Raw genomic sequence first — 72,089 nt, forward strand, 5'->3', positions numbered from 1 at the left:
AAATGATGCACTTAAGCTTCACAAACTCTTAAGTTTAAAGATCAAGGACACCTCCATCATCAAAAGTCCTACCTAAGAATATCTCTTGATCGAGTCACTAGCCAGTCGGGTGCTTGCCTTTGACGTTGTAGCTTTTTTTGGTTGGTGTTGTTCTTCCCTCAGTTTAGATGTAGAAGAGGGTTTCGTTAAGCATTTGATACCGATATATGTCATTCTTATTGATATATGTGTTACATATCAATATCTCCTTCTCAGCTACTCATCCGTGCATGCCAAAGACCAATATCAGTATATCCCTCTCATACCAATATATATGCTTCTTACCGGTATATATGTTACATACCGGCACCTCTTTTCTAGTTCTTTTGTCATATGCGCTTGTTGTAAAGAATAAGTGAGATAGAAAAATTAACAACATGCGGTAGGATAATGAACACCACATAGTAGGGTAACAAATAAGTCATTCAAACATTAAACCAATATTAGGAAAGCAGTCAATGTTGTAAAAAATAAGTGAGGTAGAGAAATTGACAATTGTCATAGAATAATTAACCACATACACTAAGGCAACGAACAAGTCATTCAAACATAAAATCCTACTAGTGTGAGCATGTTCTATTGGTAAGTTTTACTTGGAATTCTTTTCATCAACATCGTAACAAATAAGTACGATAAAAAAATTAATAACTGTCGTAAGTTAACCACACACACTAAAGTGACGAACAAGTCATTCAAATATGAAGTTCTATCGGTATGTTTTATTTAGAATTCTTTCAAACACATACCGGTATATCAAAGATATAATGATATGATCATGTTTTATCGGTATGTTTTATTTAGAATTCTTTCAAACACATATCAATATATCAAAGATATAACGATATGATCATGTTTTACCGGTATGTTTTACTTAGAATTCTTTCAATCAATGCTGCAACAAACAAGTGCATTAAGGAAATTAACAATTATCATAAGGTAATTAATAACATGCACTAAGGGGATGAATAAATCATTTAAATATAAAATCATACCATTATGAGCATATTTTATTGGCATGTTATATTTGGAATTATTTCAAATACATACTGGTATATTACAGACATATCGATATAATTATGTTTTACTTATATGTTTTACTTGGAATTCTTTCAAACATATACTGGTATGTCAAAGACATAATGATATAACATGTATGTTTTATTTGTCCAGTTTTTTGCACGTTATTCATAGTTCTTCTTCCATCAAATGATTCTTGTGTAGGAACTCTGATGATGGTAGTGTCGTTGATCTTCAGATGGCTTAGTTCAAGTCTTAGAGAGATTTGAATCTTTATTTATATTTTTTGTATTTTAAGATTTGTAATTATGATGAATAATCCTCACTTAAAATTAATTATATATAAGAGTTGATCATTTAATTCAAGTCTTGAAAATTGATGGAGGTCTCACTGATCTTTAGATACCATAATTCAACTTAGGAGAGATTCATCTTTAATGATGGAGATTCGTCTGTTTTCTTGATCCATGTCCATCTTTTTCTTTTAATGAGAGGTAATATTATCATTTGATTGTGAAATTTAATTTCAAATTAGTGCCCCTACCTTATAGTAATATATCAATATTTTTAGAGTCTTTTTTTTTTATTATGTTTGGTGAGGGGTCTTTTGTGAAATTTTCCTTAAAGAATTTAATGTGAAAGGACTAAATTGCCCCTCACCTTTAATGGTTAATTGAGGACGCCATAGTCCATCTATATTTGGACGGAAAAAAATTTGCGGCCAATCTTTCCATGATAAAGTGTAATGAAATCTATGGAAAATCAACCAAATATGTCTCGAATATCTTTTCATTTCTTTTTCACCCCACCCAAACTAACCTAAATGTATGCGTAAATTGATGTTTTCATTATATATAATAAGCTCAAAATAATAGCAAATTTCCAATGGTAATTCAGGTGGGCCAATACTATTTGAATTGGATTTATTTGAACTGATTTAAAAATACCCAAACACACACACACACACACACACATACATATAAAAGCTAACATAACCAGGCTTGAGCTTTAGCATCTTAAGCTTTTAAATTGGTCTAAATATTCAAATTGTTAAATATTTCTTTTATTGTTATGAGACAATTTCAATTTTTATCTTAAAAAAATATTAATTTTTTCAATCAACATAACAAAATGACATGCTTTTTTCTATTCTTATTAAAGTGAGATCAAATATGGAAAGAGTAAAAACAAAAGCATGTGAATTAACCTCTTATATTTATTTCTCTTTAATTTTTTCAAAAATATTCAAAACATATGAAATGAATGCTAAGCAAAAAAAAAATGAAATGAATGCTAATTTTATTTTATTAATAATAAAAAAGAATATGAATATATAAATTAAGTCTATTTGAGTTCAAATTTGGCTCGAATTTCTTTAATTTAATTGATCAGTTTGAATAAGTTTGAAGTAACAAAAAAAAAATCGTCTGAACTTTTAAGTTTATTCTTAAAATTTTTTAAGCTTACTTAGGTTAGTTTATCAGGCTTGGCCCCTTAGTGTGCACTTAATATTGCAATGGCCATTCCTCTCCCCTTATCCTAGGGACTAATGAGCAATACAAAGTTTCAATATGATGACCAAATTGAAAATAGTGTACGGTATAGGGATTTATCGAAATTTTTCTTAAATTATTTAATTTAGTGCAAGTTGAAGAGCTTATCCACAATTGAAAGATAAGATCATGACAAGGTGGTGACGTGTCTGTCGGTCTGTTCTTGTTTTCTTTTGTTTTGTTTTGTTTTTTTTTACAACGAGCTCATGTATTTAAATTAAATTAATTCTTAAAGAAACATTTTTTAATAATATATATTTTTATTGAGAATTTAATTACTATTATATATTTAAATTTAAACTTGAAACTTCTTATTAAACTGAATCAACCTTTTTAAGGAGAATGATAGTTAATTCCAAAAGAGGAAATTAATAATACTTAGATCCCCCATACTTTTTTTATTAAATCAGTTATAAATATTGATTTAAATAATTAAAAATTTAAAAATTTCAATTATAAATATGATATTGAAATTATGAAAATAACAATTAATTTATAATTCAAATTTTTATTTATAAATATTTAAATTAATATTTATAATTTATTTCATAAAATTTTTTTATTAAAAATTTAGCTATCATTAATCCATCCTTTTAAGATTTTGTTGTCGTTCTTCCACCATCCTATCCATTGATCAAAGTGTTCTAATAGTCAGCCTATTCTTTTTCAAGTGGGCACTTCATTGTTTTCTTGAATCCTTCATACACGTCATAAAGTAGGCCAAGGTAATTAATTAAGCGACTTTATCAATATTCTTCCAATTGTTTTCTAAATACCATGGCCTTAACCTTATTCCTGGTTTTACAAAATCATATATCTCTCTTTTTTTGCCAACACAACACATATATACCCCCAACCAGTGATTAGTTACAATAAATCAATATTTGTGTGTAATGTAATAAAATCAATATTTTAGGAAATTAAAAAAATAATATTCAATAAAATTGAAAAAATAATAAATCCTAAATTCTCTAAAAATATTCATTTACCCTCTAATCACAAATATTACCCAATTATTCAAAATTATATCAAATCAAGTGCTAATAAGTCAAGAAAAGTGAGGTAAAAATATGTAAAATATGTTAATTATCATAATAAAACAATTTAGAACTATATACATCTATTGCTATTCTCAAACTGCATGTAATTTCCCGTTAAAAAAATTGACCTTGTATGTTATGGAGTATTATATTACAAGGGTTAACTGTGGCTGGTTTATATAATAGTAGGTGGGTTTTGTAAGGCACTCACGATTTTATAGAAGTGTAATTAATTATGACATAATATTTTTGGCCACAAGTTTTGAAAAACCATGGTTAAATTAATAATTTTGTGATTTTCAATTTTTTCATTGCCAACAACAGTCACATAACTCGCAAGTTATTGAATAATATGTAAATACTTTTATAAACATTTTTTAAATCTGGAGACATGTTTTGGTTTTAATAAGACTAGCAACCTACCTCAACAATTTTTTTTTTCAACAAACAAATTTATAGTAGAGCTGTAACTAAATTATTTCTTTAAACCACAAGTATTTTTTTTTTTAAATCGTGGTTAAGTTCTTCTATAGTTAACCACAGTTTTCACATAACATGGGCAAAATTTAAAAATTAGCCCCAACTTTAAGAAAATCACAGCTTAACCACGGTTTTTTTTAGTGAATAATGCGGTTTAGAATTGAAAATGAACAATGTTAATTTATAAGAAATTAATGATAAGTGTTTTTATATAAAGTTTCAAATTATAATTTTTATATGGTTTTAATTTTTAATTTTAAAATTTAGAAATGTTTAGTGAAAATGTCTCTTAACATAAACTTGTGCGAACAACTTCCATATGGTTAATTAATTCTCACAAACAAAACATTTCTACATTAATTGGCTGTATATCTCTTAAACTTCAAATTTTTGTTCAAGTAATAACTCTTACTCTATTTTGTCCCAAAAAAAAAAACTTACTCTATTAAACTTTGAGTTATGTATAAATAATCTCTTCAAACATTAGTTTGTTATGGTGAGAAATTAAATGTACGTGAGTGATCTATACAAATTTAATAATTTAGGAGGTCTTCTGATGGAATTTTAAAAGTTAAAAGAGATTTCCATCACATAAACTAAAATATAAAGGATTATATATAATCCAAGCCTAACTAAAAAGCAGAGTATATTTAACAAAATGACCTATTTTCATCTCTTTTAACTTTCTAATTGATAGAATAAAGGGAGAATCATATTTAATGACCATTCAAGTAAATTATTCACACACAAAGATTAACAATAAGTCTCATTAAAAAAAAAACAAATCACATTTCCATTTTAAACAATAATATATTTTGTATTGGTCATTGTTTATGAATAATTTTCTTCAATGATCCTTCAATATGATTTTTCCTAAATTAGAAGAGAGGTTATGTATCATGTATCAAATTTATACATGTTCAATGCCTTTATAAGACATTTTAAGATACCGATTAACATGTATGGTAGATTAAAGCAAAAATAAAATAAAGCCAGTGCTTTTTGGTAAAAAAAATTACCAAACAAAATATAATAAAAAATCTAATCTTTATATAATGAAAAAAATCTCATCAAACGGACTTGATAAATGGCTTTTGGACTCCGTGTTGATCCATATCAATAGGCAAGATGAGCCCAATTCTAATCATTTTTCGGCCTCAGGGTTAGTTTAGTTTAGTCTTTTATTTTTTTTTTTATTGGCAAGCATCGAAATGTTTGCCCATGTAATGCGCACTCGGACCGGAAATGTGGGTATCACTAGGATATTTTAATGTGACTTGAATTAGAGCTAATAATTTGATCGATTCAGGCTCAATTTAAGTGAGGATTATTTAAATCAGGCTTTTGAACTTTTGACCTTATTCGAACCAACTTAAATATTTAAATTATTAAATATTTTTATCTTTTCATAACATTTTTTCTCATATACTGTGTCATATTAAAATAACTAAACATATAATTTTTTTTATTTTCTGACTATTTTTAAAAATTAAAAAATGTAAAATATTTTTAACTAAATTTTACTCCTAATAAAATAGTTCATTATTTTTAAACTAATATTATATTTTTATATTTATTCTTATTTAATAATATATTTCACTTTAAAACAAATATAAAATAATTTATTTATTATGAGCATTTTTGAAAAAATACATTAATTACACCTTAAAACACTAAATATGCTCTATATTTTTTATCCAATTTCTCAAAAAATGTGTTATATTTTACTCACTCTGTTAAAGAATGTAAGATATTTTTAATATTTTAACATGTAATTATTACTTTTTTTTAAAAGTGCCCCTATTTAATCATTTTATATTTATTTGAGTGAAATACTCTATTATATAGATGTAGATATAAAAAGATAGTAGTAGTTTGAAGAAAAGTAACTATTTTATTAGGGGTGAGATTATTTGGTTAAAAATTCTTACATTTTTTAATGGAAGGATCAAGTATTGATTTTACACCATTAATTGATCTTTTATGCAAATACTATTTCCTATATGTGCAACTCTGTTCTCTCATTCATTTCCCTTCACATGTTTATTCTTAAATATAACTCCGCTGATGCTAGTTAATGAAGAACTAATACAAAATCTTATTAAATATTTTAAAATATAAATTATAATCAACTTCATCATTTAATAAGATAAAGGGAGAATTACATTGAAATTCTACACAAAAAAATTAATTATTGTAAGGTTCATTAATAATTGAATTAAACTGCATTGATAGTATAATTAATTATTAATGAATCTTACAATAATTAATTTTTTTTATAAGTTATGGCTGTAATTCTCCCTAAGATAAAACCTGCTTCTATTTTGCTATTGTTCGCGTGCCCTTTGTACTGGGGGAACCATAGCCCTATACAGTCTGTCTCAGCTTGTGCTTGCCTATGGTTATTATAAATACATCTAATTAATTAGCGTTTAGGGACATAGGCTTTATCTTTAATGAATCAATGATTAATGGAGCAACATGTGCCTTTGGTCATGTGCTTAAACAAGTTGCTTCTACATACCACTCACTCACAACTGACATATACATAATCCCTTAATAATTAATATATAGAAAAACGAGATTCATATTTCTCATTTTAGTACTAATAAGTAAAGAGATGAAGCATAGTAATCAATACTAGTCACATGCTAATCACTCAATCACACCCCTTTCTTGTTTTATGTACTCATAATTTATTACTCCCTCCATCCTTATATATAAAAAATTTTTAGAGTATTTTTTTATCCTAAATATAAAAGGTTGTTAATATACTTTTTAATGAATGGATTATTATATCTTTATTAAATTGAAAAAAAAAGATAAGTACTCTCATTATTTTATTTTGAAAAAAGAGATTCATTTTTTATTTATAATAAGTATGAGCAAAATTGAAATGCTGCTGTATTTTTAATTAGATAACTAACTTTTATTGGTTTGTGTGATTCAATTAAAAACATCTTATATATAGAGACGGAGGGAGTAGGCCTTCTTTTTAATTTGCTGCTTTTTTGAGTTCATCAATCAACCTTTTTAGTAGATCAAACTCTACAAATTATCTGCAAATTTACCTAAAAAATTAGTTTGTTATTATACATTTTAATTTTAAGAGTAAAAGAGTAATATACTCTCTAAACTATAAGCCGAGCTGTAGTAGAGATCTTAAACTCGTATATTGTACATTGTTTCTTCAATTTTTGAATTCATAGCAACCTCTCCCTTGACGTTAAGTTGAGGATAATGCCATTACTTTATGGTGGCAAGACCCACTGGTTTGAACATGTGGTACTCATTTTTACTTGACATGTGGTCAATCCAATGAGCCAAGCCGTCATAAAGTAACAAACATTATCATCTACTTAACATTAGAGGAAGGTTGTTATGAATTTAAAAGTTGAGGAAAGGAATTACATAATAAATAAGTTTAAGGTTTTTGATACTGCTTGTCAACTCAACTTATAGTTTAGAAAGTATATTACTCTTTTACCCTAATTTTAAATATCACTTTCTAATATCTTTCCACTCTTTTTATATGATTATTTGACTAGACGAAATTTGAACATTATCAGGTTCCCAAATACATTTTCTATATTTAAATAGATTCAAACTTAAATTCTCATGCTTGCACCGCCATAGTTCTATACGACCAAGCTTCTGTTGCGATATATATTTGTGGTGCAGAGAAGCTAACCTTTTTTAATTTACATTTAACATCTGCATGCAAATGGGGATATCTTATAAAGAGATTCTTAATTAGCTGTCTTTGTAATCTTTGTCTGATTTTCTCCATCATTGGACTTCAACCACCTCTATCATCACCTACCAAGCCCTCCTTGAGGCAAAAGCTTATTCAACAATAATACATATACAGTGATTATATATATATATATATATATATAAAAGTAATGATAATATATATATAAGTAATGTTTCAAACTTCAAACCACATTCACTTCATCTGGTCATCCATGATTTGATGAAATAATAATGACTGAAACAGATTACCAGGAATTTAGACATCTTTTTGCCATAATTTTTTATTTTTCAAATAAAAAAACGGGTCATATATGGTATGGTACTTTTTTGTGTTCCTTTCCCCCACAATTAAGCAAAGTGTTCTGAAATAGAATAAATTAGCCAAAATGCATGTAAATGATTGAGCGTATTATAGTATTAAAGTTAGTAGTGAAAGCTTGTGATGATTTTCATAGAGTTTGAGAAATTAGTCGTATTATTATTTTCTTATGAATGGTATGGATTCAAATTTCAAGCCATATTCACTTCATCTTGTCATCCTTAATTTGATGAAATAATGGCGGAAACAAACTACCAGGAATTTAGACATCTTTTGCCATAATTATTTGTTAAGATCAAAGGAAGTATATATGCATGGGTCATAGGGAATATTCTGTGTGTTCTTTTCCCCCAAGATTAAGCCAAGTGTGCTAAAAAACAAAATAAATGAGTTATAATGCACTTTAGTTATTCAGAGCAAAACACTCGTATTATTGAAATGAAATGAATGTTTTTATGATATTAGAATGATTTCATAATTAGAATGTCCAAAGCCAAATTGATTCAGTAATAACTCAATAGCCATCAAGATATATATATATATATATATATTACAACATTATGAAATCATATGCTTTATGTTTAATTACTTTAATTATATATTAACTTATTTAATAATTCAATTAATTTATTTTAATAATTTAATTTTATAAATATTACTATGATTATTTTATACCTTATGAAAATTAATTGTGCTATAAACTAGACTTCATAATGTTCCTAATAATTTCATAATATTATCACACTCTTCCCAAAATCAATTGCATAGTGTACACTCTATGATTTCTTTCCAAATCAATCATAATTTAAATTAAAGCCACGCATATGTGCCACCTAATGTTATCCCTAAAGAGAACTCAAAATCATGATTAGTTGAGTTAAACACAATCATATTTCCCAATTAACTATCACATAATGTCTCCCATCCGGCCACCAAGCAAGCTTTTATCAACACTTAAAGAAATGCTATGAACAACTAAACATAATGATTCACTATTGTGACCCACTTGTGATCGGATACAGATCATCATGCATAAGTTAAACGCAAAGCTTCCTCTTAATCTTGTTGATTCTTTTCCCTCACAATAATGAAACCCTCGAGACAGCAACGAGTCTGCAAGGCCTTGTGTTGCAGCTGTAATTGCAGACTCAGTGTTTCTTCTTCCTCAGAAGAATTAGCAGAAAGCAGTTCATCAGCTGATAGGTTTCCCTCTGTTTCAAGCCTAGCTCATGCCATGGTGCAAGAGAGGCTTGATCAAATGATCAGAGATCAGAGAGAGAAGCATGTCATGGTTGAGAGATCAACGAGGCTTCATCAACATCATCATCATCATACTTCCCACATCCACTCAAATCCACTCACACTTGAACATTCTAACAATCATCATCAATATCAGTATCAGCGGCAGCAGAAGACAAGAGAAGAAGAAGGAACCAAGTTCGTGGTGATGGTGGCGATGGAGAAGAGTTCTTATGATCCGAGGGAGGATTTTAGAGAGTCGATGGTGGAGATGATAACGGCGAATCGACTTCAGGACGCAAAAGAGCTGAGAAGTCTGTTAAATTATTATGTTTCAATGAACTCACAAGAGTACCACAGTCTTATACTTGAGGTCTTTCATGAGGTCTGTACTAATCTGTTCTTTATCATGTAGATGCCAATATTGGTCACAAGCTAAGTTACATTTTCAATGAATCTCATATTTTAATTAACATGTTTGATCCTTTATATATAAATATAGTGGACTAAATTTCGATTGACTATATTAAGATAAACATGTTTGGATAAGTACATAATTTAGTTAACATAAGAATATTTTGGACGTGGCACAATTGATATTAATATAAAATATAAAATATGAAATGTAAGTTGCATCAATTATAAGTAATGAATAATGTAACTGTGTCAGACTCTTGACTATTTCTCCCCTAATTTTTCTACACATATATATTTAATTCCACTCCAAGTAATTTTTTATTTCTTCAATTCTTTTACACATGATCTCAGCAATATTTTAATATTGGAAAAGTAAATATATTTTGTTAAAAAAAATTATCCCACGCTTAGCATGGGCAAAAAATCTAGTTATTGCTTTTATAAGATAAATTAAACTAAATATAAATTTGTTCACACCATCATTATTTTTTTTTGGAATGATCTTGAAATTACACTCTATTATATTGATAATGATTCTTTCAAAACTTTAATCTCACATAATTAATTAATTGATCAATAGAGAAAACCAATTTAAATAGCTAAGAAATGATATAGCATTTTTTGAATTTTGAATTCTTAATTAGTATCTGCAGAAGTAGGGGAATTCAAAATGTGAAACATTTAATTTTGATTTCACTAGACTTATTACAAAATTTATTACATCATGAATTAAACAACAACCCCTGAGAATGAACAGCTATAGATATATAAATCTGCAGCTGAAATGGAGCTATTAATGTCTAGAGTGAGACCAAATAATTACAACAAATAATAATTGATGGTCAAATATATAATCATCTTCACTTGTTCATTCCGGTTGCATCCTTCACTGCATCAGCAGCTCCTTGTGCCTTAGCCTTCATCTGCTGGCCAGCCTACAGCATCAATACAAAAAAAAAAAATTACTTTTAACTATACATATTCTTCTAGATATTGTCCACATGGAGTCTGATAAATTAGTAGTTTTTGTTGTTCATGACTTGTGAATAGTATGACTTGATATAATTTAATTATATGTTGATAATATTGATTTTTCATTTTTTTGCCGTTTCCAAGAATATATAAATCTAGCTTATCAACATGATTCATCACTTATAAAAAGCAAGAATCAATAACCATTGCAAGTCCCAACCTTATCCATGTTCTTGAAAAAATAAAGAAAGAAAGAAAGAAGAAGAATAATTGATTGCTTGATGAGAATGCTTCTATATTTCTAGCTTCTTGCAAATGTGGCATTTTTATCAACAAACAGAAGTCCATAGAAACTAATAAAGATATTCAATACAAATTTCGACGTCAGAGAAAATTTGAAGAAGACATTTGAAACAAGGAAAACATAAAATGAAAGAGAAGAAAAGTTAAGTTCTAAAATAATATAAACGTTTTTATTGATTTTGATTTTTTTAAAAAAATATTTCTCAGTTGTCTTCTTCAATAGTCTCCTCATTCTAAATATATCAAGTATTTAAGTGTAATGTTAATGATATAATCATGTAATTCACACAAGCTCGAACCCTAATATATGTATATATAGAGGGGCGGACGTTAAATATGGGTACCCCTCTCCCCCAATTTTTTTTTTTTTTCAAGTTATAACAAAGGTATATGTTTTGAGTCATAGCACTTCACTGTTGATGCCAAAAGAAAAAACAAAATTTTCATTACTACTTGATCCGAATTGGTGAAGTTCCACCAATAAAAGGTAAATGTTCTCTCACTTCTATCTATATATATATATATATCCAAATCCTAATTAACCAAAAATGAAATTCATTTTTTCATTACTCCTTCTAAATCACTATATAAATTATTATTAATTAATTTACATTTTTAAAAAAGTTAATTAAAATCTTTTTTTAAAAAAATCTTCATATATTTATAATCATACCCTTTTGGGAATAAATATAATGTTTGACTTATTCAAGACACCATTGATAATTGCTTGAGTGGAATATAATAAAGTAAAAGTATAATTATATATATATATATATAGCGCACATTCAATGCTTTATATTTAATATCAAATAAGGATTTTAAAAAGGGAGAACTGTAGTGAAGACTCAAAGGGAAAAAAGCAATGAGAGCTTTGAACAACTGAAGGTTCAATCTATATACAACTAAGGTTAATCGATTGACTTTTACATAGATAAATTTTAAATTGTTTAAAGTCCTCGTTGCCATTCTCCCTTTTATAAGAATCATATGTTACGATTGGGAGAAAGTAAAGTAAATGAGAGAAAGGCATTAAGTTTTGAAGCGTCAATGCAGAGACATGTGTATAAGAGGATTGGGGAGCAATTCATCGATTCTCTTTTACCTCTCATTCATAGTAAGATTTAGCAGGTGGTGGAACTTATATTCTACTGTACCTTAATCCTAAGATAATGAAAAGGAAAGCAAAGAACAAGAAAGGGGATTATATATATATATAGGATGATGAATTAATGTAGAACCTCTTGCATGGATTCTTTGGCAGATTGAGCAGCATCGCTAGCCTTGTCCATCATGCCGCCAGCCTTCTCCTGCAATATTTCAATTCAACGTGAGAGAGATATGTGTGTGTGTGTGTATTTATATATATATATAGAGAGAGAGAGAGAGAACGGAAAATAGAGAGACCTGAGCTTGGCCCTTGGCTTGTCCAGCATTATAGCTCATGCTGTTCTTGGAGTCCATTTTCTTCTTCTCGAAGCTGTAATATAATTAATACTGAATAATTATAAGTAGATTGTGTTGCAGATTAGCTTCCCATCGCACTCATATATATATATGGAGACTGTGGTTCTTGAGAGCGTTGGATAGAGCAACACGTACGTACGTATATTTCTCTGATCAGTTTCTGGTAATTTGGATTGGAACAATTCAATTCACCTGACTCTCTTTTTCATGGTTTCCGGCATTGTTATTCTAAGAATAAGGCTTTTCGTTCTTTCTTGACCACAAAATGTGTGGGGCAGATTAATTAACTAATATTGCCATGTTAGATTTAAATTCTCTGAAGTTGAGATTTATAAATTTCCATAAAGTTTTCCTTAAGAAAATATTTTATATTTTATAAAAAATAATAAAATAATAAAAAATATTAAAACAAGAAATCTTTGCAAAAATTTATAGATCTCAACTTCAGAAGATTTAAATTCGTACAAATTCTTTTTAAATAGGAAGAATTGTGAATAAGAACCAAATGAGTAAAACATTTAGGAGGAGGGACCAAGTCTTGAAAATTCTTGAAGATGCATTGCGGATATATAATCAATAAGAATTATCAATAACGCGAATTCTTGAAATTTTTTTGAAACTCACATGTAAATTTGCAATCTTCAATGATTTTCAAAACTTGGCCATTTCCCTCAAACATTTCAATTATTTGGTCCTTATACACAATTTTCCCATTTCAATATTGATGATGATTGAGTTTCATTACCATCCATGATAAGCTTTAGGCTGTTACTTTAAGATAAAATCCATGCTGCATATGACTGGTTTTAATTTTTTTTAACGAACTTTTATTATAAAAAAAACTATAAATTTTGTTTCTGATGATAAAAACAAGTTGATGAAAATTTCATCAAATTTTCAATACTAATATAAATTGTTTGATAAAAATTACTATTATTAGCATAGCATAACATCTAACAATAAAAGCAGTCAATCATCATTATTAGCATCATCCTTGGTAGAGATAACCATGATTTTATCAAACTCAAAATCTTTAGTCTTCAGCCTAACCTTAATTTCTTATGTTCGTCCACACACACACACACACACACACACACTTAATTAATATGCCTTCATGGTTCATGTTTAAGTGTAATTTAAATGGTAAGATTCTAGTATCTCGTCACTGTTGGTATACACAAGCCTTCGTCTGTTACTTTTTGCTCAAGTAATAGAATAGAAAATTTTGGAAGAAAAAAATAAATACAAATTTAAAATATAATGAAAATATGTTTCAAATTTGTATTTGACATAGGGAGACTTGCAAATATGTAACTGCTCTGCAATTGCCCAAAAGTTGCTTAGTTATGTGGCTATCATAATATTAAGGGAGAATGACAAAGAAATTTTAAAAACATCAATTAATTTAAGTTTTAAATGTTAATTTTTAAAAATTTATAATTCAATTTCTCAATTTTACAACTGTATTATGATAAATTTACAATTTATTTTTTAAAATTTTAATATGATTAAAGAATAAATAAAGTTATTTCTCCTATTAAAATTTAAAATTTAAATTATAAATTCATTACAACAGAATTATAAAATTAAAAAATTAAATTGTAAATTTTTGAAATTTCATACATAAAACCACCTCCCTATCATTCTTCCTAATATTAAATTACCCAGTGTGATCCTTAATATAGTCAATTCAACTTAATGAAATAATAAAACTTTTGTCGTCGTCATCCTCCTTTAATACTGTTTTTTTCAAAAAAAGACAAGAAAAAGTGGAATAGAGACAGAAGAATACACACACACACGATTTAATTATCCTTTTGATTTGATGCAGTTTTTTCCCTCTATGTAGGAGTACGTAAATCAAACAAGGATGCTGTGAGGAGCGTTGAGTAGACTATCACTATAAGATTGTAACAAAGTTCTGTAACAATTTCATGCTTGAACCACTGGAAAAAGAGAACAGAGACTCGTATCAGCTTTAAATAAAAAAAAAAAAAAGGAACAAATTCTGTAACATCAAAGCTTCGTGACTTCGATGCCTCATTATCCAAGTCACTAACTACACATATTGCATAGTACACAACATGGGGCCCAATGGCAAACAGATATACAACACCAAAAAAACCTCCACCGCGCAGAATGCTTTGTAACTAACAACAGCAGGTTGAATTGAATACCAGTCCATCTCCGCTTTGTACTACTACAATTTCTCTCCATGCTTGAAAGTCTCTACTTTTCATCACTCCATCAGTTTTCGACAAGTTGTTGAGATTCTCGAGATTGAACAAACTTTCCATGCTGCTTCTCATACTGTTGTCTCAGTTCCTCTAAACGCTTGGATACCTGGAAAGTATAACAAAATCAAGCATGATTTACTACTAGATTGTTTGTGGATGTAAAGTTTGGGGTTATGGATCATGTCGCACACTTTCTAATCACTCTGTGCCCAGAATGAAGTGGGTAGCTACTTCAGAGTGGAAGAAACCAGGTAAAAAAAAAGTAATAAATCGTGCTTAACGAGCACATGGAGCTCTCTCAGTTGAGTACCAAAACAAAGAATGCAACAAAAGCCATTGAAATGCTCTATTCATGCACTTTATTTTCTAAACGCTAAAGTCAATGGAATGACAATTTCTGGAGCTTAGAACAAGGTGAACATCATTGTTTGATCCATCAAATCCATCCATCTTCAAGTAAACAGTAACAGCGGGTTACATACAAAAGTAACTTTCACAAATAAAAACCATGTGGAAGTTCAGAAGTACTATAATTAATCATGCAAGGTACATTGTGTTGAAGGCCCAGAAAGGGGAAAAACCGAAAAAGATAAATTCTGGATGTCAAAAATGAGGCATAAAAGATAAACCAGAAAAACGAGGAGAACCTTGAAGGAATAGGCCAATGGTAATAATATGTCAGGATCCATTGCATCCTCAGGGAAGTTACGCAAGGCATGTATCAGTCTCTCGAAAGGCAATTTTACCTGGCAAATGAACCAAAGTATTAGCAGAAAAAAATGCTGACTGTATTTTGCGAGCAAACAGGAGTTCACAAGGTCATATGATACTCACCAAGTCGTCATGGCAATATTTTAGCAGGGCCAAGCCAACTTTAAAAACAATTATAACACCCTGAAAGACAAAAATGTCGTCATCATTATCATCATCCTCGTCATCATTTTAATGTTTGTGTGTGTATGTATAATAATTATAACAAACCAATGGTTCTATTGAGAGTAATCACTGCAAACCTCGTTCAAAAAGACATCCCAGATTCGGAGAGCCAAATGGAATGGAAAGGAGTACGAGAAAACAGTTATGAACCACTGGCTAGCATACATGCTAGGATTTATCATTTCGTTGACAAAATGTTCCCCTAACTTTGGCAGGTGCTCCCTCACCAAGTGTTCAAACTGAAAGAAATATTGTTGCACTAAAGGCAATCCTGTCTATATTGAAAGGAAAATAACCATATCAAAAGAAAGTTCATCCCATTGAATGATTGAAGAGAACATTTCAATAAAAAACTGTATGCAATACATGTAATAATTCTCTAAAGTAGCATTTGGATTGGTGGATTTGAATTTTAGATTTAAAACCCCACATTTAAAATCCATATATTTAAAATCCATTGTCTGGGTAGTATAGAAAAAATTCAACTTCAAAGGTATAATGAAAAAGGATATGTGAAATGAAAACGAGGAGCATAAAAGGGTTAGAGTGGCTAGCATTTCAAATAATTAGGATATAGAATAGATTTAAAATTACTGAAGAATTATAATAAAATATGATTTGGAACAAATCCAAATCCATAAATTTTTATGGATCCAAATGGTGGATTCACCCAAATCCAAATCCCCTACATCCAAACACAACATTATAGAATACCCATACCAGAAAAAAGGAGAGGCCCAATCAATATCAGGAAGATAGTTAGATAAAAGCAAATAAATACAAGTTCTGACAACTAGGCGTCGTTAAGTAGTAGACTAGTCATATATTATACCACATCAAAGTTGAATGAATCAACAGAAAACTTCAAATGAAAATCATTCTAATCTTAACAAATATACCTTTTCTGCTTTCCAGCAGAGACAGACCTCAAAAATATGTTCAACGTAAATAAAGACTGATGCTATAAGCTCTTTTGGGTAAAATGTAAGTGTAACTCTACTTTCTAATTATATATTTTCTTCTTCTGTATCACCTTTGGTCAGCTAAAACCACTTATTATATTTAAAGGAAAAACACAATCATCGATCCTTATAATTTCATCGGATTTTACTTTTAGTCCCTGTAGTTTTTTCAGTGTTTTTAAGTAACATTGAAAAACTAAAACTATAGTGACCTTAAAAACAAATGTTACTCAATCTTTTGAAACTATAAGGACTGAAAACATTAAAAAACAACTAAGGGATTAAAAACAAAACCTGATAAAACTATAAGAACGATGATTGTGTTTTTTCTATATTTAATATAACAATTTGATTAAACTTTCTAATTCTCATAAATTTTGAATTAAGACTTCAAGTATGTGGCATATTCCCTCTGGTCCTATTTATAGGGTAGAGAGAGAATTTTTTTTTTTGTTCTATTTAAAAGTCACCTCATCAAATTGTTATCACAAATTTCTTCATTCGCACTCCATTAAATGTTGGAGAAAAAAAAAATATTGTTAAAGTGTGTATGTTTAATAAGGATAAAATTGAGAAATTATTAAATTTATAGACATAATCAATGAGTTTTAAGGTTTTCATTAGTTCCGATGAAATATGTTAGAAGTGACTTATAAATAGGATTAGGGAATAAAAATATAAGACTAAGGAGCGAACAAAAGCTTCAATAGAAAATCTTAAGTATTCTATGCGTTGATAATCTACATTGAAAAAGATAAGACAAGGAATAAACTACGGGAGAAAGGAATTGAATAGGAAGTAAACACACACATGAAACAAGAGGGGGGGGGGGAGACTGTGGTCAACAAGGAAGTAGAGTGTGATGAACTATGCATTTTATTTTGGAATAACAACTTAACAAGGCAATTCTGCACAAAGACAAACAAAATAAATTCACATTATTAGTAATTGGTGCATATAAGTTCATACAACAACATAGTTACCAGATACAAGCCCTCCATTGGGGCATGAACAGCTCCTTTTAGCAATGCCACCAATAACCAAAACGCATCCTCCTCACTCATATATAAAAGCAACAGACCAGCTAGGAACCCCATTCCCTGAAATTTTTAAGAGGACAATCATATATATATGATTGTGCTATGAGCCAAAAAGAAAGTGATGAGATTACGAACCAAACCTGAACATATCCAACATCTCTGTCAAAGACTGAATAAGCCTTCAGAACATTGTAGAGCGATCGCTGCCCAGGTCCATGCCTTTGTTGGAAGAACACATGTGATGGGAAGGTACGAGAAATATCTCTAATGATATCTAGCTCAGAGGCTGATGTTTCATATATCACTAATTGCTGCAAAAGACATAATATCTAGTAAATGCAAACTCAAGTGTGCGCACAATTGTAGAAAAGGATATTTGCTTTGCTTACAATGATAAAAAAATCATTAACCAAAAACACTTGCAGAACTAAATAGTCATTTACACAATCAACGATAAATAAGAATGCAAATTTTAAAAAATCCCTGAATACTTTTATATAGGCCAATAAAAAAATCGATTTTATTTCTTATAATTGGCAAGAAACTGCACAAGCCCATTCTTAATTTATAAGCATCCAGAGAAAGGTCTAAAATTTTTATTTGTAATGTTAATTTCAAGATAGCATAAAAATGGGAATAAATAAGACTTATAGGTCGCACTGCTGCAGGCTCAGAAATTTCAAAACAGTGACCAGATGCTAGCTCAGGCGGTAAGGGTAGGTAGGGTATGGGTAGAGGTCAAGACTCAAGAGTTCAAACCCTCCTCATTTATATCAAAAAAAGAAGGCAACACATCCTCAGTTTATGTAAATTTGAAATAAACTTGGACAAGACAACTCCATGGCAAGCACTGACTACAGCAATATAGAATAAGATGGATGAGATCGTCCTAATAAAGAAAAAAGAATTACCTCATAAACTCCAGGATTCATCAGTAATAGGTCCCTACTTCCAGATATCAACTGCCAAACAAGGCCCCTTAAACAATCAGGAATTCCTTTCCTTATACGCCTTTTGACAACATGAGGTTTTTTTCTAACATAATGCTTCCAGTCACTCCCACCGACCCCAATCATCTTTCTCCATTTTCTTACCCTTCTTTCTTCCCTAATTCTGATGAGCGATAGATTATAGTAAAAGTAAAGGACAATGTCAATTCTTTGATAGTTTGACTTTTATTCCTGAAAATGGAAAAAGCTTATAGGAAAAATACCTCTCGTACTCATTTGCTGATCTATTCTTGACTAAACCATCAGAAGAGGCATTAGCATCCTGTTTTACAAACCCAAATCTGTCCACTGCTCTCGGTGAAGGAACTGGACCTGGTTCGTGATCATCTAATCTTTTCTTTTCCATTTAAAAACCAGAAACCAGCTCTTGGAAATCACGATACAAATGACATAACATGTTTGTTTGATGATATGGTGAGGAAAACCTGACAAGCAAGACAAAAAAAAAAAAGGATTTCATTTAGAGTCATAATTTTACAATGAAGAGACAAAACAAGAAATTTGCAAATAAAACTCAGTGTTTGCTTAAATGCATTCATGATGATTCAGTAACAACCTTTGAGCAGATATTGAATATGTGATGAGGCAATGTTGTTTCTGCAGAGAGAAAAGCATACGCAATGAGAAGACTAGTTAATTATATTTTAATTATCAGAGCCAAGCAACTAATAGCAACTTTCCTCAGTCAACCAACAATGCAAGCATGCCAGTGCTGTTAAAAATAATGATAACTAGAGGGGTCTCAGGCATTTGCAGGGAACCCAAGAAGAGCCCACTGTTAAACAATACAGTTCCTCATACCCTTTATATTTTCTTTTTGATGATGATGATGATAATTGTTGTAAGTTGTGCTCCCTCCCTTCAAAATTATAATAAGGCATTTTTTAATTAACTTCCACCCCAAAGAAAACAATTAATATCATTAAAAATTACTTATTCTTTCAATGTCTACCCTTATTTAATAGGGTAACTTAATCACAAATAAATATAAAAATATCATAAATTTCAAATATTCATAAAGGGCATTTATGAAAAAACCTCATTAATTACTCTTAAAAAACACCAAAATGATTCATATTTTTAAACCTAGCATCTCTCAAAAAATGCCTTATAATTTTGATTGAAGGGAATAGTAAACAAGGCTTAGAATAGGTTTATCCGCTCCAAGCATATGCCAACAAGGACTTCACAAACAACTCTTTTATTAGAGACAGCGGCAGAAGTATGTTCCAAGAAATGAAAGCGATAAAAAGAGACAAGAACAGCACTTAGAGACTGAGTTTATGTAATTTAAAAGATAATGCACATACTTTGTAAATTAAAACGCAATATTTCAGCTCTGTAACTCTGTTTGTTAGCAATTAACCCAGCGAAAACCAAGACAAAATTCCATCTCTTAAATTTAAGCTGAATTAGAAATGACTCATTAACTAACTAAAGTAATTAAAGATAAATGCATCTATAGAATCTGAGTGAACATATCAATAAGCAAGTGAATATAAACTGAAGACAAAAAGCGCACCAGCCTTGCAAGAAATAGATCAGACAATTGGTCTTCATTTAGCAGTTTTTTTATAGATAGACATTATGCAGACTTATTGTGCGAGTGATGATAATTCATAAGGCTAAATTTTATTGTATTGCAAAATAACTGACAAAAGAAAGTGAGGCAAGATAGGCACCACTTACTTCTTAATGATCCAATATTTATTTTGGCAATCAATATATGGTAAGAATAACTTCAAATGGAATTGGGGTTCTTTGATGTCATAGGAAAAAAATCCACAAAATATAACTTTCATACCAGTTGACTTTGTGGATGGACAAACTAAAGAATAGGGAAAAACTATAATCCAACCAAAGCTGTACATTTTCTTCATTTTATTATACTTTGAAAAGATAGACTAACTACCAGATAAACTCCTAAAGATAAAGATTAGGTAACATAGAAATCTAAAGATAGATAACCATCTCATTCTCAAATAAAACTAAAAATAACTAGGGCTATTAAGAGATGCTTTCTCAAAACTCCTTTTACAATGTAGCACATGCTACAATAATTAATATTTCTTTCAACATAATGCATCTAAATTTTCCCATATGAAAAAAGGATGAGGAGGCAGAGGGAGGGGGAGAGATAGCCAGAAGTGAAATGGATTTGCAAAATTGATGAGGAATATACATGTAATAACTGTGTCTATTTCGCCCATCATTGAGACCTAGATCAAGCAAGGGTATGGCTCAACACAATTTATCAACACCAAAGGGCAAAGATCAATCTATCCAAGTAACAGAAAAATAAAATTGCCTTCTTAGCATAAATGAACTGAAATAAGAACCCAAAAGGCATCTCCAATTGGATTAGATTACTTGCCAAAATTTTAAAAGAAGTGAATAAAAAAGACAAGAAAGAATACCAACGAAACAAACTAATTAAGAGGAAACAAGTAATGCCAAAGTCAAAAATATGTGCTGGCTATTTCATTTGTATCCGCTTGTAGCTTGAAATTTTTCTTTACTTGGAAAAACCTTTTTGCCCTGCATCAACCCATAAAGCTGGTAATATACCCATAGGCTGACCTATACTATACTCAGAGGGGGCATCTGCCCCCACTGAAATCCTTGAAGTATGCATAGTTGATATAATATCCAACTAATGTTTGTTCCAGATACTTTGACTCAACTCAAGCCAAGTCATTTAGAAGATCATAAATCACAAATACCTTGAGAATTTTCCAAAATTGATGATAATATAAAAAGATTAATAAACAGAATGCCAATAGCCCAATACACAACAAATCCAACAATGCAAAACAACACAGTCCAAATCATACTAGTCATTAGTAATCAAAATGAAAAGGGAAGAAGTATAATATTAATATCCAACTACACACCATTCAAGCAAAAATTAGTACCAAAAAAAAAATCTCAATATGTAAATATTCCCAGATTCAAAAGCGTCAATATTCAACGACTATCCGACCAGATTCAAAGCCAAATTAAAATGACAGATGTATAACAAAGCGAGAACAGCCACGCGTGGAGCAAATTCAGTTCAAATACAGATTAAACGCCAGATTGAACAAATCAATCTCACCGGATTTTGGGAATAGAAAAAGCCCAATGGTTCGAACCCTCTTCACTGCTTGCCCGAGAACAACCACGCAGGGCTGACAACGGTGGACGGGGTCCGACGGAGTGTGTTATGCTTGTTCGTCGACGAAGAGAACTGGATCCGCTGCTCCCAAGAATTGGTTTTATTGGGGTTATAATTAATTTTAGAAAGAATTTGGTATATGTTGAAACTTAATTACTCAAAAATAGCAAAATTAATTACTCCAAATAATAAAATTTATTTTATTAGTTTATACCAATAAATATATAATCAACTCTTCCATATTAATCATTTATGTATGGGCCTGTGACCAACTCTCAAGCATTTCGCTTCAATATGAACTTTTCCATACTCCAGAAAAGGGGAAGTGAAGAACTGGCAACAAAATTCTCAATCCTTCTGAATAAAGTTACCTTGCCTCAGCATGAATATAACACTTCAAACTTTTACGATGGAAATGAGATTGCCCATTACTGAAGCCTGGATCAGTTGCATCTATAATTTAACACCGACGGCTGCAATAGTGAAATTGACCACCGAAATCAACAAATAAGAGACAAAACCTAACAACAACAACAAAAATAATTCAAGTCCAAGAAGTGAATTAAGGGATACTGCTTACTTTATTGCAATTGGAGAAGGTTCCGTCGACGCCATTTTCAGAGAAACTTCGAGCAATAAGATGTTGATTCTGCTGATATTCCGCGATCTTAACAAAGCGTTCAATGGAAGAGGAAGACGACGCGGATGGCCGGCAAAATCCACGTCTTTTGGCTATTGGATTTTTTTTTTTTTTTGGCTGATTGGCTATTCGAATTCGAATGGATTATTTTCTCGCCGAGATTCTTTCTCCACGTAACCGAAAATATTTTTCAGTTCATGCGATGAACCTAAATTTAATTATTCTGTTATTATGGCAGTTTTATTTGAATTAAAAAAGAATATGATAAAAGTCTTAAAATGACTATCGTGATGGTCAAAAACAAAAACAAAAAACTTTCGATTGAAAAAAGACTTAAAAGGTAACAGAATTGCAGTTTGATTTTCGTTGAACAGAGTGAAATGTTGTCGTTCGATGATGGATTCTGTTTTAATGTCTGTATTAAATTAAATTAATTAATTATTTTGATGAAATGCTGCTGTTTTCACGTTTATATTTATTGAATATTCGTACTACCAAAATATAGGCATTGGTAACTAATTTACCATTCTAAAAAAATATTAGTTTGAATTTTAATTTAAAGACAAAACTTGCATTTTTTTAGTTACACTCTTATTAATAAAATATTTTATATAAATATCTTGATAATGTTAATTAACATTTCAATATATCATTTTTTTAAAATGATTAATAAATAAAATAGCAGTATGATTGAAAAAATAATTATAAATGTTACTCAATATCTTATATTTTGAACTAAGTAAAGTTTTTAAAAAATACCTTATATTATAATCCAAAGAGAGTGTATTATAATGATTTCAGACAAAGTGAATTAAAACACTTCATTAATTTGTACTAGTAATAGTAATTAGATCCTTGATATTAGATTAGTAAATAGTAAATGGCATGACTTTTTTTTGAAAAAAACTTAAATTCAAGTTTTATGAGTATTTTGTTTAATTTAAACTCTTTTATTCAAGAAACAAATTTTTGGAATCAGGAGATAGGCAATTGCTCATGCATGAATGGGAAGAAATTTTTTAATGGGAGAATCAAACAACAAGCTCTGAAAAACATAAATTTGCACTTTAAACTTAATAAATTATAATAATGAACTGTAAGTTCAAAGGCCTTTGTTGCAATTTTTCTTATGAGCAAAAATATAATTTTACTCTTATTTGATTTAAAAACTCAAAACCTGCGCAAAATTCTCATCCACAAAGCATCATACGATATTTATAAATTCTTTACATAATGTCTATACATGTCAAGTTGATCTATAGGTTAATCAAAATATATAAGTCATATAGAGTATGCACAACACAATATTATAAGTAAACAACATGATATTTATACATTCTCAATACAATGTTTATGAATTATTAACATAATATTCATGTGTGTCTAGTTGGTTAATAGGTTTGATAAAATATGCAAGCTGGGATGAATCTAGAGGAGGGCAAGAGGAGCCATTGTCCCACACCCTTCAATCACTTTTTTTTTTAAAAATAGAAATTTTACTTGCAAGAAACATTAAAATGAATTTTGGCCCCATAATTTATGTTATATTTTCAATTTTGCCCCCTTACATTAGTTCCTCTATTTGTCACTATATACAAGTTATGCAACTAATTTATAATATAATGTTCATGAATATACAACACAATATTTATACATTCTCAATTAAATATTCATGCATGTCAAGTTAATAAGTAAGTTTAATAAAATAGATAAATTAGGCAGACAATGCACAATACAATGTTTATGGATGCATAATATAATGTTCATGAATTCTCAACATAATATTCACATATATTCAATTGATCTAGAGGTTAATTAAAATATATAAGTCACACAGAACATATATAGTACAATGTTCATGGGTGCACAACACAATATTCATACATTCTCAACAAAATACTCATGAATTCTCAACACAATGTTCATGTTTTTTTAGTTGATCGGTATATTTAATAAAATGTACAAGTTGTGCAGATAATGTACAACACAATGTTCATGAATGTATAATATAATGTTCATGAATTTTTAACTGAATGTCCAAGCGTGTTAAGTTAATCATTTCACCACTTTCAATTTGTTTTGTTCATTTTGATTAAGGGCAAAATTATACTTTTACTTTCAAGAAAAATTGTAATAAAAATCCTTAGACCTGCAATGCTTTATCATAATTTATTACGTTCAAAGTATAATTTTTTGTGTTTTTAAGGCCTGTAGTGCAACTCTTCCTAATTTAATCTAATCAAAATCTACTTAACAAAGTCTTGAGTTGTTAGAGGACCTACTTTTTTTCTCAATAGCAAGGGAATTCACCTTGAGACTAGGGGATTTTTATTGAATTAAAAAGGTAACTATAAATCAAAATAAGGTTAAGAGAATGACAAAGAAGACTCAAAATATGCAAATAACAATCAAATATTTCAAAATACAATAATTATTATTTAGTCTTTAAAAATTTATTTGACATTTTGGTTTTTGGTGAAATAATATATTCATTTTTATATATTGGAAAATGATTATTTTGATTCGGCCATTGGTTAAAACGGGATAAAAAATAACTATTTTTTTCTGCAAATTTTGTACAAATATTAAAAATCAGTGACTATTATAGGTTGAAAAATGATTACTTTGACTGAATTGTAGACTAAAGCAAAAAAAAAAAAAACTATTAAGATTAAAAACAAAACGCGATCGAATTTCATGTATCTTCCATTGTGTGTGTGTGTGTGTGTTTTTTTTTTTTTTTAAATAAAGAATGTAGACTAATCAAAGTGCGATCTTTGCATATGAGAATCCATAAAAGTTGGGCAAGAAAATGTAAGATTTGAAGAGTGACTTGAATTCACTTAATAAATGTTTCAATTACAATCATTAAATTTTATTATTATTTAAAAATTATAAAGATACATTTTTTCTAAAAATTTAAAATAATTTTCACTATCAAAACAATCATCACATCACATATGTTGTTCTCTCCAAAAAGTTAAGATTTGATATTTTTTGAGTATTATAGCCATTCAATTTTATTATCATACATCATGAGATAGAGTGAGTGGATTTAAGTCACTAACTGATCCAAATATGAAAATGTGAAGCAAAGAAAATAAAAAAGGGGATGACACTTAAATCCCAAAAGGGATAACTTTATCCCACTAAATCCTAACAAATTTCAAAATATAAGGAAGTGATCTTTGACAAGATTTTAAACCTACAAATTTATTATCTACTTTCTAAAATTTGCAACTCTTTTTACTTTGATTTACAACTTAGTTTCCCAATTTAAAAACACAATTTTTTTTATAAAAACACAATTTTAAACAGTAAGTTTTACAAGATTATTTATTGAACTCTATGAATGTGAAATTTACTCTCTCAGGTTCACAACTTCATTTACTATGACTTGCAATATTATGTTTCAATTTTATTTATGAACATAATCTCAATATTTATTTTTCATTCTCATGAGAAATTTCTTGTTCAAATTCAATAATTTGCAATTTATTCTCTCTAATTTGCAATCCTATTTACGTTAATTTACAACATGAGTGCCAAATTTTATTTAGAAATTCATAAATAAAATTTCTTAAATAAAATTAATATTGAGATTTTGTATTCAAAGATAACATTGAAATATAAAATTACAAATCAAGGTAGTTGGAGTTGTAAATATAAAAAAGTAAGTTGCAAATACATGTAGTTGACAAAATAACATTATAAACTTCAATGTTGAAATCTTAAATTTTTAAATAAAATTTGGAACCCAGGTTGTAAAGTTCGGTAAAGGGAATTATAAATTAGAGAGAATAAATTGCAAATTCTTGAAATTTAATAAATAATTTATTATGAGAAAAATAAATATTGAGATTTCGTTCAAAAATAAAATTAGGATATAGAGTTGAAAATCTCAGTAGATGAACTTGCTAATCAAAAAGAGTAAGTTGCAAATTCCTATAATTGAATAAACAATATCTTATAAAATTCAATGTTTAAAATTTTGTTTGTTATAAAAAAAAAAACTTTTGTGTTCTTAGACTAAATTGGGAAAATGAGTTGCAAATCAAAGTAAGAGGAGTTGCAAATTTCAAAAAGTAGGCTGCAAATTTGTGAGTTTAAAATCTTATTAAAAGATCAATTAAGGACTCAAAGTATTTTTTTTGTATTTTAAAATTTGTTTGGATTTTAATGGAATAAAATTATTCCTTTGAAAATTAAGCATCACTCTCCCAAGAAAAAGACTAGAACTTAAGTCAAAGATAAATAAAAAAAAGCTACCAACAAAAGTTCATCCAATTAATAAAAATTTAATCAATAATTCATAAGATTATAAGTTTAAATCTTTATTATTAACTACTTTTATAAACATTTCTTGAGCTTGGAAATATGTTCTGCTTTGATAAGTCCCCAAGATCCATGCACTACGGCATTGGTGGCGGAATTGGTGGAGACGACATGGAATATACCTAAGTTTACTCTCTCCAAATTTGTGTTCAATTCCATTGACTCCACCATACACGCGATTCAGGATTGTGTGCATGCTAAGGAAGCCTCCGGCTTAAAATACTAATTATGAAAGCTGTCCAAATAAATTAATCACTTCCTTTTCCAAAACCGAAACTCCAAGAATGAAGATGAAGTGGGCAATCCAAGCACCTGAAAGGATTAGATAATTAGATTCACATAATTTATTCAAAATTTCAAATGAACCAAAACTGAAGTCAGCTATGGTTTCCACGCCGTTGGTTGCCGCTGGACAGCAGACACCCTCACACATGGCATGTGGGGTCCACACTGCGCAATTGACAATTACTCAATTAGAATAAATTCTGCAAAACGACCAAATTATCCAAATATTCCAAAAGAAAAGTACCGATTAAATTAACTCTTCACATTTACAATGTCAATTGAATTTTTTTTTTGTTGGTTTGAATTAGAAGGCAGGAGCTATAATAGTGTGAGGAAGCAAGATCGAATCTAATTCCTCCTATTTTATGGAAGAGCTTGCATGTTACTAAATTATAAAAACCATTGACATGTTAATTGAGCTTGCATGTGCCACTTTCGAGTTGTTTTATATATTAATATTTTAGTAGAATTCACCCCGTGACAGGTCGATCGAGCTTTCAATATTATTTATTCCAAATACGCGTAATTGCTTAGATTATTCCACCTTCGTATGATATATACAATATACATACGCAAACATATATTATATGTTATCTTTTTCCTTTGCCAAGCAAGCAAGCAAGCAACCGTACTTGCCAGCTTATATTACAAGGTCTGACCCCCTTTTTTTTAAAAAAAAAATTACCAATATATTAAAGGGTTGAGGGAGGATTGCATGGTAGATTTTCAAGGCATGGATGTGTTTCTTTGCCCCTAAGAATATTATTGATTTGGGTTTATTAGCTTTTGATCAGAAAGCGATTGATGGTGTTTCTCTTCATAGATCTGTGCATACATGTAAGGTCCACAATTAACTTGTGATTGAGATTCGAGAGCCAGAGAAGGAGACAGATGATAAACGTCAAAGCAGGCATCTGGAAATAATTGCAGTTTCAAAGATTAAAACTTGGCCCAATCGGGTAAGAAATGTGCGTGTGCGTGTGTCTGAATGTTTCTTCTTTACTTGTTAGAATTGCTGATATATAGTCATTAGTTTGTTTGATCTAACTCGGTAAAAATATCTGCCATTTCGGTGCGTGTTCGGGAAGTCTATTTGGGATCTGTTTGGTTCTTGGGAGGTTCCCAAACGGACTTCTCATAAACATGCCATTAGCGTGTATTTGGTTTTTGAAAAGTCTGTTATTAAAAGTTTATTTATTAAAAGTTAGTTATTAATCAATCAGATTTAAGTTTGAATACATTTTTAAAAAATTCAGTTTAGTAAGATAAAAATTGTTTAGACAGCAACTTAAATCAGTTTTTATTCTTAATAAGATTTAAGGGTTTTCTTTAGTTCACATGAAGTATACTGAAAGTACTTTATAAATAGGATCAAAGGGGATATATTTCAATAAGATACTCAATCCATTTTAAATTAAAAGACACTTTTAAGAGAGATTTGGGGTTTCTAAATATAAGACACTTTGAAAAAATTTGAGACTTATTTTAATATTATCTTTTATCTGTCTATAATTAATTTTTGTATTTTTTCTTTTCAATTTATTAAATAATGAGTACTTTTAAAAGTGTATATACTTGTTTTCAGAAAGATAAGGTTATTAAGTATATTTAATGAGATTTATTAATATGTAAATTTTTGTCTTAAAATGTTTTATAATTTAAGATTAATGGACCATTTTTTTTCTAATATTTAATGAAAGTTAAAATAAAAATTATGATAAAAAATTAATAATACATGATAACTTTATGAGATAGTATATTTAAAAAAATAACAAAGAAAAAGAGGCAATGGAGAGTGGGAAAAGAAGGGGAGCAAGGAAAGGCCCAAAATAAATGCAGGTAGCTTTTGGATGGGGGAGGGAGGGCGAGAGTAGGAAATGCAAATCGCAAGAAATCTCGAGGCATTTAAATCCAAAGTGGGTTCCTTCTCCCCTCGGAGAATCAATTTAAATAAAAAAATATTAATTATAAAAATATTTAATTAAATTTAATTACTTAAAAGTCTAACAATAATAAAATATTATATTTTTAAACTTAGCATGCTTTGCCTTTAATTTTTTATTTTTTGACTTTAATTTCACTTTTTTTTGTTATCTTATTTCTGAACTCAGAGCTCTGAAAAATTAAAAATAAAAAAAAATAAAAACGACATCATTTTGGGGGTAAAAGTCTGAAAAAATAATAATCCGGTTAACCCAATTAATCCACCGGGTTATTCGAGTTATATCGGGTTGAACCTAGGTTGACCGGGTTATATCGGTTCACTCCCTCACCAGATTAAGAGTAAACCCAGATCAGACAGGAAATTAGGTTATCGATTTTTGGATTGATCCAGCCGGTCCGGTTTAATTTTCAATATCATGATTACCATAAAATACCTACTTTTACTAACCTAAACTCTCATTATATGAGACAATGTGACCGTGTAATAGCTTTACAGCTATCTCAGGGATATCTCTAACATTTTTATCTAAAGCAGTTGCACACGTCTCAAGACTCTAACCAAACACGCGCTTTGGTGGGGTGAGTTTTAGATAACTCTTTTAAGATTATTTAATGACTTTTCTTCCTTTTTCCTTATTGTTTTCCCTCTGGGTCCCTCTGTGATTAATCTTGGAAATTCTCATCACTTTATTTACTGTGATAAAATGATTGTGGCATTGACTCAGTATAATTCTTTACACACAATTACTTCCACGTTACCAAAATGTACATATTCTTACCATTGGTCCTCAGTACTTGCCGTGCAAATTCAATCAAGACTCTGCAACTGCGACCTGCAAGAGCCAAGATTTATTACAAAGGAACCCCACAAAGCACAATTTTTCTTCATAAGAAAGAGAAAATAATTAAAGTAGGTTCGTTGAATCTTACATGCTTCCTGAAATTGACACGTTGGGCAAGAAAAATTATAAAAAACACCACTCAAAGGATTGAGCATTGACTTGTACAAATGCTAGCTTCCCTAATTTTCCAATTTCTATCTCTCTGTTGGGTTGCTTCTCTTGGTTTCCAAAGGGGAACATCATGAGCTAATCTCTCTCTCTGTCTCTCTCTGTATATATGTTAACGTTGTTTCTCGTAGGTTGTTGTGTACTTGTGTTGGGATCGTAGTTTCGTCTGCTGTTTCTGCTGAGTTCTCGTCTGTCCCAAAGGCGCTCGTAGGGCGGTAAGGTGTTATATATATAAACTGCTTGCTAAGTTTTATAGATGAAAAAATAATGAATATGATAGAGGCATGGCCATATAGTTATTGTGAAGTTTTTAATGCAGCATGAGGATGATCCCTTATAGGGTTAGGGCATAAGTGCTTCTCTGATAAATTGATGATATATGATCCTTCACGTACAATGCTTTGATGAAGCCTACGTGGTCCTCTAAAATCACTTCCTATTTGATCCGATCCCCTGAATAAGTTTCAATTTTTTACTTCCATTTTCTTTACTTTATATATGATCACTCTTGAAATATTTGCTTTCTTTACTTTCAAATTGTTTATTTTTTCTTTTGATCGTTTCATTTTATCTAAAACAAGAGATATTTTATATTTTATGGTAATAAAATGGTATAGTTTTGTATTTTTTAACAATTTTTCAAAGAAAATAAATCAAAATTTCACAGTTACAGGGTTTTTTTTTTTTTTTCAAAAATCATATTTCACCAACTAGAATATCAAAGTGTCTCTAATTTTTTTTAAGACTATACACTAATGATAAAAAGCTAGGAAAAAATAATAATTGAGAGGTTGAAACATTATAGACCCAAAACTGGACATGATCTTTTTTTTTTTTTTGGGTTATCAAACTCAACATGATCTTATTAAGAGATAGAATTTAGGCCGTTATACAAGTAAATTGGGCAAGGAAAGGTCAGTTCACTTTGAAAGCTCAGCCAAATTTAATTAAAAACCCACACACAGAGACTCTGCAAAGCAAAGCAGATGATGTGTGTGTGTGTGTGTGTACAGAGAGAGAGAGAGAAGAGAGAGAGGATATCTAAATATTCCTGATTGTATTTTCTGCCAGGTCAGCTAATTAATACTACAAAAAGTTGACTATTATAATGAACAGAAACGAGGAGTAGAAGGATGGGATGTTATGTTATTATTAAGACTCAACTAAAAATATGTTGATGAGCTTCCAACTTTAATTTGCCTATCTCTCATGGCTTAATTTGTTTTGCATTTTCTGAAATTAACAAAAGTAACATAATCAATTAATTAAATTCCCAACCGGCCTTTTGGTTCTCGCAGGTTGTTATTGGAATCAGTTTAAGGCGTACTGTTTCTTTCTTGGCCAACCAAAAGAAAAAAAAAAAAAAGAAAACCTTTGAGGTGTTTCCTGCCGCGGTGTCTGCTCCAAATCTTCACAGTATACACAGTAGTAAGCATTTATAAAGGCTTCTGTTAATTCCAACTTCTCACAAATTCCCTTCATCAAAATCAAAGGCTGCTTTATCCAATATTGTATAATATATAGGGTTAAAAAGGTAATTTTTTGTTGGCAAAGGGTTAAGAAAGTATTTTGGCTCTTCAATTATTCACCATTTGTGATGCAATGTTTTCCTCAACACTTTAAAAAGTACAATTTTTTTTAACCTTTAAAAATAATAAGTTTGATCATTAGTTGAGATTAAAAATTACAAAATGATTTCAAATTTTACTTTAAAAAACCTATAAGAAAATTAATGTTGATTAAACCTTTTAAATTATAAATAAATTCTAAGAGACTAATGTTATTTTTTATCTATATAAAAGATCAAAATATCATTTTAATCAATCATTTTGAGTAACTACCAGGTGATTATTGAATTATCATTAATGGTAATAATGCCAGTAAAAATAAAGAAATTTAAAGTGTTAATATTTTAATGAGATATTATCAAAAAAAATATAGTGTCTTTAATTAATTATTGGTGTTGCTTCTAACAATGACAATTTGATAATCATCTGGTACTAGTCAATGTAGTTAGTCAAATTGGGATATTTTGGTCTTTTATATGATTACAAAATAAAATTTAACTTTTGGTATTTGTTTGTAATTTAAAAGACTTAATTGATATTAATTTTTATAGGGTATTTATTTGTTATTTATTTGAATTTTTTTTGTAATTTGTAGTTCTTCTATAATATTTTAAGTCAAGTAAATATTAACTTAACTTTTGTTAATAGTAGGGATAGCATTGCATTGTTTTTAATTGTTGAAAGAGAATATTACACCACAGCAAATTTTAGGATACCCAATGCTTTTACACTAATAGTTGAAAGGCAAAAATATCATTTAACCCTAATATATACTTTCTCCGTTAAAAAATGTAAGGCATTTTTAATTGAATCTTACCCCAATAAAGTAGTTATCTACTTTTCAACTAATTCTATCTTTTCATATTTATTTCTATTAAATACCCTATAATAAATATAAAGTCATTATCAATAGGGGCACTTTTGAAAAAAAGTAATGATTACACCTCAAAAGACTAAAAATTCTTTAGATTTTTAAACATTCAACTTCTCAAAAAATGCCTTACATTTTTAAATGGAGAGATTATGATTTTTTGTCTAGGCCATGTTCATTTTAATTTCTTTTATAGATACTAGCTCCTTTGATCCATAGTATAATATAATGTATTTGTAATTAATTCATGATTATAAAAAAAATTAGTTCATTGCATAAAAAAAAGTTCAAACTTTTTTTTTTTGAGAAATTGTTCATCTTTTTAGTTATATCCTCGTTTAAAAAAGTACTTCAATAATGATAATTAAAATTTCAATAAATCACTCCTTCAAAAGAAATAATAAATGAAGTAAATGCATAATTAACTTGTTAACAAGTTCTCATTAATAATTTAATAAGTAAATATTAAAAAAATAACATGTTGAGTTAAGGTCTTAGCAAATAAATGTGGCTCGAAAGCTAAAAATTAAGTTGATGCATGATTTTTACTAAAATAACAAGTTCTGTTAAGCTTTTGATAAGTAATTTTTATTAAAATAACAAGTTTTGTTAAACTTTTGACTGAAAGATATTATATTATAGGTCACATTAAGAATGTAACAAATAAACATTAACAAAATAAAATGCTGAGTTAAAGCCTTGGCAAGTGAATGATTTGAAACTAAAAATTAAGTGAACAACATAAATTAGATTTTGCAATATATAACTAAAAGCCATTGTAGCTTTGTGGCAATATATTCTGGGGGTTTGCACCTGTTCGGTAGCATTTTGGTGCCGGCAATTGTGGAATATGACTTTTTTTTAGAAAAAATATTATTAAGGGTAGCTTAGTTTTTTTTACAACCTAATTTAATTTCATTTGAGTCCTTTAGTCTTATAGAGCGATTTTAAAATAATTTGATTTTTTTTCATAAATAGTATGCTCTAGATGTCTTTAAATGCGATTTTTCCATAAAAGTTGCGCTATATGAAGAAAATGTGATTTTTTTTTGTTATTTACAATAATAAACCACTAGATAAAGAGATGAATTAAAAGTAATGTTATGAAAAACTGGACTAGTTACTGATATGTTTGAAACACTCAATCGGGTATTAAGCGCAGGCATATATTTTTTTTTTTTATTTTAAGGTATTTCAACTTTGGTTTGAATTGTTACAAGGGACTAGCTGGCATATTTCACTAGGCTAATATTTTAAAAATTGAATTAAAGGATAAGCTGGAAACTTGGAAAGGTCAATGAATCTTGATTTTTATGGTCTAACTGATTAGATTGATAGTCAAATTGATAAAGTAATAATTATATAAAAATTAAATAAAAATAATGTTAAATGCATATAGAATATATAAAATCACAATATGTCCAGTTGTTAATAAAATAATATAACATGATTATAAATTAACAATATTATAAATTATAATTTTATATCATGTCAAATATATGTAAATCTTGATTTAATCAAGTATGAATAGGTTCAAAAGTAATTGTGCTTACACCTATGATTATCAACATTTGCTTCGGAAATGGTTCCCACTCATGTTATCTACATGTTAAGAGTCCAAAAATGAAGTTTCCTTTTAGTAGGTTTAATTTTTGAATTTTTTTAAAAATTTGTAGCCTTTTTTATATTATATTTAGACCCATCTTGTTTTTTGAAAATCATTCTAGTTTTCAACTTAATAGTAGTTCAGCTTCAATCCAACCTGGCTCAACCATAAAAATGATTTTTTAGACCAAATTGAGCCATTAACAATCTCAATCAATAGTTCAATGAGTCTGATTGTTTAGTTTTATTCATTTCTTAATTACACTATTCCCAACTTCTGATGATTTTAATTATATATATATATATATATATAAATGTAATACACACACAAAATTAAAGAAAGGGTAATTATACTATCATAATTACAAAACGTTAACCAAGCATCATAGTATTTATTAACTCTTGTCATCAGTAAGTTATTAATCACTAAATTAAAGTTGTTAAGTTAAAGGTGTATTTATTATTGCATAACTAAACTAACAATTATACTTTTTATATTAATAATTTTGCCTTCGTTATTAATAATATTAGTTTTTGTTTTAACAACTATGTTTTTTATTTTTTTGAATAGTGTTAGAAATGTAATTTCACAAAAAATTCATGTCAAATAACTCAGTCTTTTTTGACTTGAAAATGTTAAATAAGTCTCTGAGAATAGAATTTATTTGTTATTTTCCTTTCTTCTTATGTGGTTTTCCATGACTTTTTTTATTTTTTTTGTAAGAAAAAAATGTGATAAACATCAATATTTCCCTTGAGAGAGAATTTGGTAAATAAAAATAACATTCACTCCCTCTTATTCTATTTATAAGTTCCAACATGCTTTTATCAAAATCAAAGAAAATTTTAAAATTAACTAACTCTACCTAAAAATTTAATGAATCTTTAACTATACTTCAATTAAATATACATGCATGCTTTAATTACATATCTCTACTGCCCAACATTTAATAAGAGTAAAAGCAAAATCTTGTAATAAAAGATCAATAACATTTATTATAATTAGAAAAAAAAAATTCTTACTTTACTGCCTTATAATTAGAATCCAAGGTAGTAGTTTGTAATAACCTTAATCCTTATAAACCAACTCCTTAATTAAAGAATTGCTTTAAATCGTACAATAACCTTGGTATTGATTTTGCTAATTTTTTTCCCTTTGGTATGGCTTAATAGAGCAACAAAATACACTTTAGTTAAAGCAAAATGGAGTTTCTTGTGGCAATCGGAGTTGGAATTGTGTCAAAACTTGGGGAGGTGTTAGTGGATCCAATCACATCACAATTCAAACTTATGATTCACTATGACAAAAATATCAACAAAATGAAGAATGAACTCAACAACTTGGAAGATAGGAAGCGTGTGATTGAAGGAACTGTGGATGCAGATAGAAGGAATGGACGTCACATTACCCCAAATGTTGAACATTGGCTCTACCAAGTGGACAACATTATTGAAAATGAATCATGGAAAGTGTATGATGATGAATTAGTCAACAACAATAAGAATTGCCTTGGTGGGTTGTGTCCAAATTTAGTGTTTCGTTATTCACTGAGCAAGAAAGCAAGAAAAATGACAAGAGATCTTGTTTCCTTAAAGGAGCAAAAATTAGAGTTTATATCCTATCCTATACCTTTACCAACACTAGGATCCACCTTCACAGAAGGCATTAAGAGCTTTGCCTCTAGGGAATCCATTATGGAAGAGGTCATAGAGAGATTAAAAGGCGATGAGTTCCATAGGATTAGCATTTGTGGGATGGGTGGTGTGGGGAAAACCACCCTTGTGAAAGAGCTTATCAAAGTTTTAGAAGCAGATAAGGTGTTTGATGAAATTTCAATGGCTATAGTGTCCCAAGTTCCTGACTATAGAAAGATTCAAGGTCAAATTGGTGATACTTTAGGCTTGAAATTTGATAAGGAGACTCTGCAAGGAAGGGCATGTCAACTACTTGAGAGGCTTAATAAGATCAATAAGGTCTTCCTAGTGCTGGATGATGTGTGGACAGAGCTAGATTTGGAGTTGATAGGGCTTCCTTCAAATGAGCAATCTCATAAAGGCTGTAAAATTTTATTTACATCAAGAAATGAAGATGTGTGCCACAGGATGAGAAGTCAAAGGAACTTTACTATCCCAATTTTGTCTAAAGAAGAAGCATGGGATCTCTTTCGATATACAGCAGGTGATCATGTTGTGGACAAAGCTGAGATGCATAACATATCAAAGCAGGTTGCAAATGAATGTAGGGGCTTGCCAATTGCTATTGTCACAATAGGAAAAGCGCTAGGAAATAAGGACAAGCATGTATGGGAGGATGCACTTGATCAACTGAGAAGGTCTTCACTAATTTCCTTCTCAGAGATGCAAGAATATTCCATATATTCATGTATCGAGTTAAGCTACAACTTTCTAGGAAATGAAGAAGCTAAATTTCTTCTTTTGCTTTGTTCCTTATTCCCAGAAGACTTTGACATTCCTATTGAAGTTTTACTCAGATATGGAGTGGGCTTGGGTTTGTTTAAGGATCTAGGTGCTTTATTTAAAGCAAGGAATCGAGTGCATACTTTAATCGATACTTTGAAGAAGCGATTTTTGTTGTTAGATAGCAACAAGGAAGAGTGTGTGAAAATGCATGATGTTGTTCGTGATACTGTAATAATAATTGCATCCAGAGAGGAGCATGGATTTGCAGTGAAATATGATGTTGGACAGGAGGGGTTAAATGATGAGTTCATATGGCATCACAATGCAATCTCACTTTTGTTAGATGAGATTAAGATGCATCATAAGAGTTTGCAATGCCCAAACCTTCGGCTTTTACAAGTTTTTATAAAGAGAAGAGAATCCATTTCAGAAAATTTCTTTCATAACATGAGCAAGCTAATGGTTTTAGGCCTAAGTAATCTATGCATACCATCAATGTCATCTTTATTCCAAACACTCAACAACCTTTGCACCTTACGGTTGGAAGATTGTCAGGTTGGAGACATATCAATAATCTGTAAGGAGTTAAGGAAATTGGAAGTGTTAAGCTTTGCCTACTCTAATATCAAAGAATTGCCAGTAGAAATAGGCAAACTAAGCCTTCTAAGACTGTTAGATTTGACAGAATGCAATAATCTTGATCAGATATCTTCTGGGGTCTTAGCTAGCTTATCTTACTTAGAAGAACTTTATCTTAGAGTTTGGAATTCCCATTGGGAGGGAAAGAATTCCATTCTTGCAGAGCTCGAATCTCTTTCTCATCAGTTAAAGGTTTTTGAGATTTCAATAACAGGAATTCATATTTTTCCAAAAGATTTGGAATTCAAAAAGTTGATAAAGTTCTGGATCTATGTGAGAGACTCGACTACTCTTTATCATGGCCTTGTTCGTCGGGGATATCTATACCCGAACATCCTTAAACTAAATAGTGTGTACTATAAAGACATTAAAGAAAATGTGGCAATTCAACAGTTGCTTAAGAAATCTGAAATTCTCAACCTTGTGAATGTGAAGCAGTTAGAAAACGTGCTTTATGAGTTGGATGAAGAAGGTTTTCCATGCTTAAAAAATCTTAGCATTGAATTCTGTAATGATTTGAAGTATTTAATAGATGAAAGTGTCTATGCTTCAAGTTGTGCCTTCCGGCTAGTTCAATCATTGTCTTTAAACAATTTGGATAATTTAAGAGAGGTATGCCATGCCAAGAGTTTTACTTCAAGTTCTTGCCAATGCTTTGGCAGCTTGAGAGATCTTAAAGTTGAATTCTGCAACAAGTTGAAGTATGTATTTTCACCATCTTTATCTTTGAGCATTGGATTGCTTCAACGCTTGCATGTGACTGAATGCTATGAGGTTAAATATATTGTCTCTAAAGAAATCCATGTTGAGAATTTGGTGATCAAGTTCACAAATTTAGTAGAACTGAAGCTAGAAGAACTCCCAAGCTTTGTTGGGTTCACAATATCGGATCATAAGAATGAGCTTCATTTATTAAACTCCCAGGTATACTTCTTATTAATTACCACTTTCTTATATATCTTTCAATTATGATGATATTTCACATGTTGTGTATGTAAGCTAGTTTGAATGATGCATAAAATGAATTCATTATTAGTTTTGTAGAAATATTATTACTTTTATCTTTCCTAAATGATTAAAAATACCAATTGATATAGATATATAAACATAAGCTAATAAAAAGTGTCTATTATTACCAACAAAAACTATAGATTAATTTTTGTTTTTGAAAAAGTCTATGTATATCTTTAAAATAAGAATGTGGACAATCAATGTGTGCATAATTTAGTAAAAATTGTATAATCTACTCTTCTAGAAACAAACTATTTATTATTGTCATAGTTTTTCAAAGTCAATTATCTTGAAGAGAAAATATTCACAAACTATGTACCACCAGTCTACCACCTAATGGATTTGTACAGGTCCAAGAAGAACAGAAGCTCAATGATGACCTACATCAGGCAGGGTCTAACTCAACATTAGGAATTGATAGATCTGTTCACATTGGCAATACATTATTTGAATCTAAATGGATGGCACAGTTCCCAAAATTGAAGAAAATTATATTACTTGAGTGTTCTTTGTTAGATACTATCTTTGACTTGCAACGATTACAAATAGAAGGCCAGTCAATTCCTATGTTATTTTCTCAACTCAAAGAAATAGAGATATCTTGGCTTAGCAAGCTACGACAAATTTGGAGTAATGTTCCTAGTGATATTCAAGGCTTTCAAAATTTGAGATCAATCAAAGTTAAGAAATGTGATTCTTTAAGAAGTATATTCACTCCCACCATTGCTAGAACACTCACACAGCTCCAAAAATTGGTGATACAAAGTTGCCAATTGATGGAAAAAGTTATTGAAGATGATAGAGAAGAACAAGAGAAAGTGGAAACCCTTCTGTTTACTAAGTTAGATTCTTTGACACTTAAGGATCTCCCAAGCCTTATGAGTATTTGTTCTGTTTGTTATGAGTTAACCTGGCCATCTCTAAGATATTTATGCATTGATGGATGTCCCCAACTAAAGATATCTTCAATACCAATTCAAACCCTAACAAAGCAAGAGAATCTCAAAAACTCCTTTTCAGATTCTACCCTCCAGGCTATTGGTTTCAGCACTACCAAGTTCCTCCCTTATTGCCTTGGATGCACTCGATCAAACATTGAGATTTCCAACTCAATAGGCAAATCCAATTTCCAAAGAGTAGGAAAGATCAACAAGAAGGTATCAACTAATTTATCAAATATGTAGATATATACTTGTCTTTTTGTTTTTGTACTAAACTATTAATTAGTAAAGTCTGTTGTTATTCCTTTAAAGCTTTAGAAATTGTTATCTTATAACCTACTAAAGAATTATGATAGTCTATTTTACACATTTATCTCTCTAAAAAGTATAGACAATATTACTTAAGGGTAGAAATAAGACCTAACATATAGTCATATGTACACACACACACACACTCTCTCTCTCTCTCTCTCTCCCCCCTCTTTCTTAAATTAGCCTCTCATTTAATCTTACTAAATTTCTTTTCAGGCTAGTTTGATGAGAGACCATATCTCTTCTGATGTCAAGAAAGTATATAGTAGAGAAGAAATGAGATCCTATATGCCAAATCTAGAACAACTTCAAGTAAAAGGATGGAATTCACTAGATGTCATATTCCAACTTGAAAAAAACCAGCATTCTAATACTAGCATAAACTGTGTAGTAAAGCTTGTGCCTATGTTAACAAGTCCAACATCAATCACTAGCTTCAACAACCTCATATTGCTAAGCTTAGAAGCTTGTCCCAATTTGAGATATCTCTTCTCTCATTCCATAGCAAAGCTTCTTAGGAATTTACAAGAAGTGAAACTATCAAATTGTAGGATGGTGGAGCAACTAGTCAAAAGTGAAGATGGCTCAGTTATGTTTTCTCATGCAAGCTCTCTCAAAGCAGTTGAGGATGCACTACCAAGTCATGCAACATCCATCTCCAAAGAATCATTTGTGTTAGAGTTCCCATCCCTGAAGAGAATTAGTATTATTAACTGCATCATGCTAAAAGTTATAATCAAAGATGGAGAGTGGAGAACTGACATGACTTCATTTAATCAAGTACAGTCTCTTACTTTAAGCCATCTACCAAATCTTGTGAGCTTCTGCTACCAGCCTTGCATTCCTGAACAACCATCTTTAGAGAAATGCAAAGCCAACAACCATTACCAACAAGTTCAGGTACCAAATGGTTAAAATTATTTATTTCTTGTTCATTTCATGGTATTATTTCATTTTGCATAATTGAATATATAATTATTTATTAAAAATTTTATATAGGACTAATATGTGTCCTATGAAATAAAAGTTGTTTATTAAATTCTTAACTACTATTAAAAGTAAAGCTACTATGCTGCATAACTATGTCTATATCTAAGTATAGAAAATTCCATTACATTCTAGTTTTAGCTTAAGTGGAGTTAGTGTATTATGCAATGACGACAAGAGTGTATAGACAGCTAATTATTATATTCATAAAATAATTCAAAAGTGATTTAAATGTAAAACAAATATGATAATTAAATTTTTGCCATTATTCAATGTAAGATGGGATAATGGAGCACAATGATGTCATGCAATTTATGGCCAACTTCACCTAGTAGGATAAGACTTCTTTCTTCTTGTTGTTGTATTAAACATAAGATAGAATAGATAATAAAATGATAGTGATGCCATTTTAGTCTTTAGTACAAGTATATTTCTTATATTCTTGTTTGTTATGAATAAAAGATGAAATGTTACAATAATATCTTCATTTTGTAGGTTACATATGATGAAAAGAGAATGATAAGAAATGACCCTTCTATAAACTACCTTTGGTTTTCACATTTGACATACCTAGGGATAAAAGAATGCCAAAAAATTAATTGTTTGTTCTCTCCATCATCCTCGGCAAGTCTTGTGTGTCTGCAAGAACTAGAGATATGTAATTGTGAGAACATTAAGGAGATAGTATCGAAACAAGAAATTCATGAAGGTTTTTTCAAGATTATGTTCCCTAGATTACAGCGTCTGAAACTTGAACACCTGTCTAACCTTGAGGCCTTCTGCCACAGTTCCTATGACTTAGATTTCCCATTACTACAAGAAGTATGTTTTGGAAATTGCCATAGGATGGAGATATTCTCAAATGGATTTGCAACCACTCCAAAGCTAAATGGTATTACCATGAAAGTTGGAAAGCTTACCAATATTATATGGATGGGAGATTTGAACACCACTGCTCAACTTTCTAAAGGACTTGTAAGCCTAATTCTTCGTATCTTTTATTATCTATAACATTTGTATTTGTTATGTTCTTTTCATCATTAAGTTTGAAGTTGAAAAGAAGCAATAGGATAACAATTCTAATAATAACTTGTACTTGAATGCTATATATCCTTTTGTATAACCTTACAAGATTCAAGTGCATTAATTGTTTAAATTTTATTCTTGACTTGATATCTTCATAGTAAATCATGGCCATACAAGAATTTCTTCCAAAACTCTTATATTTTCTTTAACTATTATTTTAATAAGATAAAAAAATTTTGTTGGCACATGTGGATTTGGGTTTTGCAGTTGGCTTTTCAAACATCAGAGAGACTTGAGTGGCTCAAGCAAGAACAAGGCATGCTTAGCTACTTTATGAAAGAAATAGAGATGAATGTCGAAAGCTTTCAAAGTTTACTAGCACTAGTCCCTTCCAATGTGATACACTTGTTTCAGAATCTGAAGAACCTCACTATAAAAGATTGTGGTTCACTTATTGAAGTGTTTGAATCAGAAGGAGTAAACAAAAATAAGAGGCAAAGCATGATACACTATGAGCTAGAAGTCATGAACTTGCATTTTCTACCTAAGTTGATTCACATATGGAAAAATCATGGTGGGGTTTTAGACTTCCAAAAGCTAAGAATCTTAAAGGTTGAATATTGTGGCAATTTAAAGGGTATACTGTCTCCTTCTATGGCCAAAAGTCTTGTGCAATTACAACACTTTCGTGTATGTAATTGTCAAATGATAGAGGAGATAGTCATAAAGGAAGCTGAAGAAAATGAAAGAGAAAGTAAAGCTGAGATATTGTTTCCATTACTGAACAAGTTAGAGCTTCGTTATCTTCCCAACCTTAAATCTTATTGTGCAGAAAGTATAGACATTGAACTTCCATTTTGTGAAGAAATGATAATCGAAAAGTGCCCAAAGATGATGACCTTTTCCTATGGAGCTGTAAGCACACCAAAGCTTCCTAATATATACAAAGGATCTTATGAGTATGTAGACATTATGGGAGATCTTAATATGACAATCTATCAGGCTCATTCAGAAGATTTAAAGGTACCATGTGTATGCATTCCCTAACTCTTCAATATAATTCCAAGCTCTAATTATTGTGGAATTTATTATTTCTCTTTTAAATTTTAGTTACATGAGCACTTAAATTTTGTTGAAATTGCTCGAACATTCATTCTATTTTGAAATCATACATGACTTTCATTGAGTTAATGAGCGTATAGGACCCTGAACTCTTGCTCAAGAATAGTCCTAAACTCTGAACTCTTAAAATATGCAAAATAAACCCTAAACTTTTAAATTTATAGTAAAATAAAACTTGACTGCTAACTTTTTTAACACCATTACTATTTATGCAGGTACTGTAATAGTCAAAGTTAAATTCACAAGAAAATAAACCCTAAACAGTACATGTGTGTACAATAACGGTGTTAAAAAGTTAGTGGTCAGGGTTTATTTTGCTATGAATTTGTAAGTTTAGAGTTTATTTTACATATTTTAAAAATTCAAGGTCCAGGGCAATTTTCGAGCAAGAGTTCAGGGTCCTATTCACTCATTAATCCACTTTCATTTGAAAATAAATTGTAAATTTCATTAGCCACCCTTGAATTTTGATCAAATTACACCAATACTTGTTCTATTTTCATACTAGATATAAACCTCTCATGAAAGTAAAAATAAGTCATACAAGCCTCTTCTGAAATCTATATAAATTACATAGGCTTCCATTTTATTTTTATGGGACATTTATTTGTACATACTTTGAAAATAAATGAAACTGTGTAATTTCAACAAAATTTAAGGAAAGTTCATATAACTTACTCTTTATTCTAAGGGAGATTCATATTTGAACTTTAAAATATAAAGGTATATGTACATTTAGTTATATTTATGTGATGTTTACTTTAGTTTTGATAAAAGTAGAGTACATCCAAACATCTACTTAGTAAAAGTGAGAGGAAATATGAACAATTTACACAATTTTTGTAATCAACATATAGTTGCCCTATATATAAACTTTTATAAGGAAAAAGTAATTGCAAAATGCAACATATTCTAATTTTATAAATTGTAATGCTTATTATTGTTTTACTATTCAATAAAATTTGATTCTTATTACTCCATATGCATTTCAAAGATAATAATACTAATTTTACTAAAATTCACAAGATACAATTTATACAATACTTATAATCGACATATAATCATTTTGTTTATAACTTATGCAAGGAAAAAAGTAAGCTAGGCAATCTATATATGAGAGAAAACATAAGAAAATAGAACTTATTTAAATTAAAGAGTCTTAACTTATATTTTCTCATCAACGTAGGAATGTTTTTCCATTTCAGGTAGCACTCCAAAGATCAGAGACAATTAATTGGATTGAGCAAGACAAAATCCTACTTGGCTACATAACAAGAATAACAGAACTAGTCTTTGAAGGTTGTGAAAAGCTGCTGAACTGTGTTCCATCCAATATGATACATAGACTGCAACATTTGAAACAACTTAAGGTCCGAGAATGTTGTTCACTAGTAGAGATATTTGAATCAGAAGGAGTAGAAGCAAATGAAGATGAAAAGCATGTTGTGACACTACATGAATATAATCTGCAAGAAATGTATTTGTACTCTTTACCCAAAATAATGCACATATGGAAAAACCATGGTGAAGTCCTAAGTTTTCGTAACCTTAAAAAGCTAAACATGGGATGCTGTGATGGCTTAAGAAGTGTTGTCCCTTTTTCCATAGCCAAGACTCTTCTACAACTACAAGAGCTATCAATATATGAGTGTGAGATGATAGAGCGATAGTCACAAAAGAGGAGGAAGAACTGGGGCCAGAAGAGTCTAATAAGGCTAAGAAGATTGTATTCCCAGAATTAAGATGGTTGACCCTTTGTTGTCTTCCCAACCTTGAATGTTTCTGCTCAAGTAATTACAAGTTTGAGATGCCATCTTGTCAAGACATAACTATTAAGGAATGCTCAAAAATGGAGACTTGTTGTTATGGAACTATGAGGGCTCTAGATATGTCATTTTCTTCTGTGAAAATAGACCATTTGGAGTCCTGAGAGGAGCTTCATTGATGAGGTTGGTTAACATTATGGAATTTAGTTGTTTAATTTATTTTACTAATCATGCTTTGCATGATAAAATAGTTTTATGATATTATAAGATTACTTTGAATTTGTTACTATTTTTAAAAACATCCTTGTAATGTTAAGGAGACCATATTGTAATTTTATAGGGCATAACTTTTAGGAACAATTTTGATAACTTGTTCAATTTGTATATGCACTATGTCATAATACATATACAATTAATATAATGATTGGGTATGGACTTCACACATAGTTATATTCATTATAATTATAATTTTTTAAATAAATATGTTCATAAAAAACTCACTATAGATATGTTTTTGCCTTACTAGATGAAGTAGAAATTTGTTACTATTCTTTATCCACTAGAAAGAAATCATTCTTACAAAAGGTTGTACTCATTCCATTCTAGCATATAAATCATGAATATTTCTCTCATTTTTCCTGTTAATGACTAAAATTCCTAATCTTAAATTACCATGGTTTTTGAAGATATATATATATATATATGTTACAATTACAGTATCTTTTATCTCAATGTATCTTTTTCTTCCTATATTTGATAGCATTTTTTTCCTTTTTTTATATATAGTTCTTTCTATTTTTTTATTCCATCTGCGACTTATTGAAAATCACATGTATGCATTTCTTTGTGTTCATGTATGTACTATTATCATGGCTTTTAAAACTTTATCTTGTACACTGGTTCTAAATATGAGGATGATCTACGTATTTTTTCACACATAAGGAAGAATTTTTTCTATTATAGGGTTTCTTTATATACTCATTTAATTTTCTCTCATTCAATTTTTTGTGTTAGAAGATATGGAATATTTCAGTGAATGGTACACATATACATTAAGAGGTTTACTCAATTGTTATGGTTAGCTGCTCAGTGAGAGTGCAAATAATCTTATAAATATTGAGATATCAAAGGTATTTTGCTAGAGTATCATTTATGCTAACTATTCATCTCATATAATACCATATTCTCTCAAAAGTGAGTTGGCCAAGATTTTTTTTTGTTGCCTCTTAAGTCAAATCCAAACTTTGAATTCCTTATAGCTGAAAACTACCCATTTTCTTCTTTCACCAAAAGATGAGTGTATGATGAATCCATATCTTACTTGTAACATTTTGAGTTTTCAACTTAGAAATTTGAGTGTTTAAGAAGGGAATATTAATCAAAGTAATAGATTCATGAATTAATGATATTTTTGGATGAATAATATGGTTTTTAGATTGTTGGACAACCTTAAAAGAGAGTTAGGTTGGAGTTAGAGCGGGCCAGGGTATAAAGTGAGGCCTAAATCTTTTTGAGCTTCGCTGTGCCATCTGCCGTGATAGATGCACCATACGCCGTGGTGGATGTGCAGAAATTTACACATTTCAATTTGTGAAATAGATAGAAAACAAAAGGAGAAAAGAAAGAAAACATGAGAAGGTGATAGAGGAAGACGTTTTCTCCACTAGGGCTTCACTTTTTGAGCTTTTGGGAAGATATTTGAGCTAGCCACATACTTGGGTAAGCTTCCTCTCCCTTTTCCCTCTCATTTATGAGAATTTTGATAGATTTAAGTATAGTTGGGGTTTGATTTTATGTTTTCTTGAACTTTGACTGAATCCATTAGCTTAGTTAAGATCTTAGGGAGTTAAATCAAACTTTCAAACTTAGGTTTATGGATTGTATAGTGATTTAAAATTTTTAGTTAGGGTTTAGATGAACCCTAAGTGAAATTTAAGAGTTTTGAAATAATGTGAGTAAAGGATTGGTGCTATTAGTGTATTTGAGTATTAAATAGAATTGATGGAATGTATTGGAACTGTTGTTGGTGTTAAAGTGGGATTTTAGGTATAGTGGGTATTAAAATTTAATGATTTAAGGGTTTAATTAGAGTGATAATTGATTATTAGCACTTAATCATGTAGATTAAATATTGCTACATGAGTGGACCTTGTGGAGCACATATTCGACTATTGTAACCTTTTTGTGACAAAGGGTTAAGGTAATTGAATATTTCACTCTATTTAATTAAGTGTTTAACTATTTATGAGTAAATGTAAAATTTTGCATACATGTGTTTGAAAGTGTTACATATTGTGAAATGAGGATATTGTGCGTAAAAAATGGCTTTTAAAATAATGAATTTATGAAATTTTTTTTATACGAGTAAATTATAGTTTGGATATTAGTATGTGATATTTATGAGAAAAATGAGCATGATCATGATAGGGAGTAAGAGTTCACCCCTAGGAAGGAATAGTAGAAGTCTATATTGCATTTTCTCCTTAGTATCTAGTAAGGTGCGATGTTGAAGATTATCTTCTTAGTGCCCATATAAGGTACGATGTTGGAGACTTACTCTCCTTAGCATTAGTGTGATACGATGTTAGAGTAATGAGACCCTGAATCGTGTGTGATAGGGGAAACAACAGTTTAGAAGTGAGATATGACAGTTTTGATCGAGTGATTTTACTACTGAAGGTGCGCTCAGGCCAATATGTATGTGCATTTGGTCTAAAAGAGCCTTTGATTTCAGTTGGAGTGATATGTAAGCTTTAATGGTAGAATGATCATGCTAGAGTGTGAAAATGACTTATCGATATATAAATACTTATGTTTGGATATGTGTAATTGTATTTTTTACTTATATAAGCTTTACTTGTTTATAGTTGTGCATACTAATTGATAGTTGTGAGTTATTCTATTACTAAGATGTTTATCTCACCTCGTGGTTAAATTTTACAGGTAAGGGCTTGGATAGGGCCAAAGGAAAGAAAGACTTAGCTGGGATTTAAAGAGCATGTGTTTGTATAGCTCTCCCCCTTCTTTTTGGTTTTGTAATGAATATTTTAGGAATCTTATGCCAACTTAGGATCATGTATTGTTTTAAAGTCACTTGCATGAGAAAATATGTAATTATCGATATCTCAACTTTAGATGATGTAATTGTGATGAAATTGATGTGAGAGGTCAAGATATTAGTATAAGTGATGTTTTGTGTTGATTATGTGGTGGAATGGCCATGTGAATGCTTAAATGTATTCAGTTGTTACCCCTTGAATCCATTATGAAATTGGGATTTTGATGGCCAATTTGTATATGAACTATTGTTATTGTGGTATTGTTGGTCTATCAGGTTTTGTTTAGTTCAATTGATTTGATTCAAGTGGTTTCAAAGTTATTGGTACTAGGTTTATAGGTTTGGATATCCTTGTGATTGTTTTGAAAGGAAAATGGATAAATTTGTATTCAGGTATTTAAATTTTAAATGGTTGATTGTTTAGGTGTATGAATGGTGCCAATAATTAGAGGGCTCAATGAGTTTTGTGTGAATACTTGAATCGCTTAATTTGGACATTGAATGGCAAAATAGTAACTCCAAAAGTTGGTCGAAGAAGTTGTCATGACAGTAGGAGTGTGTTGGGGCGTAAGGCATAGAAAGGGATGAAGTACCTCTGTGCTATCTACCACAGCGGGTGATACATACATCGCGGCGAATGGGGCATTTTCTGAATTTTTTTTGAAATGTTCCATTGTTGCTTTTAAGGGTTGTGTTTGATTTCTATGCTTCCTCTACATTGTTTACTTTGTTTTAAATTATAGTTTGAGCTCAAACGTCTTTTCAAAAAGGGTTTCTTGGGATCCCAATCTTTTAAACTAATTTTCTAAAACCCTTATGTTATAATAACTTTATATAAGGAATTTAATAATCTTGGTTATCATAACGGTGTCGTGTTTGAGTATTATTCTAGTAATATCAAGGTGGACATTACACTACCAATGGAGCTGTATTATAATTGGATGCAAATCATTATAGTAATGTAGCTTGATTATCACATCTCATTACTTTCTACTTAAGCATCTTGCCTTAGGGATAAAGCTAGTGCATTTGAGGCCTTTAATTTTTTGCAGAATTAGAGAAACTTCAAAATCCCTATTAGGAGAGATGCCAACATTTAGTATTCAATTCAAGCCTTAAATAATATTGTTTCTAATAGAAGGATACCTTTGCACAATTTTTTTTTAAAAGGAGCAACTTCAAATATTGATAAATAGTAGAAATTACCCATCAATCGTACAATCTAATTGCAAATCTTCCTATTAAACCTCCACCACTGCATCTTTAAGCTCAAAAACCAATTAAGCTTGAAGACTTGTCTATTCTTTTTTCCAAATGAAGTTAGAGATGTTTATAGTCTTTGTTGACTAACCCTCTTGTTTGGTTTGATTAACTGTTTCATTTGTCTCAAACTTCATTTCTAAAACTGTAGTCAATGTAATCTTGTAATTCTTAATTGAAGTTAGAGCTAACAAACTGAAGAAGCATCCAGATACATTTAGCAAAATCTACTACAAATATGAGAGTGTAAATCCGATGGGATTACAAATTTTCTGTGTGTTTGTGCTATGAAAGTGAATGAATCTCTAATTCTTTGATCACAACTCTTGTTAACATTCAGCAAAGTCAAAATCCTATTCAAGTGACTGCATACTTTGTGTGATGAATAATTTAATTACAATCTCAACATACTTTTTCACACTAAGACCCCATCATATCTTGTCCCAAAACTTCATTTTTTTTAATGAATCAAAAACCCAATTTTAACTAAGAATGTGTATGTGTCATCAATGATTGAACTCTAAATTACTTGACCATGAAAAGCTATAATACCATATCATAAATTATTTCTACTTATAAGTTTAAACTATTATGAAAAGGCATATAAATATTTTTTTTAAAGGTAAATTCTCTTCCCCCTCTATGCCCAAATCACAACCCTCCCATCTATTGAACATACATAGAGCTTTAAAACCCAAATATAGACAAAGAAACCTTACATGCCTAAATTATTAAGCTGTGAAGGTGATTTCTTATGCATTATTGCATGTTGATGCCTTAATTTATGGCAAGACAAATAAAAAAGTCAGTGGTGGGATTGTGAAATTCAAACTTTGAAATAAAATTTTGCACATAATTTTATTCTAGTACTATAGTTTAAAGGCCCAGAAACTGTGAGGTGTGTTTTAACAACAATTGTGGGTAGGGCAAGTTCAAGCTTCTTTTAATCTAAAGCTATATCAAAGATTGATGATGCAAACTTGGGGTGCAAAGTACACCTTTCTCCATCTACAATCACTGAGGTAGGCTAAAGAATCCTTAAAAAGGCATATTTTACTAAAGAAAAAAGATGAAGCTAATTTGTCTTCCACCTTAAAAACATACGATTGGCATGAAATATGTTAAAACCTATATTTCCACAAACGAATGAGCCATATCAAGTAATCAATTGATAAGTAAAGTATTGTTTTTATAAATATTTTATTACAACCCAGTTGAGCATTAACTTATCATGTTCGCTTAATTTGTGCAAGACACAAGTTAGAACAAAGATCAAGTGGAAATTAAATTTAGCTACAATGAGGAAGCATGATATGGTCAATGTTAAGGGTGATTGTAATACTCAAGTGTTGACTTGGATTATTATAGCCTTGATTATGCCTTAGTGTTTAACTTCCTCCTTTAATTGCAGTTAAAGTTATATTTGTTAATTATTAGTTTAAGTCTCTTAATTTCTCATTAGCACCTTCTGATCCACGACGAGCATTCCAATCATATTAACCTTTAATTTCTTAGGTGATTACTTGACCAAACTTAACTAAGCATAAGCCTAATGTAAACCATGTAGGATTGGTAGGTGTATTCCTATCATACAAGCTACATGATTAAATTGAAGGCCTAGTCTAGATTTCCTATCCCTGGACTCCTTGCAAACACCAAAATATGCCTCAATCAGATTCCCCTTATTTTAATATAGGCATATAATTGAATCAACAAACATAATATTAACTCAAATAAAGGTAGAAATTATAATCTATTAATCCATCTACAAGCTATAACAACCTAAAGCAAAGGTTTTGCTACATAAATTAAACATTCAGATGAACGAAATACAAAGCCAACCAAACATAAAATAAAAGATATAGGAGTGAAGAAAAAAGAAAGAGGAAACTAGTAATCAATACCCAATTTCTATTCGTGTTGCCAATTTTTTACATTCCCAAGCCTTAATTTAATTTACCTTCATTTAAGCCCCAAGCCTCCTCTCAAGTCAAGAATGAGCAAAATGAAGAAAATGCTCTAATTATATAGAAGAAATCCTCAAAATTTGTGTATAAGTAAGGCTATGCATTTATATCTAGTACTACAAAACCAAAGAACATCATCATTGTTTTCTTGCTATTGAGCTACGGCATCACAATGCTTGTGTTATGGCACCATAGACCACTCCTCAATTTCTTCTATCTCCACTTCCTTTAATAATAACTCCTGAGATTACCACATGAAAATTAATGAAAAAGAATATTTGCTTGATTTGAACTAATTTTTACTTAATTTTACAATTGGCCTTATCCTATTAAGTGGGACTAACTACATGAATTACACTATTTCAATATGCTCTATCAACATCAACAGCCTATTCAGTTATCAATATTTGACAATAATTCTAAAAAAAAATATCAATGAGTCCAATTCCATAGAAAATGAATCAAAATATCCCTAAAATGTATTGATGGCTCCCCAAATAACTCTTAAAAATATATCAAATATCATTAAAAATGCAGAGCAAATAGCATAACATTTGTCAATTTTAGTTTCAACAAGAAATGTTTGAAAACCATAGATCATATAATTAATGCCCTAATATTATGTCTACACGATACTCTAAGCATAATAGTATTGTCACTTGGAACTTCTTTTGAATAAAATCAAGTTTTTTCATACTATATTTTCTCATGTGTGCTATCTAAAAGCTTGATTTTTTGGGAGTTTTTCATACATTGCTTTCTTAGATTTCAAGGAATCTAGATATTGGGTATAAAAAATTAGGGAAGACAATATCTTAGGCCCTTTTCCTTTAAACAATAAGATATCAAAATATCAAGTTACCTTCATTGTGACAAAATTCAATAGAAAAGCACACATATTTAGAATCTCATAAAAGTTGATAGCACTAAATATTTAAGGATATATAGTGAATGTTTTTAAGACATATGAAATGCTTTTATGGATATATATCTTGGGAACTAAATTATACTGCCTTAAAATATATTAACTTTTCTACCATATGCTTATATTATCTACCATTGGTCTATCAATAGACTTGGCAATCTCAACTTCAAGAGGAGTCTTTGAGTTTGGGCCTTTTTCGTGTCGACACAGCACATAATGTTGGATCATGAACATAATGTCAAAGAATAAAGAAACCTGCGATTGTCAAAATACATCACTATTATCACTTCATTGCCATTTCATATAAGTTAGGGTAAGAGAATGATCCATACCAGAGATAGCATTACTTTTCCTATATTTCCATATAAGTTCACCCAAGAACCTGAGGTTTAAAATTTTGTCACTAATATGTTATAGACTTAGAAAGATTCATGCTTTATAATTAAAGGAGATTTCAATGCAAACCTTGATCTATCGATTGCATAACCATTTGAGCATAGTTTCCAACGCTTCCAGAAAAATCAAGTTGGATGTTCTCAATGCTCCAGCCTATTGTACTTTTTCTTATAAAGTTCATCATAGCCTATATTCATAACTCAGTAGTTACAAGTGGAGGACTAGAGGTGGCCTTAGCCAATGCATTTTTTGTCAATAGTAGTCTACCAGCTAAAAGAATAAAGAACAATCTTCAAACACGTCAAAGCCAAGTAAAAGAAAAGGGGGTTCTAAAATACATTATGAATTTGGATTTGTTTGGAAATATGGTTGTCAATCTTTACTTATGTTTTACAACTAGTCTCAAGCTCAAATAAAAGATATGTATTATCTTAAGCCCTTGAAGGACTAACAAGAGTAAAGAATTAAGGTATCAGATATGAGATTCTTGAGATGGATGTATAATCATATAAGAAAGAATAAGATTCATAATATTTTTTTTATAAGAAAAACTTTGCATGGCATTTGTTAACATGAAAATGATAGAAAATGAGCTTAGGTGGTTTGAACACATGCCAAAAAAGGTTGTTAGAGGTATTAGTAAAGCTATGCATGCAACCCAATAGCCCAATCAACTAAGTTATGCTTGAGTCATTTGGGCTAGTCAAGATGGGCTTTAGGCCAGGCACTAAGGTAGAGTCTAGCCAGCCCTAACCTAGCCTCATGCTATATATTTTTTTAATTTTTTTTCATTCTTTTGTTAATGTTAATTGATTTATTGTATAAATTTTCTTAGTATTTTTTTGTAATATATTGATTTCATAATTATCATGGAGATTTTCTATGATTATGCTTTTAATTTAATTTTAAATTTTAAATTGATTTCATTAAATTTATATAATAAAAAAGTAATGGATAAATTGTACACATATACAATTTTAAAAATAATTTTTTTTCTTAATACTATGTTTGAGAGGCATGTATTTCAAATGATAGTAATTATTTTTTTATGAATAATTTTTTTATAGTTTTATTTTTTAAAAAAAATTCGAGTAAGGGCCCAAAAGGTCCTAACCATTAGGGCATCAAGTTGGCCCAATATTTACTTTAAGCAAGACACTGAGCTGGAGTGATATCCTACCCAACTCGGCTAACACATACCACTAAGTGTCAATGATGAGAGTTGAGCATTTGGTATTTAATCCTATGAGAAGAGTGGTAGATGAAGGCCATGAAAGGCACTCCAAAAATTTATTGAAGGGATCTATATCGATGAATAATAATAATAATCTAAAGAGTTGATTATTGATAAATTACAATAGTGTTGAATGGTCCATATAGTTGATCTTATAAGGATTGGACAACATAAGGGATCATTTTTGAGTCCTTATTTGTTTAACTTGGTTCTAGATATTTTGATTGAACATATTTAAGAGGAAATCCCTAAAGGCATGCCTTTTACAGATCATATAGTTCTTATTGAAAGACAAGAGAAGAGATTAATTGCAAACTTGAGTTATAGAGGAGGACCTTAGAGTTAAAAGGTTTCTACTTGAGTAAGAGTAAAATAGAATATTTGCATTGTAGTTTTGATAAGTGGTTAGTCAGTAGTAATTTAGAAGTAAAATTTGAAGATCAGATTATACCTCAAGTGAAAAAATTTAGATATTTAAAAGTTATTATTTAACATGATAGGAAAATTGATAGGGATATTGCATATAGGATACAAGATGGATAGTTTAATTAGATACAAGCTAAATGAGTTATTTGTGATCAAATGATACCTAATAAACTTAAAGAGAAGTTTTATTGATTTGTTATAAAACTAGCTATTGTAGGGTAGTGAACGTTGGGCTTTAAAGAGATAATGAGAGCATAAAGTTGAAGTAGCAGAGATGAGAGTGTTGATATAGACGTATGGGCATGCACAAAAAGATAAAATCTAAAATGAGCATACATGAGAAAAAGTGGGCATGGCATCTATTGAAGAAAAAATGATAGAAAATCATTTGAGATGGTTTAGACATATACAGAGAAGGTCATAAGAGGTACTTATGATGAGAATAGAATGGATAATCTTAAGTTCTATAAAGAGAGATAGAGAAAGATAAAAAAGAACACTTGTGGAAATTATTGAACAAGCCCTCCTAATTAACATTATTCCTAAAATTTTGGTTGATAATAAAGCACAATAGCATCGTGCAATTCATACAGCCAACCCTATCTAATGAGAAACGACTTGTTGTTGGTCATTATAATTGATCTTACTTGATTGGATATGGCTTATTATCATTGTTGTTATGTTCATTATCATTAGAAATATGAATTTTAACATTCAGTTTTGTGAACATGTTCATTGCAATATAACTTCCATAAAAGAAGTCGAGTACAAAAATTGGAATAAATCCTGACCTGGGGAATATATTTTATCGTCGTCATACAAACTTGAATGCCACTGAAAAATGGTTAATTTACACATAATTAATTAAAAGGAAATCAATCCTTAATAAATATTCATGTGTCACAGCATGTAATCGTATAATGTAAGATCTATGAAGTTAGCAATTGAATGTAAAAAAAACTAATGTTATATAAAAGGTAGCTCAAATAAGGAAGCACAACATACTTGAATATGGAGAGAAGCCAGAGCCAATGGTGTGTAGATAAAGTTATGAAGAAGCAGATTACACCGATCAACCACACGGCAACCACAATTCCATAAGCTATTTTAGACACTTTCTGATTTCCATGCTATAACAGCAAACTATTGTAAGAAATTTGAACAATAACCGAGAATTCAAAAAATAGACAAAAATTGAAAGTACAAAAAGCTTAATGAAAATAGAGTATAATACTTCATAGATGGTAATTTGGAACAAGGTAAGAGTGGTGAGCAAAACAGCGTGAGATGAGAAAGCAACATCATTTGCTGCTACAGGTATCATCTGAAACACAAATGAAATTTAATGTTGCTTTTAAATACCAAAGCCATAAGCTTTGAATTGGCATTTATAAACACACTGTACATGGAACTAATCTCTTTTTGACCATACTTGTCTCTGTACTGCTTCTGAATAGTAGAGCTGAAGTATAAAGATGCATTGTATAACAAATAGGATGTGTGCTTAGTGAGATTCAACACCACAAAATCAAAGTTCAATCCAACAACACTGAAATCCAATAACCATTTCATCAAATTGAGGCAAATTAGAATGGTAAAAGGAAAAGAGTAAAAGCATGCATAAATAGGGATTGTATTTGTGGAATGATAATAAATGAAGGAAGAAGTTGGTACATTTTATTATAACCTTTTTTTGTGATAATTTAGGATAACTTGTGGGTAGAAACTGATAGACCAGCAAATAAAAGTCAGCCATCCCAAAACTTCATATGACACATGAAGTGGGACTAAATTCCAAGATGCCATTTTTGATGTGGAGTGCTTGCTTGGTTGAGGTTTTTATCCTGAAGAAGCCTACCAAGTACCAATAATGTCACTATGAAGATAAAAAGGGCATAAAAAGAATGAATAAAATTTGGTTGAGTAGGAAAGAAATTATCTCCTCATGCTTCTCTCTTATTTAAAGGTATAGAGTTTGTGACATGATCTAATACAATACTATGTACTAGATAATGTCACTTTGAAGATAAAAGGGGCATAAAAAGAATGAATAAAATTTGGTTGAGTAGAGAAGAAATTATCTCCTTATACTTCTCTCTTATTTAAAGGTATAGAGTTTATGACATTATCTAGTACAATGCTATATACACTATGTTAACACTAACCTTTTGAATAGACCTGGTAAGCAACCCAACCTGTAAAAAAGTTATGGGTTAGGTTAAAAAAATTGGTTCAATTATATGTGGGGCGATTTTGGCTTGCCCCACATAACTTAAACTCGCAGTGGACTAACCCGTAAGTTGGCAGGTTGGGTTTTAAAAAAGTAAATAAGATTAAGTTTAAAATAAAGTATTCAAAGAAAACATGCATGGAATTGTGATCTAAGTACTTGATACTTTTACATTTATTTAATTCAAGTTTAAATTATTACAAAAAATAATAAAAACACACTACTCATGTTTAAGTAGTGATATAATATAATCTAAATGTGATCAAGATAATATTGAATAAAATATTTTATTATACTTTACTTCATTCATATAATAGCGTATTTAAATTATCTTGTTTGCAAAATAGTACTATCCAAGTTAGCAAATAAAAATTAAACATATTTATGAAAAAAGTTTAGTTGCCCTTTTTATTTAAAAAATTAAACATATTTATGAAGTGCTAACCATATATATTATCATCTTAATTTGAACATAAAAGAACAAAAAACAGATACAGAGATATTACAATATTTAGGTGATATGAACTGAATGTATTATGAGTAGTAATTTAATAGTCAGAGTATAAATCATCATTATTTTCTTTTAAAAAAAGAATTGGTATTTTAAATTGAAGCATTAATTTTGTAGCAAAAATGCTAAAATAAGATGAAGAGAAAAGGGGATAGACAAAACATTTATATTAATTCATATATGTATAATAATAATTAGTCATGTAAAAGACTAGAGAATGAAAAGATCACAAAATTAAATTAGTTTACATTTAAGTGGTAATATAAGCATGTCTTAATTAAAAGGAGGTAAATTTATAATTTTTAGAGGGAATATATGATTTTTTTTACCTTGAAAAATAACAAAAAAGGTAAATTTATAAAAATTATAAAAAAAATACTTTTTTTTTTTACTTGCGGGTTGGCCTGCTATAACCCGGCAATCTGTTACGAGTTGTATGGATTGGCAAAATTCAACTTGCAAAGAATGCGGGCCATGCTAAGCCATCCCACCAAACCCACAACCTGCGGAGTACAAGTTAATCCATGTTATAGACTTTATTTTAAAATAATCTAATTATGCATGTAGAAAATATCAAACACCACATGAGATCTGTTAATTGCCATATAGAACAATTGCTCTATGCCAATTGTATATCTCATTTTCATTACCTTAATTGTATTTGGACTATTGTCAAAACGCATGCAAAGAAAATATAATCATCAATCCACAATATCAATATCAATATCTATATATATAACAAACAAGTTGCTCAAAATTTTATCAAAAATGAAAACGCACAACAGCACAATTATATCTCTAGCCAAAATTGCATTTGAATCCAGTCCTATCCAGCTTCAGAATTGAATTTCAATATCAAAATTAAGGATAATACCAGAACGCAGTGCCAAAGCTCAGCAATAATACATATCCTCATTCCACAGTAACATTCCAACATCTTTAGGAGCATAATACAAACTAACGACGCTCAAATGGTCAAATTACACCAATCACAACCATACCCGCACTATACCAAGGCAATAATTGAATTTCTAAAATAGTCCAAAATGAATCAGAAATGAAAGGGGAATTCTCACCTCTGGTTACAGTAACTCTTATTCCAATTAACAAACAAGCCAACTTCAATTTGAAGCACTAATTCCAGCCCTCAGTTCATCATCTCACATTTGACGTCAGAATCACATTTTGCATTCATGTTATTCATCATCTATCTCTTCTGATAATCGAAATCTGCAACGACATAGCCCGAATGCAAAAGCTCACCAGCTAATAAGAAACTAATCTGCTTTGACCAAAAAAAAAAAAAAAACTAGAAGAAGAAGAAATTATTCGGCCAAGGTTGGTAGGTAAGATGAAGAGCATTGACTTTTGTAAAGCTCACCTAAGCAAAAGCTTTGTTTTTCAGTCACATCCATGGTGGAGAAAGTTTGTATACGCCATTGTTGAGCTTTTATATGCGTCATCTTCTTGCTCCTCTTCTGATCAAGGGAAAGAGAAAATGAGAGAGGCCAAATATTTGTATTCTAGTCTCGGCATCTTTCGTTGCACCAGATCCAAAGCCAATCGCTAGAAAACAAAAATCCATCTTTCACAATAAAAAAGCCAAATAAAATAAACTTGTCGCCAACATTTTTAAATGAAATTAAATCTTGAAAAATCTTTCGAAATTTCACATGGTCATATGGACGGCCTTTGAAAATAGAGTTAGGTTACTAGAATCTCTGAGCTCACCTTATTTATAAATTATTTTTAAGAAAAATTATGAATGGGTTCGCACACGTAAAATTCAAAAAGTGCAACCAAGTATAATTTATAGTTGGAATATAAAGATAATACTATCTTTGTTAATTTGGCTTTTATTTATAAATGCAACTTTACATTTTACAAGTTAAATTTTTTATTTAACATTTTATATAATATTGAGTCTCTGTGGAGTTAATTATATCTACTCAAGGTTATAAATGGTCTCATTGAGATGTAAAATTCATAATTCACCATGTAATTATAGGTTAAGAAAACATAATTAACTTTGTAAGGCCTATATTTATAGCTTAAGAAAACATAATTTACTTTATAAAGACTATATATTATGTCAAGTGTTAAATAAAAAATTTGATTTGTAAATTTTGAATCTATGGTTGTAAGTAAAAACCAAATTAATAGGGGCAGTATTGTCTTTGTACTCCAGTTATAAATTACACTCAAGTTTCAAGAGATTTAACTATAGTTTTTAAATTTTATGAGATTTAATTGTAAATAAGTATACTGTATTGGACATATTCATAATTTTCCTTTATTTTTAACATATTTTATTAAAATCTAAATAAATTTTTAAAGTACTATATACTTTAAAAATAATCATTTCTTTGAATTTGGCTTTTATTGGTTGGATTTACAACATGTCTATAAGTCTTTTCTTATTTTTTTCTTTCTCACTTTTAAATAATTTATTATTTGTAAAAAAATTTCAATTTATTCCTTATATTTATTAACTTAAACTATTGTGCCTATAGATTTATAATATTCTTCTCATTAATCATAAATCAAAACAAAAAATAAAAATAATATTTATTTTTATGAAAATAAAAATGTTATTAATATATGAATTATTGTAAAAAAAAAGTCTATATTTGATGGGGGAAAAACCGTACATTTTAAACTGGAAGTAATTCTGAATCTTTGCCGCAACCCACATGCATGCCATGAAAAGATTGCCGGGGTACCGTATGGGCACGTGGGGGGCAAAGCCAATAAATCCGCCATTAAATCCATTGTTCATTTGCTCCAACAAAACACACACACACACTCTGTTCAGGCCACTCAAGGTGCACCTGTAGTTAAATTGGAGTCAATCCAATCTTAATTAAAATAATAAATAAAAATATTAATATATAATTAATATATAAACTGAAAAGGATAATATTCAAGCAAAAATATTAATCTATAAATAAATAAAATATTCATATATAAATTGAGGAGAATTGGATTTAGCTTCCTTTCATTGAAGGCGTCCGCTACTTTATTGAGGAGAGATTATATCTAGATTATCTTCAAATTTAATATTTTTTATTTTTTATATTTATTAAAATAAGAAATTTATATAAATGGTCAAAATTAATAAATATGTTTAACAGTTTCAACATTCCATATTTAATATGAATTATTTATATTTAACATTAAAAATTTTATATTTTTTATAAATTAATTATTCAAATTTAATTAGGATAGTCTAGATATAGCATGTTCTCAGGAGAGGGGCGAATAGGTGAGTTTGGACAAATGTAGTGGGGATAAGGGAGCCTTTGCCCCACATTTCAATAATTTTTTGGAATGATGAAATATTTAGTATCTTAAATTTGTTTCAGTTATTAATTTTAATTTTTCAAAATTAATTTTTATCAATTTGATTAATTTCATTTTTTTAAATTTCTCTTCAAAATTTAAAATACAAATTTATTCTCAAATTAATCTAATATATAAAGTATTTTGATAATTTGACATGTATATATAGTTAAATGAGAATAAAATAAAATTTAAATTAATTTATATTTTATTAATTCAGTCTTTTACGTTGTATTTTGTTCTTTTACTTGTTAAATTTTTTGAGTTTACTTTTTCCTACCTAAATAATTACATTTTTTTTTTTACATAATATGCATGACTATCATCAATAGCTATTATCTATGCTGATATATTTTAACAATGTTAACTTATATTTAAACAATAAAAATCAAATCAATAATCAAAATAAATTTCAAGGATCAAATCAATAAAAATTAAAATTGAGGAACTAAATTAATAATTGAAGTAGATTTAAGAGATTAAAAATTTCATTATCTCATAATTATTTAAAAGAAGTTAAAATTTTTATTTGTAAAAAATAATAATATAGATTTTGGCCCCTTTATTAACCTTCCTTGACCACATTAAGGATTTAATTGGTTGTCAATTTTGAAGCTTTGGCCACTAGCACCCTTGTTGGCCACGATATTAAAAAATTAACTGTCAAAAGTTAATGACCAATGCCGTTAACAATGGAGAAGGTGAAGATTGCAGAGGAAAACAATGGATTGATGGTGATGCCAATAATTCAGACAGAGAAGGAGATATTGAGCTGGATTCAGTGGCAAATCTAGAAACAAGTACATGGGGCAAAATTGAAAACTACTTAAAATATTAGGGAAAGCACTAATTTTTACAATTTTAACAAGCAAAATTAAAAAAAAAAAAAGAAAATCTCGAGGGGTATTGAAATTGTGGGGGCCAGCACCTCCTTGCCCCTCTTGCACTCGTCCCTAGATGAGTTGATGCTGTAAACTATAAAATTCAACTCAACAAGGTTTGAATGTTATTGTATCTAACACTATCACGTAAACTCTTTTACTATTGTGAATTCGATCCAATTTATTGTAGTATGAAAATTCAAGTCAATATGTCTTGTTGAGCTGATAAATCATTAAATTACTGTTTTAATTGATTTAATAAAATACTTTGTTTGTAACATGTTTAATCACAATTTGATTATGATTTTAATTATTAACAGTGCATTGACCAATACAATATAAATAGTTGGTGTTGCTCTTCTATTTTTTTTAAAAAATATTTTACGAAGTTTGCTCCTTTCTCATTAATTTTAGGGAAAACTTATATACCTATGCATTTTTTTAATTAAATTAATAAATATGAATTTTTGATATAGGAAAAATGATAATAAAATTTCTCTGAATAATATAAACAATAATCTAACCCTTCAAAATATCATAATTCTATTGAAGTCTTTAGAGATTTCTGTGTCAATAAATTTTAAATTGTAAAGATCATTTTACTATTATTGATAAATTATGATTTCTTCTTCAATTCTTACAATTTTTTGAATAAAAATTGTTATTCCTTCCGTTCAAAAATGTAAGGCATTTTTAATCAAATCTCACCTCTAATAAAGTAGTTACCTACTTTTCAACTAACCACATCTTTTCATATTTACCTCTGTTAAACACCCTATAATAAATATAAAATTACTATCAATAGAGGCACTTTTAAAAAAAGACAATAATTACATCTCGAAAGACTAAAAATGCTTTATATTTTTAAATATTCAACTTTTCAAAAAATGCCTTATTTTTTTAAACGAAAGGAGTATTTCTTAAACAAAAGTTGTAATTAGGGCTTGTTATTTTAAGAACTTATTTTTCAATAATAGAAATCAATTATATATATATATATATATATATATATAAGTAGGGTTAAAAGCTACAAGTGAATGTCACATGTTCATTTCACTTTTAGGAATTTCATACTTCGGGATGCCTTTCCTACAATTCTGTGCTTCGGAGTCAGATTTGAAATTAGGTTTAGGATAATTTATTATTTTTATATCTATATAAAATTGAATATTTAGGTCTAGAGTTAGGTTTGGGATGAATTATTAATTTTTAGTTGTATATAAAAATTTTATCTATTTTAAATTCAAATCTCATCTATCCCAATGATTTTTAAAAACTTTGGATAATATTCTAAAAATTAGGCTTCATACAATTGAGTGTGTGTGTGTTCGAATTCAAATTAATGTCAATCTAAATATGTATATAAAAATTAAATTTTTCTATTTAAAATTCAAATATGTTCCATCCTAATGATTTTTAAAAATTTTGTTGGATATCCTAAAAATTATGCTTATTATAATTGAGTATGTGACCCGTGTGCGTAATTTGATGTCAGCAACATAAAGACTTGATATATATTGAAAAACTAATACTTGATAGATATTTTATTTGAATTCAAAATAAAGATTTAAATTTTAAATATATAAACTTCATAATCGACAGGCAGTTGTGATAAGTATTTGCTTAACCTATATTGATAGATATTTAAATGAATATTTTATTTAAGCCAAAAATTATATAAATTTTGTCTATTTGCTTAACCCACATTCATAGATACTTAAAAGATGACGTTTAAATATAATAAATTACAAATATATACTTAATTTGAATTGTCATTGTTTAAGAAACTACTCCTTCATTTTTCCTCTCATTTGAACCTTGCTCAATTATAAACTAGGCTTGCTAGCTATATCACATTCCAAAGCTCTAATTCACTCCTCTAACTAAATTAGGCTTATACTACTATCAATTATTGTTCAGTTTATTTTCCATATTCATTGTTTTGTTTGATAATGTTCATTGTTTAATTCATTTTCTTTACTTGTAAATAATTTGCATTAAATTTTCTTGCTATTTATAGCTTTTACATTTGAGATCCATGCAGTTTGTAGCATCAACACAGCCAAAAAAGATTTGCATGTTGTTGTTGTTCAAGTAATTCATATTTGGAGAATGTTAGGTAAAAATCCATCTAAAAAGACTTTAACTGTGTTGAATTGGTCTTTCACAATAATGGAGTAAGTCTTTTTTACTTTTGTATTCCCTTATCCAATATACAATATATGTAAACTTTATCTAACAACTTTGTTATAGGATACCTGGATCAAAGGCCTTTTATAAGCCATTTTGAAGATAGGTTGAAGCTATTTAATATATATGAAATTATAAAATTTGGAATCTTTCAATGCTTTGAATCATATCAGACAACTGATTAGTTTCATGTACTCGACTAATTTGAAGTTGCATTTTGGGGTTCAATTTTGTCAATGTTATTAGAGGCAATAAATGATTATTACTCAGCAGGTTTGTTATCAAAATTTTTGAATTTAGTATTTGAAAACTTTATTTGGCACATTTAAGATACCCTATTTTAAACTTTTTCAATATATCAACCTAACCAATAGATTAACATTTAACGCAAAACAATATATCAACGTAACGAATATTTATATTTTTGAAACTTTATTTTTTTCCATATGTAATGGTGAGTGTTTGTGACCAAAATTAATTCAGTTTTATCCTTATTTGTATAGGAAAAATAAGATGAGTCATACTCTAGATAAGAAAAATAACCCTTGAAGGCGCATGGTAATACATCAACCTAACTTATATTTATATATTTAAAAAAATTATTTTTAGATAGGTCAAAAGATTTTATTAAAAAAGACCTATTATATAGAGACTTTATTAAAAAAACATATACTTTAGGTAAGAGATTTTATAAAATTAGTTCTTTTTAAATATCTATTTTGGATAGGTCACAAATTTTATAAAAGAAGTTATTTTTGGATAGATTATTATTTTATTTTTGGCTACAATAGTATAAATGACCTATTATTTAGTTATTTTTAGATTATATAATCAATTTATTCTATAAAAATAGGGTTAGCTTTGGTGATTTTTACATGATTCTAAATGTCTTCCCTAAAATTATATGATTTGGGAGTTATGTTGGTTGTTGATTCTCGGATTAGTTTGATATTCTTTTAAATATTTAAAAATATAAGTTAAATGAGTGATTAAAAGATACGTAGCTTCTTATATGTAATTTTCTAACTTTTAAGAAATCAGCTAACTTATTTAAAATCTACTACTCTTTCCATTCAAATTTTGAGAGTTTGGATGTTAAAAAATATATGACATTTTAGTGTTTTAGGGTATAATTAATATATTTTTTAAAAAAATTTCTCCTAATAAATAAATTACTTTTTATTTATTTTAAATATTAATGCCCTATTAAAAAATGGGTAAATATTAAAAGATGATGTTGAAAGACAACTAACTACTTTATTAGAAGGTGTGATTTAGTTAAAATTATCTTATATTTTTTTAATGAAGGGACTTTATATTTTTTGAGGTTACAACATGAATTAAAATTCAATTTAAATATGAATGCAAACATTTAAATTTAGTCAAAAATATATAGAAAATCATATTTAGTTTGTAAATACATGATTATACAAATTGAGATAAAAATCAAAATAAAAATCATATTAATATAAAGATCATACTTGATATTGGTTTATAAAAATTAGTATTCTTATTGAATCAATGAACCATTATATTTGAACTATTCAAATATTTGTTTGAATTTAAATATAATTTAGTTTTGATATTTTTTTAATTTTAATATATCAACATAAATGATATAAAAATTAAATATGTAAATAAATATATGATTGTCAATTTTAATATGGATAAGAGAATAAATTCTTCTTTATGATTTTCTATTTTGGAAGTCATGTTTGGTTATTAGTTTTCATATTAGTTTGATATGATATTTTAACTATTTATAGATATATTAAAAGAGTAGTTAAAAGATGTTTAACTTCTAATATTTAATTTTTTTAATTTCAAAATATAAGTAAATAATATTTTCTATTTAAATGATGGTATTTTTTAATTTGATAAAAATAAGATTTTATCTATTGCATATAAAAGTAGGGTTAGTTTTCTTATTCTTTCTGGACTATGTATTTCAAGAGTTATGTTTAATAATTGCTTTTAAATTGATTCGAGGATTATTTAAAAAATTATTTTGGCTATTTTGTTTTGATTTATTGTAATTACCTAATATATTAATAATATCAAAATATATCAATCTAAATATTTGTTTTACATAGTTAAAACCAATTAAAATGTTGTAAATATTAAGATTAAGATTAAAATCTAAATATATCATGTAATCAATTAAGATTTTTGTTAAGATTTTGAATCTTTTATTTGTATAATTTGATTATGTGCTTTTAGATCTAACAATATACTATTTTTAAATTTAATTATTATTTTAATAAATTTTTTTAATGATAGCATCTAATTGGATTGAATTGGTTAAATTCTGATGACAACTAATTATTTTACAATATAATTAATTTTTAATTAAAATAAAAACTATAAGCTGTTATGCAAAAAAAAAAAGGTTCACATTTCATGCTCATCAGCATGATGAGCACGGCTCATCACCCATAAGGGTAATCCTAGCCCTTCTTTTTGTCCCAAAATGATTTTTGTCCTGAACTTTAAATTAATTTTTAAATATTTTAAATATTATATTTGTGAAAATAAAAATTATAAAAATTATTATTAAATTTTAAGTTCCTAAAATATATCTAGATAGTCAATTTATAAAAATTATAAAAATTTTAATATTAAATTGAATCATTCAAATTATATGTGGACTGTTCAAAATATATCTAAACAATCAATTTATAAAAGATATAAAAAATTTATATTAAATTAGATTGTTCAGATTAAATCTAAACTAGTAAGATTGATTATTAACAAATTTATTAAAAACTTGATCTTTTTTATGCATTTTTATTTTGATTAATATAAAATAAAAAAATTAAATCTAGATTGTCCAAATCTTGTCAGGAGTGATGTGTATGATGGTGCTCATTATGTAATGAGCACTGAGAGTAGTCCAAATTTAATATTAAAAATTTCTATAATTTTTATTTTCACAAATATAATATTTAAAAATATTTAAAAATTAATTTAAAATTGAGGGTAGAAATCATTTTGAAACAAAATAAAGGACTAAGATCACCTTATAGGTGATGAGTGTGAAATGCGAATTCGTAGAAAAAATTATCACAATCACATGTCTTTAGTAAAATGAATTTTCCAAATTAATCATATTTTCTAGAAGCATTAAAAAGTTTGGAAATATTGTAATTTGAATAGGATATGTTATCAATATCGGTCAATATATTCTATAATTTTAGATTACCAAGATAATGTATTCAATAATAAAAAGATTTTGGGATTTAAATTTTGAATTTTAAGTTAGACCTATTAAAAAAATTAATATATAATGATTAGATAAAATTGTCAATTTAATTTGAATTTTTCCTCCACGTGTTAGTTACTATTTTATTCCAATTAAAATTATGAAACTCACAAGTTTGTATAAAATTCTAAGAGCAGAGATGTGTTAATAGAAATTTAATAATGAATAAAAGAAATAAAAAAACATAACAATTTTTTTAATGAAAAGTCCTTATAGTATTAAATCCAATTCCAAGCGTTTTGTTTTTTAAGTATGTTAAAAGGATACATTTTTAAAATATTAAAATTAATTATACAAATTCATATAACAAATAAGAATTTAAGTTTTTTTTTAATTCTCTTGATCCTCATAAGCCAAATCTCACTTGAATTTTAATATAATAAAACATACTTATTAAAAAATATTACTCCTTTTGTTAAAAATGTAAGGCATTTTTAACCTAATATCACCCTTCAATAAAGTAATTACCTACTTTTAAACTAACCCTATCTTTTTATATAATATTTTCACTTTAATTTGAATTTGAATATAAAAAAATTTAGATATGGTTCTTAGCTAGATTTTAATCTCATCTCTACATTTAAAGTATATAATCTAAATAAAAAAAATTTGAACCACATTATTTCATCATTATATAGTTAGATATCATATAATAAAAACACATACTTATTCAAAAAGTAAATTATTATAAGATTTAATTTTTTTTATTTGTATATTTAATCAAATTAATTTAAATTGTTTTTCACATTACCACAATTAAACAAGGGCCACAAGGCTTATTTGTGCAACTTTTTATTAATAATAGAGTTGAAAAAGCAGACAAACTTATAGATTATGAGTTGGCAAGTACAAGTTAAAAAGGTACTTTTTGGTGAGTTGTGATTTTCTCAACCTAGCCTATTAACCTGTCAAATATTTAAAAAAAATTATTATATTACTGCTTGCATAAAAATAGTATTTTTAAAATTTATTTTTATTATCTTTAACATCATTAATAATAATTATTATTAAATTTTTATTATCTTCAAGTAAGAAATAAAAAAATAGTTAAATAGGTAAAAATAGGATGAAAAAGGAGAAGAAAAATCAATAAAATTTCTTTCTCTTCTCAAATCCTTCTACATGGTATTGCTGCAACTGATAAATATAATGAAATGGAAGTTCTATGTGAACGATGGAATATACAAGTGGTAGTTGAAAACAATTTAATAATAAAATTTTCTAACTCAATCAAACATGTACATGTTTTCTTTTTCTAGATCTCTAGACTTTCATTTTGAAAAACCAAAACATGCATACACAATAATAGTAAAAATGAAAGGACAAAGATGCTAGAACAAAATGAAGAATAATATTGGATGAGGAAGGAATGAATAATTAGTAAAGAATAATATTTGATGAGGAAGGAATGAATAATTATTAAATAATAAAAAATTTTAAAATAAAAAAATGTTAAGTGAGTTTGCTTGTAGGCTGGCGAGCTCAAGTTAAATGATGCGAGCTAGTCATAACTAAGTTTTAGATTATGCAACCCAACCCATCACTCTTTGGTAAAGTTGGGCTCAAAGTTTCATCTCATATTACCAACTCTAATTGAGATAAAAAAAAATACTACAATTTAATAGGAAAAGTCTCAAAGATTATGAGCCTATACCTTTACCTAATATGTCAAGTTTGGATGCCATTGGAAATGGATTAATAAGAAATGAATTATATTATGATAGGAGCTGTGTTGTATGCAGAATTGACAAGATTGCTGTAAACCTAACTTCTGAGCAGAAGAAAATTTATGATAAAATAATTGATGCCATTGAATTTGATAAATCTCAAAGATTATGAGCTTAAACCTTTACCTAACACGTCAAGCTTGAATGCCACTGGGAACGGATTAACAAGAAATGAATTAAATTATGATAAGAGTTGTATTGTATGCTGAATTGACAAGATTGCTGCGGAGCCTAACTGTCAAGTAAAAGAAATTTTATGATAAAATAATTGATACCATTGAATTTGATAAAGGTGTTAGTACTAAAAGACGTATGTTTGAAGGAAACATTATGCTTCATTAATATCTAAAGGTAAAATAGTTCTTAATGTAGCATCAAACGGGATAGTTTTTCTATGGCTCCCAAGAAGACAAACAACTCACTTACTCACAATTTTGTGTTCCTCTTTTTATGATTGAAAGCACTATATTTAGCATGAAATGAGTGAGCAACTTAGTTGAATTGTTGGTTCACATGTCATTGATTATAAGGGATGAGGCTTTAATGGCATACAAGTTTTGTTTTAAAGCTTTTGACATATACTTAAAGAATATTCTAAAGCAACCCATTAGTTGATGATCTTCCCTCATGTTATTCTATGTGAGTTGAGAGAAGACATTATTTTCATACATTTGGGATAATTATCAACTTCTTACACTAGCAAGAGCCATGAGACTTATGAAAATAAATAATGGAGAATCTATTAGTACTTTTTAGGATTTTACTTATTGGATTATCTTAATTGGTGATGGGACTACTGCTGGAGTTAATAAATGATCTGTAGAGTGTGGATATTAAGACCTAACTAATTTGTTACTAGATAGTTCAATAATTCAATAAAGTCTATTGTTGATTAACAATGTCTATAATTCTTCATATTTTAGAGATAGGGCTATCTTTGCCCCTTTAATGGCTGTGGTTGAAGAAGTAAACAGATATATGTTGTCCCTACTCCTTAGATAGGAAGTTGAATGCTTGAGCTCTAATAATGTGAAAGATGATGGGAATATTAATTCACTTAATGACTTATACTCTACAAACTTTCTAATTCAATTACAATGTTAGCCCTCCTGAATCATGAAATAAAGCTAAAACAACTATTTTAATGTGGAAAATTGATAAGTCTATGGGTTGCATAATGATACATGTCCCATAGTTACATGAAATTGGAAAAGCATGTTATTGCAGCCTAATAAATGTCCGGGCCATTTGTAGGGACAAAAGTATGTATATCATGTATTACTATGTGTCCATTTGATTCCAGATTATCATTAACTATGAGGAGGAGGTAGTTTTCTATTATGTTGGCCTTTGCCATGACCATTAACAAGAGTTAAGCTAGAGCTTGTGTTATATTGGGTTATCCATAAGCAGTCATACATTGTTGTTTCTTGTGTTCGAAGCAAGAAGGGTTTAAAAATGTTGGTTCTTAATGAGGAAGATCACTTCACAAACATAATTGCTAATGTCATTTATAAAAAAGCCTTCAATAGTTTGATCTAATTAATTATGAATTTTTGTTAATCCACTTCTCATTGTATCCATTCCATTCACACCGCATGCATTTAGTTTTTACTATTTACTTAGCTTTAATATGCATATGTAAAATTAAAGACAATAATTACATAGACCCATCACTTAGAGGATGAAGGTGTCTACTACAAGTTATTCTTTTAGGAAAGATTTTCATACAAGATTGATACTTAATTATACAACTTTTGTATAAGAAACCCGTTCATCACACAGGTATTTTACTAGTTACATTTAAAAAATTATAATTTTTTATTTAAGTTTTACGATTTACAAAATAAAAGTTATTATTTCTTAAGTAAAAGTTATGACTAAGACTTATTATTTTGAGACAAAAATTATACTTAACAAATTGTGTTTTTTATTCAATTATTGTAATTTACAAAAAAAATTAATATTTTTTAAATAAAAATTGTGATCTGAGCTTGTTATTTTAAATAAGGGCAAAATAAATTTTTCACTTTAAAATTATTAACACAGAATTTTCAAAAAAAAAAATCAGTGAAATTATGATATTTTAAAAGTTCAAATTTTCATTTATATATGTGAGGGGATTTTATTGTTATTTTTCTTATTTATATTTATTTTATAACAAATATTATTATTAATATTTTTAACTATTTAAAATCCACTTATTTTCTTTTAGTTAGATAAAAATATATTAAATATATGAAATTAAGTTTATTATTTTACTTCTTTTTTTTGTTTTTTGCCTTGTCAATGTTGTTTGGATTTGGATGATTAGGATTGAGGGAGTTAGAGGGGAAATCAGCCCACCGGGTTAACGGGTTGTACCGATTAATTGGGTTAATCTGGTCGCAAAAAACTGTCTCTCAATTGAATGGACGAAGGCCTGGCCAGGTTAACCGATTCGATAGACCAGTTTGGATCGGGTTCTCAATTCAATATTTTATATTATTATACAAGTCTCTCTCCGTAACAGAATAAACATTGTGTATAGATGTAGATAGATACAGTCTAGATTTCTATAATTTCCGGTTCCCCTTCTTTAATTCTTTCACATGGTTGCATTTGGAAATCGAACGGAATGGAATATGATGGTGCAGAATGAAGTGAACATCTGAAAACAAAATAGAACCGTGCTTTCTACCTCCAACTCTCGCTTCTGGTTCCAAGCAGTGGATCGCCATTATAGCTATTAGAAGGTATCATTCGGGGTTCCACATATCTCCTCCAAATGAGAGTTTGGATTCGCTACGGAATTTTGGTTTATACAACTGAAGAAATCCCATTGTGGAAATGCTTCATTATTCTTATTGCTTATGGTTCCCTTTCGTTTCTTAATCTTCAGTTTTTCATGTGTCATGTCTGATTTGTGCTTAAAGAAGCTTATTTGAGTTTTATCCTGAGTATACCTGCTTAAGTTTCCTATCGCTTTATGCCCCCTTTATTCTTAAAATTTTCGTCTTTGATATAGTGAAAGGGAATCAACGTTCTGATCAGATGTTTTTGTCGTCGGGTGTCAATGATAGCTCCATATTAAAAATAATTAAAAAGAAGTACTCTTAGTTTGCATGATGGTTTTGATGTTCTCAGATTCTCTGAACTGACATGATAAACTTAACGTTTCTTTATGTTATGATAGACATTTATCTTCTTTAAGAAACTACGAAAGCTTTAGAGTACAATAACTTGTTCAATAGAATTGGTTGTTGTGTCTTCATAATGCATGCACTCAGGTTGCTAAAAGAAATTGTTATTGTAGTGCCAGGGAATGAGTAAGCTGCTGTTTCTTGATCTTCTTCCATTTGTAGAAGCATCAGAGTGCTGTTTATCATTTCAATAATTTAGGTCAGATATTTAATATTAAAAGACCCAAGGATGACTGCAGGGAGAAACATGACAACTCAACAGCTGCCAAAAAAAAGAGTGGCATTTGTGTTGATTGATGGGTTGGGTGATGTGTCACTGCCAATATTCGGATGCAGGACTCCTCTTCAGGCTGCAAAAGTCCCCTGCTTGGATGCCATAGCATCTGCTGGAGTTAACGGACTTATGGACCCTGTTGAAGTAGGCTTAGCTTGCGGAAGCGATACAGCTCACCTCTCCTTGTTGGGTTATGATCCTAGAGTTTATTATCGTGGTCGAGGTGCATTTGAATCCATGGGAGCTGGACTGGCAATGTCACCTGGTGATATTGCTTTTAAGGTTGGCTTGTAATTTACTTCTTTCCTCTAACAGATGTATCGAGTCTTTTTCTCCCTTTTATATCACTGTCCTTGTTCTCATGAATCTAATGAATGCTTTAGAAACTATCATATATCCTGGATGCATTTTTGTTGATTGATGCTTTATTTGATACTAGAGCGCCCATGATCTGTTCCTTTATGTCAGGATCGGTAGAAAAGATTTGTTTTGATATTTCTTGAATAGCACATATAGTTACTCTTAAGTTGAAAATTCTGTTAATATTTTTTCTTGCTTCCTTGCATTTCTAGACAAGGGGACCTGTGATAGTAACTTCTTGCTTCATAGTTACTGCAAATAAATTCCAGCTTAGATGAATTTGACTACCTAATGCATAATATCTTCATTCCTCACTATTCTCGATGACTCATTTGGGGGGGAAAAGGAGTGCATTTTCATCATAGCAGTAGGCAGGTTCTTGCATCTATTTTAAGAAATATCTGTCTAGAATCTTTGACTTAAAGATAGCCACTTTTGTC

General features: G+C 29.1%; 6 protein-coding genes across 17 annotated transcripts in view; 3 read left to right on the forward strand and 3 right to left on the reverse strand.

Annotated features, from left to right (window-relative positions):
- The first annotated feature begins 9,131 nt into the window (after nucleotides 1-9,131).
- On the forward strand, nucleotides 9,132-9,872 carry LOC129293050 (probable transcription repressor OFP9). Its single transcript, XM_054930853.1, has one exon. The coding sequence runs from the start codon at nucleotides 9,292-9,294 to the stop codon at nucleotides 9,856-9,858; it is 567 nt and encodes a 188-aa protein (XP_054786828.1). The 5' UTR covers nucleotides 9,132-9,291; the 3' UTR covers nucleotides 9,859-9,872.
- A 652-nt stretch (nucleotides 9,873-10,524) lies between these two features.
- Nucleotides 10,525-12,692, reverse strand: LOC129293052 (stress-induced protein KIN2-like). The gene is made up of 3 exons (XM_054930854.1): nucleotides 12,540-12,692; nucleotides 12,374-12,442; nucleotides 10,525-10,795 (listed from the first exon to the last, which is right to left on the reverse strand). The coding sequence occupies exons 1-3, from the start codon at nucleotides 12,594-12,596 to the stop codon at nucleotides 10,721-10,723; spliced, it is 201 nt and encodes a 66-aa protein (XP_054786829.1). The 5' UTR covers nucleotides 12,597-12,692; the 3' UTR covers nucleotides 10,525-10,720.
- Nucleotides 12,693-14,470: 1,778 nt separating this feature from the next.
- Nucleotides 14,471-22,759, reverse strand: LOC129293049 (uncharacterized). 2 transcript variants are annotated; one of them, XM_054930851.1, is made up of 12 exons: nucleotides 22,522-22,759; nucleotides 22,313-22,414; nucleotides 21,882-22,022; nucleotides 19,341-19,381; nucleotides 18,988-19,209; nucleotides 18,686-18,887; nucleotides 17,915-18,085; nucleotides 17,718-17,834; nucleotides 15,850-16,047; nucleotides 15,671-15,730; nucleotides 15,484-15,582; nucleotides 14,471-14,942 (listed from the first exon to the last, which is right to left on the reverse strand). In XM_054930851.1, the coding sequence occupies exons 5-12, from the start codon at nucleotides 19,128-19,130 to the stop codon at nucleotides 14,847-14,849; spliced, it is 1,086 nt and encodes a 361-aa protein (XP_054786826.1). In that variant the 5' UTR covers nucleotides 19,131-19,209; nucleotides 19,341-19,381; nucleotides 21,882-22,022; nucleotides 22,313-22,414; nucleotides 22,522-22,759; the 3' UTR covers nucleotides 14,471-14,846. The 2 variants fall into 2 exon arrangements, with proteins under 2 accessions (XP_054786826.1, XP_054786827.1); XM_054930852.1 differs by lacking the exon at nucleotides 21,882-22,022.
- Nucleotides 22,760-27,945: 5,186 nt separating this feature from the next.
- On the forward strand, nucleotides 27,946-47,743 carry LOC129293242 (uncharacterized). 8 transcript variants are annotated; one of them, XM_054931087.1, is made up of 11 exons: nucleotides 29,576-30,370; nucleotides 31,454-31,583; nucleotides 35,373-38,183; nucleotides 38,621-39,427; nucleotides 39,740-40,423; nucleotides 41,006-41,485; nucleotides 41,804-42,559; nucleotides 43,864-44,607; nucleotides 46,024-46,143; nucleotides 46,548-46,624; nucleotides 47,368-47,743. In XM_054931087.1, the coding sequence occupies exons 3-8, from the start codon at nucleotides 35,403-35,405 to the stop codon at nucleotides 44,326-44,328; spliced, it is 5,973 nt and encodes a 1,990-aa protein (XP_054787062.1). In that variant the 5' UTR covers nucleotides 29,576-30,370; nucleotides 31,454-31,583; nucleotides 35,373-35,402; the 3' UTR covers nucleotides 44,329-44,607; nucleotides 46,024-46,143; nucleotides 46,548-46,624; nucleotides 47,368-47,743. The 8 variants fall into 8 exon arrangements, with proteins under 8 accessions (XP_054787060.1, XP_054787061.1, XP_054787062.1 ...); XM_054931085.1 differs by lacking the exons at nucleotides 46,024-46,143; nucleotides 46,548-46,624 and adding an exon at nucleotides 27,946-28,160 and having other exon boundaries at nucleotides 29,963-30,370; XM_054931086.1 differs by lacking the exons at nucleotides 46,024-46,143; nucleotides 46,548-46,624 and adding an exon at nucleotides 27,946-28,160 and having other exon boundaries at nucleotides 30,287-30,370.
- A 2,867-nt stretch (nucleotides 47,744-50,610) lies between these two features.
- On the reverse strand, nucleotides 50,611-57,923 carry LOC129293799 (cystinosin homolog). Its single transcript, XM_054931907.1, has 11 exons — nucleotides 57,813-57,923; nucleotides 57,508-57,661; nucleotides 55,378-55,544; nucleotides 55,089-55,239; nucleotides 54,925-55,014; nucleotides 54,696-54,820; nucleotides 54,482-54,524; nucleotides 52,100-52,217; nucleotides 51,967-52,016; nucleotides 51,767-51,889; nucleotides 50,611-50,950 (listed from the first exon to the last, which is right to left on the reverse strand). The coding sequence occupies exons 3-11, from the start codon at nucleotides 55,494-55,496 to the stop codon at nucleotides 50,891-50,893; spliced, it is 879 nt and encodes a 292-aa protein (XP_054787882.1). The 5' UTR covers nucleotides 55,497-55,544; nucleotides 57,508-57,661; nucleotides 57,813-57,923; the 3' UTR covers nucleotides 50,611-50,890.
- Nucleotides 57,924-70,372: 12,449 nt separating this feature from the next.
- The window catches only part of LOC129291997 (uncharacterized), a 6,423-nt gene continuing 4,706 nt past the window's right edge, over nucleotides 70,373-72,089 (forward strand). Inside the window, exons 1-3 of one of the 4 annotated variants that reach the window (XM_054929490.1) lie at nucleotides 70,373-70,568; nucleotides 71,129-71,141; nucleotides 71,255-71,571. In XM_054929490.1, coding sequence (XP_054785465.1) covers nucleotides 71,138-71,141; nucleotides 71,255-71,571 — 321 coding nt within the window. In that variant the 5' untranslated portion in view covers nucleotides 70,373-70,568; nucleotides 71,129-71,137. Of the gene's footprint in view, nucleotides 70,569-71,128; nucleotides 71,572-72,089 lie in introns of all 4 variants that reach the window. The other 3 variants (XM_054929488.1, XM_054929489.1, XM_054929492.1) reach the window with 3 other exon arrangements.

Source organism: Prosopis cineraria, unplaced genomic scaffold (genome assembly GCF_029017545.1).
Source record: "Prosopis cineraria cultivar Desert tree isolate PC_DT_omini unplaced genomic scaffold, ASM2901754v1 PC14, whole genome shotgun sequence".
Classification (NCBI taxonomy): domain Eukaryota; kingdom Viridiplantae; phylum Streptophyta; class Magnoliopsida; order Fabales; family Fabaceae; genus Prosopis; species Prosopis cineraria.

Coding starts and splice junctions, on each gene's coding strand:
- LOC129293050 (XM_054930853.1), top strand. CDS start 9,292: ATGAAACCCTCGAGACAGCAACGAGTCTGCAAGGCCTTGTGTTGCAGC.
- LOC129293052 (XM_054930854.1), bottom strand. CDS start 12,596: ATGGACTCCAAGAACAGCATGAGCTATAATGCTGGACAAGCCAAGGGC. Junction 12,443..12,539: donor AAGCCAAGGGCCAAGCTCAG/GTCTCTCTATTT, acceptor GAAATATTGCAG/GAGAAGGCTGGCGGCATGAT. Junction 10,796..12,373: donor CCAAAGAATCCATGCAAGAG/GTTCTACATTAA, acceptor TTGATGCTGTAG/GCTGGCCAGCAGATGAAGGC.
- LOC129293049 (XM_054930852.1), bottom strand. CDS start 19,130: ATGGAAAAGAAAAGATTAGATGATCACGAACCAGGTCCAGTTCCTTCA. Junction 16,048..17,717: donor CAATGGAGGGCTTGTATCTG/GTAACTATGTTG, acceptor CTTTCAATATAG/ACAGGATTGCCTTTAGTGCA. Junction 15,583..15,670: donor AATATTGCCATGACGACTTG/GTGAGTATCATA, acceptor TTCATTTGCCAG/GTAAAATTGCCTTTCGAGAG.
- LOC129293242 (XM_054931085.1), top strand. CDS start 35,403: ATGGAGTTTCTTGTGGCAATCGGAGTTGGAATTGTGTCAAAACTTGGG. Junction 38,184..38,620: donor TTCATTTATTAAACTCCCAG/GTATACTTCTTA, acceptor GGATTTGTACAG/GTCCAAGAAGAACAGAAGCT. Junction 39,428..39,739: donor TAGGAAAGATCAACAAGAAG/GTATCAACTAAT, acceptor ATTTCTTTTCAG/GCTAGTTTGATGAGAGACCA.
- LOC129293799 (XM_054931907.1), bottom strand. CDS start 55,496: ATGGCATCTTGGAATTTAGTCCCACTTCATGTGTCATATGAAGTTTTG. Junction 52,218..54,481: donor CGATAAAATATATTCCCCAG/GTCAGGATTTAT, acceptor TTATGAATATAG/GCTATGATGAACTTTATAAG. Junction 52,017..52,099: donor TATGCAATCGATAGATCAAG/GTTTGCATTGAA, acceptor TTTAAACCTCAG/GTTCTTGGGTGAACTTATAT.